Source organism: Musa acuminata, chromosome BXJ3-4, assembly GCF_036884655.1.
Source record: "Musa acuminata AAA Group cultivar baxijiao chromosome BXJ3-4, Cavendish_Baxijiao_AAA, whole genome shotgun sequence".
Classification (NCBI taxonomy): Eukaryota; Viridiplantae; Streptophyta; class Magnoliopsida; order Zingiberales; family Musaceae; genus Musa; species Musa acuminata.
The window spans coordinates 26,235,934-26,308,022 of record NC_088352.1 but is presented as its reverse complement, the minus strand read 5'-3'; the positions used below and the strand labels follow the sequence as shown (position 1 = coordinate 26,308,022).

The window sequence follows — 72,089 nt, the reverse complement described above, 5'->3', positions numbered from 1 at the left end:
GGTGCCTTGGGATGGCCACGAACATTCCATCGTCCGCATACAAGCCCATGCATGAGTACCAAATTCTTCGAATTAGCAATTCCCCTCACCTCTGTGAGCTTTGCATAACTATTTTGGTCGTTGAGCAACTCATTCTACCTTGGATGGTCTCATCCTTTACCAAGCGCCTCACTTGCCTTGAGCACCATCAAGTATGGTTGTCAACATTGAGCCGTAGCTCAAACTCAGCCATCCCAACCTTTGTGCGCTCCACATTCTTCCAAGCTTGCCTGTTCTCGTGGTGCCTCTTGCGCGAAGGGTTGGCCATTCCTCTGATTGACAATCTCGGATGCCCGCTCCTCTGAGCGACTCATTTTCCCTACATCTCCATGCCCGTTTTCCCCCAAACGGTCGCGCGTGTGCTGATTGCCCTCAACACAGCCCCGCTAGGTCCCCCACGTTTGCATGCTAAGTGTTTCTATGAGTGCTTGTCCCGCTTTGATACCATCTGTCACGGACTTAGCTAGTTTTGCCTAAGTCGTGCGGCACCCTTGCGTGTCCGTCCGCAAAGGTCAGCCTCCTCGAAGTCTCCCATTGACCCTTAGGACCAACAAAAGAGAGAACGGGCTAGAGAGAACGCCTCAATCGGGATCCATAAGCAAACATCTCTGAAATCCACTTCATAGACAATGCAAATTACAAACAGACTTTACAAGCTCTGAATAGTGGCAAAACAAAGGGTAAAATGGTCCATTACAGACCGAAAATCTCTCGCACGTGTCCACATGACACAACCTTTATTTACAAGCCTAAAGAGGCCACCAACCCAACTAAAATGGGACTATCAAGCCTTCGGCCGCCCCTCTACATGCTGTACAAGGTATGAACATGCCAAAAGACACGGACATACATAAGCATTACATCAAACATCTTGTTTCGAAGTTTGTCCGTGACATGCATGCGAGGGCAACGACCCAGCCCTCCGCCGCACAGCCCGCCGCCGGTAGGGTGGCGGAGGCGGCGGCAGCAGCAGTAGTAGGGGAGGATGAGGGCATTAGGGTTTTCTGGGCAAAAGATAGTTTTGCCCCTCGGAATTTGAGAAATTTCAGTTTCTGCCTTTTGTCTAAATCATGAAAACACCCTTAGGAATTAAGAAATTCTCCATATATCTTTGATTTCATAAAATACTAATTAATTAAAAAGTTTAGTTGATTATTATTTTTATTATTATCTAGTAGTCCTACATGATGATGATTATTTATACATGTGATGTATGATGTGTAGACGGATGATCATGGACCGTGTGATGTGTGTACTTGTGATTATTATTATTGGGGTCTGCGAGTCTCCATTATATTTCTCGTTTATTGTCGGGTTTGCATGCCTATGATTAAGTTGTAATCACATGAGGAGGCGCAGCGGGAGCGTGGATGCGATAGCGGGACCCACGAGACGAACGATCGCGATGCATGAAGATACATCGAGATGTCGACAGAACCGACGAGGACGAGATGGACGATCACAGGGCATGGAGATGCACCGTTGCACACACAGATCTTGATGTGAGTGATTAAGCCTACTGGCTCGGGCCTAATCACATTAGGTTGTGGTCCATGATCATCTGGTGTGATTGCTTATATACATACTGGATATGTATATATATTTGCATGTGATGTAGATATATATTAAATATGTATATGTGTGACATGTCATATTAGGAGACCAAATCATAGAAATATCTCTCTCGATAATATTAAGTCGGTAAACGTGAGGTAACTAGATTGACCCACGTAGGCTTCCATCGTTATAAGTAGGAACCGATTCCCAATGTAGGTTGAGTTGGTCGAGTCTCTCGAGACTCACCTATATCGTGATTTGCTATCTTGCTTATGACAAGAGATGTCACAGGTGACCTAAGGACATGGTATGCTTGGTCGAGTCCCTCGAGGGTATATCATCAAATCAGAATTATCTTGTAACGAAGGTGTTGACTTAACCGAGCATCATGGTTAGTCGAGTCCCTTGAGACCATGGTGATTTGGAGGCCGAACAGGACGAGAATCATAAGGAGTTATGATCGGCAAGAGTTGCCTACCTTTTAGGTTTAGTATAATTGGTCGAGTCCCTCGAGGTTACACTAAGACACTGATTGGATCCTGATTCCCACTAAAAGTTTGTCGGAGACTCCATTTCACGTGCTGAGGGTGTCGCGTGACTCGTTAGTAAAATAGTGGGAGTATATTAAGATAGAAGTCCATATCTTGATAGTTTATTTCTTGTAAATTTTGTATGTTATTCAATTTTGCTGCATCTTTATTTTCAGAAAATATTGCTTTCAAATCCCTTATGTGGCATACTTGATGTCAACTACCTCACTGGTCTAAATTATACGGATTGGCTCCGTAACTTGAGAATTGTTCTCACAGCAGAGAAAATCGTGTACGTCCTTGATACAGTGATGCCTGCACCCGAAGAAGAGGCAAGCGAGGATGAGATCGCTCGCTATGTGAAGTACATTGATGACTCCACTCTTGCTCAGTGCTATATGTTGGGCTCTATGACTCCTGAGTTACAGAGACAATATAAAAATATGGATGCCAGATCCATTCTCTTACATGTCCATAAATTATTTGAGGAATAGGAAAGGACTCAACGATATAAGATATCAAGAGTCTCTTCCGCGCTAGGATGATTGAGGAGACACCGGTTCATAACCATGTCCTAAAGATGATTGAGTGGATAGAGAAACTCATAAGTCTAGGAATGGTCCTAGAGGATAACTTGTGTGTGAACATTGTGCTTCAGTCCCTACCAGATTCCTTTTCACAGTTCATAATAAATTTTAATATAAACAAGCTTGAGGTGACTCTCCCAGAGCTCCTCAATATGTTGAGGGAGGTAGAGAGTACTATTAAGAAAGAGAAGTCAGTTCTCTACATTGGTGAGACTAGAAAGAAAAGGAAAGCAGAAAGGTCTCTTAAGAAGGGAAAGGGCAAGGGCAGACCAGGTAAAGCAAAGGTTGTTATAAAAAGACCCAACAAAGGACAAAGGCCAATGCTTTCACTGTGGTAAAGATGGGCACTAGAAGAGGAACTGCAAAGAGTACCTTGTAGAAATGGTGAAACCAAAGCTTGATGAAGCTTCATGTACATATAATGAATGTAAATGTGTCCAAGAGGAAACGAGATGAGATGAATAGTGCATACCTATGACATTGTAGGCTAGGTCACATCCATGAAAGAAGGATTCAAAAGTTGCTAAATGATGGATATCTAGATCCATTCGACTATGTGTCATATGCAACTTACGAGCCTTGCCTTCGTGGAAAACTGACCAACTCTCCATTTAGTGGAACTGGAGAGAGAGCCACTGAGCTGTTGGAACTCATACATAGTGATGTATGTGGACCCATGTCAACTCATGCCATTGGTGGTTACTCCTACTTCATTACCTTTACTGATGATTTCTCAAGGGTTGGATATGTGTACTTAATGAAATACAAGTCCGAGGCCTTTGAGAAATTTAGAGAGTATAAGAATGAGGCGGAGAACTAGACTAGAAAGAGTATCAAAACTCTTCGATCAGATCGAGGAGGTGAGTACTTAAGTACATAGTTTACTTAGTTCCTCAAGGACCATGGGATATTATCCCAATGGACACCTCCTTATACATCTCAGCTCAATGGTGTCTCTGAAAGGAGAAATCATATGTTATTAGATATGGTACGGTCCATGATGAGTTTCGCTGACCTACCCATCTCATTCTGGGGATATGCCCTAGAAACCATAGCTTACATTCTGAGCAGAGTTCCAACTAAGTAAGTAGTGTGTATACCATATGAGATATGGAAAGGGAAGAAGCATGATCTTAAGGTTGTTAAAATTTGGGGCTGCTCTGCCCACGTTAAAAGACATAACCCCGATAAGTTAGAATCAAGGACAGAGCGATGCAAATTTGTGGGATACCCCAAGGAAACTTATGGGGTATTATTTCTATTATCTCGAGGACCAAAAGGTCTTTGTAGCTAAGAGAGCAGTGTTCCTTGAGAAGGAACACATTCTTGGTGAAGATAGTGGGAGAATGAGATAGTTGAGCGAGGTTGGAGAACCAAGCTCAAGCACCACTCTACAGCCCGAGTTTGTTCAAGTACCTAATACATAAGTTTCAACTTTACGCAGTTCTGATAGAGTATCTCATCCTCTTGAGAGATATGTGGGACATATTAGAGGAGAGGATGTTGAGGATATTGATCCTCAGACCTACAAGGAGGCTATTATGAGTATAGACTCCAGGAAGTGGCAAGAAGCCATGAATTCTGAGATGGATTCTATGTACTCCAACAAGGTTTGGAACCTAGTTGATGCGCCAGAAGGTATTGTACCCATCGATTGCAAGTGGATCTTTAAGAAAAAAGATCGAAGTAGATGGAAATGTAGAGACCTATAAAGCAAGGCTAGTGGCTAAGGGGTATTGTCAAAGGCAAGATGTTGACTACGACGATACCTTCTCACCCGTAGCAATACTAAAATCTATCAGAATTCTATTGGCTATGGCAGCACACTATGATTATGAGATCTGGCAGATGGATGTGAAAACCGTATTCCTCTATGAGAACCTCGAGGAGGAGGTGTATATGATGCAACCTGAGGGATTCGTTTCCAAGAACTGCCCAGATAAGGTGTATAGGTTGCTTAGATCCATTTATGGACTAAAGTAAGCTTCCCGAAGTTGGAACATAAGATTTGATGAGGCAATCAGATCTTATGACTTCATTAAGAACGAAGATGAGCCTTGTGTGTACAGGAAGGTAAGTGGGAACACTATCACCTTTTTGGTGTTATATGTGGATGACATCCTGATCATTGGGAATGACTTAGGAATGCTATCCATAGTAAAGGCTTAGTTATCTAGATAAGTCTCCATGAAGGACTTAGGGGAAGCATCCTATATCTTAGGGATTAGAATCTATAGAGATAGATCCAAGAGGATGCTTAGCTTGTCCCAGTCTAGGTACATAGACACCATTGTCAAAAGGTTTGGCATGGAAAATTCCAAGAGAGGTCTCATACCGATGAGACATGGGAGATTGCTTTCTATGAGTATGTCCCCAAAGACTCCAAAAGAAAGGGCGAACATGGATATGATACCTTATGTCTCAGCAATAGGGTCTATCATATATGCCATGCTATGTACTAGGCCTGATATAGTGCATGCTCTGAGTGTCATGAGCAGGTATCAGGCAGATCCAGGCTTGGAGCACTGGAAAGCAGTAAAGTGTATCCTTAAGTACTTGAGAAGGACTAAGGATCTTTTACTAGTATATGGAGCTAGTAGCCTTAAGGTTGAAGGCTACACACACTCAAGTTTTCAATATGATATCGATGATAGCATGTCAAATTTGGGGTACGTGTACTCCTTGAATGGAGGAGCAGTGTCACATCCTGGAATTTTTTTTATATATATATTTTTCCACACATTTAGGCCAAGTAGATAAACATCACTTTATTCATCATTCATAAACATTTATTACAATCCATTTATTCGTCGAGTCATAAATAGAAAAGCAAACATAGTGATGTTAACTTCAAGAATCATCCAAGTGGCTCTACCTAGCGGTAGAGGAAGGTCGGCTCTCCACTGGAATCTGATTTAGTACTAGAGGGAGGCTGTTCTAAAAATAAAAAACAAAGAAAATTCAGCAACGCTGAGTAGGAACCCCAAAAGTCAACTCAAAATGTATACATGATTAAAATTCAATTAATCATCCCATTGGCGTATATCAAATACCCGAAGGAGCACTCCCCCAACAATAGATGGAGAGGCTTTATCCTACGGGATGAGTTTGTGTTCTCCCAACAACGGATGGAGGCAAACTCATATCGCACTCCCAACAGCGGATGGAGTGGTGTCCCACACCCGCCAAAGTGGTGACACGTTCCTCCCAACAACGGATGGAGGAACCGTCCAGCCGCCATGTCTAACGACCCGCTAATCCCCGAAGGGAATCGCCCTACCTGCTCTCGGTAGGAAAATAATATAATCTCATATTGGTCATGTCCATTTCGGGATGAAATAACATATTTAAAACGTATTTTTCAAATATCATCAATATCAAATAATATAAATTAGCCCTCAATTGACATGAACTTTAGTTTAATCGATTCAATTGAACTCGATTTACTATAGCCTAACTGAACTGATCTCTAATCCTTATTTAACTAGTCTGGAATCACCCTAGACTAGTATAATTTAGACTAAATTAAGTTCAATTTAGGTTAAACTAACTTGAATAAGTCAATCAATTCGGAATCACCCTGAATTGATATAGACTAATTAAGTCTAGTTTAATTCAATCAATATTTGAGCTCAAGTTTAACAATAATATTGGGTTAGATTGAGCCAGTCCATCTACTAGTCATGTGCATTATATATGATTGAGCATGCATTACACAAAACTGGCCCAGCTCTGGCCCATGGACTAGTCATGTGCGTCGCATGTGACCGCCCATAATGGTTGGGCTGGGGTAGCCTATGGGCCAAGGCCTGACCCGTGGGTTGGGCCTAGCCTGTGAGCAATTTCATATCATAGCATATACTCATTAACAATATAAATAAAAACATAATAATGTATTAAAAGATAGATGATGAGAAAAGCTTTAATACAAAGAAATAACATTCTAAATTTGACTAGAAATCATAAGACATTAAAAGAGGGACTCGGAGATAAGTTTTAATACAAGGGAATAGCCTTCTAAATTCAAATAAAAATCATGTTTTCAACACATATAAAATTTTAACATATTTTAGTCATATTTTAAATCATTCAGAATAATATATTTTAAATTTCAGATCAAAGAATATCAAAAAAGATTTTAGATAATATATTCTAATCTAACAAGATTTTAATCCAGATATGATTCAAGATAAACTGTAATACAGAAAATATCATATAAAACAAATATATTTTTAACATATTTAACTCTACAATAAAAACCTTAATCACGGGTCAAAGAATATTATGAAAACTTTAACTAATTACTTTAATGCAAAAATTTTGACATTTAAAGAATTGATACATATTTTTCAAACTATAAAACTTTCAACATTTAAAGAATCAAAATAAAAGCTAAAACTTTTAAATTTAAGAAAGGTAGGGAAACCTACCTCTTGTCAATAGGGTGTAACTCCTCGTTCCTCTCGCTGCTAGGCTCGACTAGGTGAGGAACGAAGGAGAGAAATCCCTCCTTTTAAATAGGAGGAGGTGAGCCTCTATTAAGGAAAATTCATTTTAATTTTTATATTTATTTAATATAAGTTATTTTCATTTAATATACTAACAAATATGATATCATCATATTTGAAATACTTAATAGTTATTTCCTTAATTCATATCAACAATCAAGGAAGTAGATTAAGATTTCCTTAAATTATAATAACAAGTAAGGAAAGAAAATCAATTTCTAACTTAAATATTTGATGTGATTACAAGCAGTGTGTTAGAAGAGTTCCAAGTAAGATACTACTGTTGACTCGACCACAGAGGCAAAGTACATTGCTGCATCAGATGCAGCAAAGGAGGGAATCTAGTTGAAGAAGTTCATCATAGATTTGGGAGTCGTGCCGGGTAACGAGGAGTCGATCTCCTTATATTGTGACAACAACGGGGCGATTGCTTAAGTGAAGGAACCTAGGTTTCATAAGAAATCTAAGCATGTTCTGAGGAGGTTCCACCTTATCAGAGAGATAGTAACCCGAGGAGATGTAGTAGTGGAAAGAGTTCCATCCGAAGATAATATTGTAGATACACTGACAAAGCCATTATCTCAGATTGTCTTTGAGCATCACAGGGGTCTGATTGGGATCAGACACATAGGTGATTGACTTTAGGTCAAGTGGGAGATTACTAGTCATAGGTGTCCAGCAAGTTAATCACGTGGGTGATGACACGTATGACTTGATACATAATCTTCTAGCTTATTATATTTTGACATATATCACTTTATAACTATTGCATATATATATATATATATATATATATATATATATATATATATATATATATATATATATATATATATATTGTGATGTCCTTGGATTTGTGCAATGGGAATCGGATTGTGATGAGATCACGAAAATGAGATCGATTCACCTTTAAACACATATCCTAAATAATCCTGGTCATAGGTTACTCGAGAGGGACATCGTGATAACCGGAAAGACTAATGTGTTGTATACCCATCCATATGATAGATGCAACGAGTCTCATAGTTGCTCGTGTAGGGACACTAGGGATATAGTATAGGTGCTCATTGGAGAATGAGTTCACTGATTGATCCACTTTCGGAATGCTGGATGGTTGATGATGCCTTATTGTCAGATAGCGATTCCGTAGTCCTAGTGGTATATCTGATCCTTAGACTGAGACACCAAGGATGTCCTGTATAAGTGCTCCACTCTTTGATATCAGACTTATAGGTTTAGCTATCCCAAATCTAGTACAACTTGTCATTGGGAGTGGTAGTCAACCTTACGAGGGCTATTGAGTGTCAATAGAGGATCATCCACTCTCGGCATCATGAGAGGAATATCCCATGTGTTCTTGCTCAGACAAATCCCTAGCCAGGGTCATTCGGGTTGAGAGAGAAAGTGTTCTCCAGGAGAATCCGATTAGAGCGAGACTCGAGTAGAAACCATATGGGTTTGATAGCACCATGCTCGATATACGGTCTTTGGGATATTAGATGGATGAGGGACTATAGGTACATGGTAACTAAGGACAGACAAGTCCAATGAATTGGATTCCTCTATATCGTTTGGGGACTACGACGTAGTGGCCTAGTACGTCCATAGTCGATGAGTCAAGTGAATTATTACAGAGATAATAATTCATTGAGTTAGAAGGAGTTCTGATAGGTATGACTCACGGTCAGCTCGATATTGGGCCTAGAGGGTCACACACATATGGTAGGCATTGCGATGAGTAGAGATTCGGATATGAGATATCCGACGGAGCCCTTGTCTTATTGGATATCCAATAAGCCCCTAAATTATTGGATCCCATGGATGAGATCTAATAAGAGCCCATGAGAGATTATTATATAGAAATCCACTAATCTAAAAAGCTTGGGTTATTAGATGAAGATCTAATAACCAATAGGCAAGGATCCATTAGCGTTTGACAGGGGACCTCTATAAATAGGAGGGATTCAGAGCTTCATAAGCTAGAGCCTTTGCTTGCCTCTCCTATTCTCCTTCCCCTCTCCACCTCAAAGCAGGCCAGGAGTTTTGACGAGCGTCGTCACAGCCCTGCTATGTGGATCACCGCTAGAGAGGAGGATGCTTGACCTCCTTCACCCTCTCCTAAGGATCTGCAAGGAAATTAGGATATACGATCTCCCTATGTAACACAATCTACTCTATATGTAGTTTTTCAATGTCGCGGATTTTGCGCACCAATCTTCGCACGACGACGAACATCTCTTTGGAAATCGGGGATTTTATTTTCTTGTTCTTCCGCTGCGCATGTGATGCCGCCCCTAAAGATTTTCCCAACACCTAGTTGAAGCACTCGAGAGTATTGTACCGATCGGTTGCAAGTGGATCTTCAAAGAGAAAATCGAAGTTGATGGAAATGTAAAAACCTATAAAGCAAGCCTAGTGACTAAAGGGTATCGTCAAAGGCAAGGTGTTGACTATGATGAAACCTTCTCACCCATAGTCATGCTAAAATTCATCTGAATTCTATTGGCTATTGTAGGACACTATGATTATGAGATTTGGCAAATGGACGTGAAAATTGAGTTCCTCAATGGCAACCTCAAGGAGGAAGTATATATGATATAACCTAAGAGATTTATGTCCAAGGACTACCCAGATAAGGTGTGTAGGTTGCTTAGGTCCATTTATGGACTAAAACAAGCTTCTCAAAGTTAGAATATAAGATTTGATGAGGCAATCAAATCTTATGACTTCGTTAAGAACGAAGATAAGCTTTGTGTGTATAGGAAGGTAAGTGGGAGTACTATCACCTTCTTGGTGTTATATGTAGATGACATCCTGATCATTGGGAATGATGCAGGAATACTATCCACAGTAAATGCTTGGTTATCTAGGCACTTCTCCATGAATAACTTAGGGGAAGCATCATATATCTTGGGGATTCGGATCTATAGAGATAGATCTAAGAAGATGCTTGGCTTGAACCAGTCCAGGTACATAGATACCATTATCAAAAGGCTTAGCATGAAAAATTTCAAGGGAGGTTTCATACCGATGAGACATAGGATATTGCTTTCCATGAGTATGTCCCCGAAGATTCTTGAGAAAAGGGTGAACATAAATAGAATACCCTATGCCTCAGCGATAGGGTCTATCATGTATGATATGATATGTACCAAACCTGATATAACACATGCTTTGAGTGTCACGAGCAGGTATCAAGCAGATCCGGGCTTGGAGCACTAGAAAGTAGTAAAGTGTATCCTTAAGTACTTGAGAATGATTAAGGATCTTTCACTGGTATATGGAGGTAGTAGTATCAAGGCTAAGGGCTACACGGACTCAAGCTTCCAATCTAATGTCGATGATAACAAGTCTAATTCAAGATATGTGTTCACCTTGTATAGAGGAGCAGTGTGTTGGAAGAGTTCCAAGCAAGACACTACTACTGACTTGACCACAAAGGAGGAGTACATTGCTGTGGTAAAGGCAGCAAAGGAGAGAGTCTAGATGAAGAAATTTATCATAGATCTAGGAGTCGTGCCGAGAAGCGAGGAGTCAATTCCCTTATATTAGGACAACAATGGAGCATTTGTTCAAGCGAAGGAACCCAGGTCTCATCAGAAGTGTTTTAAGGAGCTTCTAGCTTATTAGAGAGATCGTGACCCGAGGAGATGTAATAGTGGAAAGAGTTCTATCCGAAAATAACATTGTAGATCCATTGACAAAACTATTGTCTCAGATTGTCTTTGAGCATCATAGGGGTCAGATGGGGATCAAACACATAGGCAATTGATTTTAAGTCATATGGAAAATTGCTAGTCATAGGTCCCCTACAAGCCAATCACGTGAGTGATGGCACATGTGACTTGATGCGTAGTCTTTTTGTTTATTATTATTATTATTTAGTATTTTATCACTTTATATTTTCTATTGCTTGAATATATTATGATGTATGTGGATCTGTACAATTGGAATCTAATCGTGATGAGATCATGATAATGAGACCAATTCACCTTTAAATACAAATCCTAAATAATCTCGGTCATAGGTTACTCGAGAGCGACATCGAGATAACCGAACAGACTAGTGTATTGTATACCCGTCCATATAATGGATACAACTGGTCTCATAGCTGTTCATATGGGGACACTAGGGATACAGTACATGTGCTAATCAGAGAATGAATTCACTGATTGATCCGCTTACGGAATGTTGGATGGTTGATAATGCCTTATTATCAAACAACGATTCCATAGTCCTAGTGGTGTATCTAGTCCTTAGACTTGAGACACCAAGGATGTCCTATATGAGTATTACATTCTTTGATTATAGACTTATTGGTTTGGAGATTACAGATCTAGCACAACTAGTCATCGGGAGTGGTAGCCAACCTTACGAGGACTATTGAGTATCGATAGAGGATCATCCACTCTCAATGTCATGAGAGAAATATCTCATGTGTTCTTACTCAGACAAATCTCTAACCAAGGTCATTCAGATTGAGAGAGAAAGAGTTCTCCGGGAGAATTCGATTAGAGCGAGACTATAGGTATATGTCTGATAGCACTACGCTCGGTGTACGGTCTTTGGGATATTATATGGATGAGACTATAGGTATATAGTAATTGAGAACAAATAGGTCCAATGGATTGGATTCCCCTGTATCATTTGGGGACTATAACATAGTGGCCTAGTACGTCCGTAGTCGATGAGTTGAGTAAATTATTATGGAGATAATAATTCACTGAGCCAGAAGAAGTTCTAACAGGTATGACTCACGACTAGCTTAATATTAGGCCTATAGGGTCACACACTTATGGTAGACGTTACGATGAGTAGAGGTTCAGATATAAGATATCCGTCGGAGCCTCTAACTTATTGGATATCCAATAAGCCCCTGAATTATTAGATCCTATGGATGAGATCCTATAAGAGCCAATGAGAGATTATTAGATATAGATCAACTAATCTAAGAGGCTTGTATAGTTGGATGGAGATCCAATACACAAAAGGGTAGGATCCATTAGGGTTAAGTTGACAGGGGACTTCTATAAATAGGAGGGAACCAATAGTTCATAGGCCAAAGCCTCTTTGGGTTGTCATCTCCTATTCTCCTCTCCCCCTCTCCTCCTTATAGAGTAGGCCTGAAGACTTGAGGAGTATCATTGTAGCCTTGCTGTGTAGATCATCAATAGAGAGGAGGACACTTGACATCCTTTACCCTCTCGTAGAGATCTACAAAGATTCAGGGATATATAATCTCCCTAGGTAACACGATCTTTAATATACGAAGTTTTAAGTTTCGTGGTTTTTGTGCACCAATCTTCGCATGACGATCAACACATCGATAAAAAATTTAAGGATTTTGTTTTCATGTTCTTCCACTGCGCATGTGATGTCGCCCCCCAAATTTTTCTATAGTAGGTGGTAGCACCGCCCAACTGGTGGTACCACCGCCCATAACCCTACCCTATAAAAATCCAAGTTAGGGCCAATGGTAGAACTGCCCCCAACTCTCTCTACACCCCTCTAAGCCTCTCCACACCCCCTCATTCCTCTTATTATCCCTCTAGAAACTTAAGAAAACCCTCATCCTTTACAAAACTAAGGATCAATCTCAAACCCACCCTTTGGTGATCACAAGAAGATTAAGCTACAAAGGTAATTTCTAAACCCAATTGGTTATCTCATTCTCCATTGATTACTTGTTCTTATTCTTTGTGATATATGTAGTCTCCATGACATCTAGAAGATCCTCAAGGAACAAAGAAAAGAGGAGATTAGATGAAACCTATGATACCATACTCTTTTATTCCCTTCAACATGCCCTTAAAATTCCCAACCTTTGAGTCTAGAAGTGTTCATAAGGGAAAATATATAGATCTAGAAGAATTGAGTAATTTAGAACTAATTTAATGGTTTGCTAACTTAGATGTCATTCCAATTCTTTAAATAAGTAAACTCATTTATCCTAGACTTGTTCGCTTGTTTTACAACAACTTGGATGTGGATGAAAATGATAGGGTATCCACTTATTTCTTAGGGCATCACATATCAATCATGGATAGTGTAATTTATAATCTTATAGGAATTCTAGAAAAAAGAAAGAGGAGGAGGGCTCTTAGCACTTTTATAACACTTTTATACCCCAACACTTAAAAGATTTTTTCACAGTTTTCTGCTCTATGTGTTACCCTTTCATGCAGAAATGAGTGGGGTATTTACAGACTCTAAAGGTTTCAGAATTGGAGCCAAAAAGTATCTCATCTTGGATTTTCGGGGTACTGGCAATACCATCGCTAGTATTGGCAAGTACCATCGCCTAACTCTCTAACACTAAGTGGTACCATCGTCTAGTCTGATGATACTACCACTTGACAAAGCCTCGGAGATTGCGTTCTGGTGGTACCACCACCTGGTAGCATTAACTACCAATGGTACCACCACCCAATTTAGGCGGTACCACAGCCTAGCCCACCTAGGCGGCTTAGCCTCAAACAGTTCAACTGCCCACCCTGGGCGGTGCCATCACCTGGCAAGGCTCCAAGTAGTCGAGTGGGCTTTCCATCCGGCCCAACTCATTCCTGTTTTGTGTTTAGTTGACCCCTAACTAAGTTAGTGGGATTATCTCATAGTCCTAACTCAATTTAAGTTCTAACTATGACAATTAAGGTATTAATTAAGTAATCTTTGTTCGATATGTCAATAATTCTTCCGGTAAACTTTTGGCATGCTTTTGGCGAACTCCCGATGAACTCTCGGTGAGCTTTTGGTGAACTCCCGATGACTTCTCGACGAGCTCCCGACGAACTCTCAGCGAGCTCTCGATGAGCTTCTGGCACATTGTCTGAATCTTCATCATATCGTTCGAACTTTGACTCCGACAACATCTACTTTATACCTTATTTATTATCGTAGTTAAACCTGCAACACTTATCTCAATATATGGATTAGTTTAATAATTTATCAATTGATTTCATCATCAAAATCCGAGATTGATACTTTGTATCAATAAATTAGAGGTGTGAGGCTTTGTAATCATTAGAGGGTTCATCATCAAAACTTGCAACACTCCTCCTCTTTCTTCAGTTTTGTAATAATCAGAGAAGAGGTATGAGGCTTGTAAAGGTTGTCTCCTAAACTCATAAAAAGAAGAAAGCTTTGTAAAAAGGTGGTTGGTCTTCGCCTATTGAAAGAAGACCATTAGTGGACTCCGGTGACCATGACGAAGGAGGAATCGAAAGTGGACATAGTTTACAACGATCGAACCACTATAAATCTGGTGTGTTCTTTCCTTACTGCTTTCTTTCATTATTTAGCTACACTCTACACTTTACATTTACTCTAAGTCATTACTTTCATTTTCGATACGGGCTTTGACGAAACGATTTTATCGAACAAAATTTTTCATATTAATGTAATTTTTATCTTGCACTAATTAACCCCCCTAGTGTCGTATTGATCCTAACATAGTTATGCTAAAATCCATTCAAATTCTATTGGTTATTACAATATATTATGATTATGAGATTTAGTAGATGGACGTGAAAATTAAGTTACTCAATGACAATCTCGAGGAGGAGGTGTATATGATACAACTTAAGAGATAAAGTGTGCGGGTTGCTTAGGTCTATTTATGGACTAAAGCAAGCTTCTCGAAGTTGGGACATAAGATTTGATGAGGTGATTAAATCTTATGACTTCGTTAAGAATGAAGATAAGTCTTGTGTATATAGGAAGTTGAGTAGGAGCGTTATTACCTTTTTGGTACTACATGTGGATGACATCTTGATCATTAGGAATGATGTAGGAATGCTCTCCACAGTAAAGAATTGGCTATCTAGACACTTCTCCACGAAGGACTCAGGGGAAGCATCCTACATATTAGAGATTCGGATCTATAGAGATAGATCTAAGAGGATGCTTGACTTGTCCCAATCTAAGTACATAGACACCATTGTCAAAACGTTTGACATGAAAAATTTGAAGAGAAGTCTCATACCGATGAGACATAGGATATCACTTTATAAGAGTATGTCCCCAAAGACTCTTGAAGAAAGGGCAAACATGGATATGATACCCTATGCCTTAGCGATATGGTCTATCATGTATATTAGACCTGATATAGTGTATGCTCTAAGTGTCACAAGCAGGTATCAAGCGGATCTAGGCTTAGAACATTAGAAAGCAGTAAAGTGTATCCTTAAGTACTTAAGAAGGACTAAGAATCTTTTATTAGTATATGGAGGTAGTAGCCTCAAGGTTGAGGGCTATACGGACTTGAGCTTCTAATCCGATGTCGATAATAACAACTATAATTCAGGGTATGTGTTCACCTTGAATGGAGGAGTAGTGTGTTGGAAGAGTTCCAAGAAAGACACTATTACTGACTTGACCACAGAGGTAGAGTACATTGTTGCGGCACAGGCAACAAAGGAGGCAATCTGGATGAAGAAGTTCATCACAGATCTGGGAGTCGATCCTAGCAGCGAGGAGTCAATTCCCTTATATTACGATAACAACGGGGCAATTGCTCAAATAAAGGAACCCACGTCTCATCAAAAGTCAAAGCACCTTCTGAGGAGGTTCTACCTAATCAGAGAAAAGTGTGCATGATTAACTATGATAATAGTAAGACATAAAGCAAGTGTTGTGCCGGAGTCAAGATTAGAACTTCGTTGGGAGTTCGAGAGTTTATCGGAAGTCCGAACATTCATTGGAAGTTTTATTGGAATTGACCGAGAAATCCAGGAGCTTACTAAAAAAGCTCATCAAAACTTGTCAAGAAGTTTATCGTAAAGTCTAGGAGTTTATTGGGAGTCCGTCGAAACATAATTGGGAGATCATCGAAAGTTCGCTGGAAGATCGTCGGAAGCTCACCAAAAGAGCAATTGACGTACCAGAACAATAATGCTTTATCAAATATCTTAAATATTATAGTTAGTCCGTAAATTGAGTTAAGATTGGGAAGTAATCCCATTAACTTAATTAGAGACCAACTAGGCCTTTAACAGGGTTGAATTAGGCCGATTTGAATAGCTCATTTAGTACCTAAAATCATGACTGACGATGGTACCGCCCAGATTGGGTGGTAGTTATATTCAAGTTGACCGAGCTACATGAAGTCTCGATTGAACGAAATAATGCCCTTAACATTTACCTCATTGTGTTTTGGGTTATGATTTAGTTTATCTCATAAAATGATAATTGTTGCTTTCATATCTGTATGCTTTTTATCTTGGATGGATGCATCATGGGTTGATGAAGTTTGGCTCTATTAGTTGTGTTAGGGACTTCAGATTCTTTTGGTTTTGAATGAATACAACGTGAGCAAAGGGATGTTTTAACTATTTTGATTTTGTCAAATGCTTTAAATGCTTATATTTTAGACAGATGAATGTATCGTATATAAGAAGAAGATGTTTTGCCTAGTTGGAGTAAATCAAATGCTTTCATGCTTATGTCTTGAGTGGATGCATGGTATGGTGTTTAGAGATGTCTTACTAGGATAGGGTGCATTGGATTATTTGATAATTATATGGATGCTTAATTTTTTTTTTTTTTTTTAATCTTGAGAGAATACATCCCGCATGAAAAGAGAGCACTTTGTGTTGAATATTCAAATGCTCTTTTGTCTTATGCATATACCTTTTTTTTTTTTTTTAATCATGGGTGGATATATAACATGTAAAAAAAACTTTAAATCATGTTAGACCATCTGAATTAGGGACTCAACTTGACCTAATCTTAATTCTGAATCTTAGCAAACACCAAGAGTCATCATCCTTGAAGAAGAATATAAAAAACAATATGATCAATGACGAAAATCCTAAACCATTTCAAATCCTTGAGCTTCCTCTTGATGTGCCAAGTGTATTCTTAAATGGGCAAGTCAATCAATCAATTATTGATAAGTGGATAGTACAGAGAGGAGAGAGAAAATATGGTGGAAAAATATTCTTCTAATTTGAAATGACTCAAAAAAAAAAAATATTCATGTTGATGTGATGGATTCATTCATTTTATTTTATCATTTTTGAGTAGTTGGCTATTACGTGTCAAGTGTTTATAAAATAGCGACATTAATTAGATTTTCACCTTAAAATTCATCTTATATATTTCCAACATGAAACATCATTGTGATATTTGATAAAACAGTACTAACCAAAAGCAATTAAAAGAAACTTTAGTTGGTATTTGGGATTGAATTACCATAATATTTATGTATCGATAACACACTTCCGAATAGTGTGCTGAGCAAAAATCTTAACAAAAAACTATGATGATGATAGAAAAAATTTCTCCACCAATAATAATTCATGAGTATACTCAATAATATTGATGAGATGACATAATCCGATCAACAACTAGGCCACGTAGACATCAGTCTAAAGTAATAGTTAGGGAATATTTATCAATCCTAAAAGACAAATATTTCGTGAAACATCTCTCTTTATTTACCTATTATAAAATGTTACCTTAGACACGATAACAAAGGTCAATTATCATTTACTAAATTTACTCTACTTTTATCTATTATTGACTTAAGATCAGATCAAGAATCTAATCTGATCTCGATTAAAGATCAGTGATGGAGCATATATCGGAGACCACATCAAATCACGAAAAGCATTCGAACCATATTAGATTTTCGTCATGTTAAATTTTCATCATGTTAGATTTCTTACTCACACGAATCTAATCATCAGATTGATTCGAATATCATTAATATTTTTTTCATCGTAAAATAATTAAGATTAGGTGATGTAGAAATCAGGATAAAGCATTAAGGTAAAAGATGCCCTTTGGTGGAGACCACTATTCCAAATGAAAGCAAATAGAAGTTGAATAGTTAATCCTTCATCATTGTTGTATTTACAGATAATATCACACTCTTTCCACACTAAAAAGTGAAAGTCCAAATTCTGAAAGGATGCATCATTGTGTTCAATCTGGTGTTGATGCTCTTCACTAGCTACAGGTAGTAAGTAGGCAGGCAAAAACCAAAAAGCTCCACTGAGCCTTGCAAGAGTGACAGTTGTGCTTGAGCTTATGATGAAGAACATAACCATAGAAGAGTGTAAAAGAAGCAAAGTAAGAAGAAACTTCTCCCTCTTCCTAAGATTGCTCAGCAGAAAGAGTGCTTTTTTGCTGCAATGTCATAAACAAGTTAAGATACTTGTTGAGTTCTAAAGTGACTTTGCTTTGGTGTAAAGCTATAATAACCCTCTCTCATGGGGAGCTCTGTCTCAGAGTCATCTGAGGGAGACAAGGAGTTTTCTGGTCATAATGGGAGTCTCTGTCTCTCTGTTTCCATTGTGTGTGACATCACAGAGAAGTTTTGTTTCTTCTTCCCTCCCTCTCTCCCCTTCTGTAATCGACTCCCCACATCCTCAAAAGCTTATATTTTCTTCCTCTGTATCAGCTTTAGTATTCCCTCCTTCCTTTCCCTTCTCAGCCTCTGCTTTCCCCTTTCCCCTTCTTTTCTTCTCCACCTCCTATTCTCTTCCTTTATTCTCCCCCAAAGCTCCCACCTTTCTTCGAGTTATCAGCTCGCTTGCAGCTCTCCGGAAACCTTGACGTAGATCAATTGTTTTGCCACTTCTAGTGTTCAGCTCCAGTAAAAGAGAAATCTTATAGCCTTTCTGGCCCTCTCGGAAATGAGTTCTGGACCGTCGAATCAATTGCTGCAGTGCTTTCTCAACCTGAATTCCGACCATTCCATCGATCCCGACACCCAACTTGGGTCCGCAATGAGTTCCTTCATGTCGTCTCAGTCGTCTAATTCAGCTGCCCCTGCCAAGAGCTGCGGCTTTCGTGAGCTCGGGGCACGTTTGCAGAGAATTGACGACTCGAGCGAGGAGGTCTCACCGCGGTCCCAATTCACGGATGCTTCTGGGAATTCGTCTCCAAAAGGCGATCTTTCCAAACTGGATAACGTTCGTCGACACTTGCCTCAGGCCATGGGAGGGCTAACTATCGCAGGCAATCTGGCCCTGGCACATTTGGATCAGTTTGCGGCATGCCCAGGTTTTGTGGAGAGCGCAGCAAGGTTTTCCAGCCTCGACGACCAGGATCGCTGTTGGCGCTCCAGCCATCTTGAGCTACCAGGGAATGCCGTGCTGCATTCCAGCGTAGCAAGCAACCAGTTTCCGACGGTGAGATATGCCGAGTTGTGGAACTCTAGAGAGGAAACATCGGTATCCGATCCGATTTCTGTGAGTGGAGAAGCAAGCTTAGGAGCTCCCAGAGATAGCAACGCGAAGAAGCGAAAAGCTCCTCTGAAGAGCAAAGTGAAGGATACTATTCAACCGAAATCCGTCATTGATCCTCCCAAGGTATAAAGATCATCCTTTCATCGTGCCATGTTGGCTTATCATGTTGCTGTATGATCTACCAGGAAGGACTCAAAATTTTGAGCTTTCAGGTGGCAGACGAAGAGGATTCTGATGCAAAGAGATGGCGATCGACGGGGAACAATAACGAGATTGGCAATGAGCAAAATGATGGTGCCAGAACTAGAGGGAATGGTGAAGAGAAGCAGGAAAGAGAAAGCAATGACAAGCCCTCAGAGCCTCCCAAGGACTACGTTCATGTCAGGGCGAGAAGAGGCCAAGCAACCGATACCCACAGCCTAGCAGAAAGGGTACATGATGAATGCGATATCCAGATCAAAATGCTGGTTCTCATTTCTGTCGATGCTGATTGTTCTCTGCATGCTCCTTAGGTGAGAAGAGAAAAGATCAGCGAACGAATGAAGTTACTACAAGATCTCGTTCCAGGCTGCAGTAAGGTAACAATTAGATCCACATGATGCTCTTTTTATTGAATAAAGATCAACCTATTTCTATTTACGATTAGAAAAAAAAGAATCTTGTGAAAATTTCTCAGAGTTTAGTTTTGTATTGCAATTCTCTACTGTAGGTAACCGGCAAGGCAGTCATGCTTGATGAGATTATAGACTACAAGAATTTTGTGAAAAATTCTCAGAATTTAGTTTTGTATTGCAATTCTCTCCTGTAGGCAACCGGCAAGGCGGTCATGCTTGATGAGATTATAGACTATGTGCAGTCGTTGCAGCGCCAAGTCGAGGTATCATCATCATGGAAAATATAACACACTTATATGGAATTATGATTTCTGGAGTAGACCTATTGCATGTAAATTCTCTCATCTTGTCATTATTTTCTTGCTGTAGTTTCTGTCCATGAAGCTGGCCACTGTAAACCCTGAGTTGGATTTCAACAATTTGGCAAATTTCCGTGCCAATGATGTAAGATTTGATAATTTCTTGGTCATTATGTTGTTTAAACCGATTAATAATCTGCCTCCAATCCCTATTAACATTCTTCTGTTTAAAAAATTTCAGATGATACAAATTTGTAGGCCTGTGCCAGATTCAGTGTATCAAGTTGAAATGAGCATGGCATCATCACATGCTAAGCAACCTCAACAGAGGAACAGAATAAGTTCTCATTGCTTCATGAACATGTTAGACCCCACTTGTCATCTAAGTCTCATTGCACATCAGGCTTACCTTAATGGAATTGGAGATGCTTCATCGCAGGTATTAATCCACTGCCAAATTCTGTGACTGTAATCCTACAGATCATTATTTGTCTGTCGATCTTATAAAAAGAATCTCAAACTTTTAGCTTGGGACTTTCTGGGAGGATGATCTCCAAAGTGTTGCTTCCTTTTGGAACTTCCATGGTGGTATGAACAGTTGCAATGAAAATTCTCAGCTTGTTCATTTCATGGATCCCTCAGAAGTTACTGACTTTTCATCAATTTAATGCAGGGACATGACCAACTGCTCAAATGAAGATTGAGCTTTGAACAGCTCATTGGTTTGGTAAAAAAATATGCATCTGTATGTATATATGGTGATGCTGCACAATCACAGCCCAGAAGCTTCAGCTAAAAGTCTTTAGGTCTAAGCATATTTTGGTCCTATTTTCTGATTTATCGGAACAGTATAATTCTTTGGATTTCTTATCAGTTATCATTTGTATGCCATGATGTGGTCCAAGTACTTCTGAAGCACCACATCTGTGATGTAAGATTATGAGGATGAGATATTTGAAGTCACAATTCTATGGTCTAATACTTGATTCAATTATATATTTTTGATGAATGATAAATTTCACTTCTTGTTATTAAAAAAAAAAAGCCCGAGAATGCAAAAGAAAACAAATTTGTTAACATCTTTTTTCTTTCCACATTCTGGATTATAAGATTTTAAGCAGCTAATGAGGGGGTTATTGGCTTTATTCTTCTGAGTTTTACATATCTTTTCAGATATAGGTAGCAGCAGTTCCCAAGAAGTAGAACCCAACTGCTGAAGCTCCTATTTTGCCTACAAATCAAATGATTCTTATTCTGTAGGCCATCAGCCATGGCAGAATAACTACACATGCAGCCATATCCAACTTGTACTTTCTCCTGCACTGATTTCAGCTATTCTTCAGCCCTCTCTAAGCTGACATTCTTTAAAAACAAATAACAAAATTTAGCACACTTCTGAGAGAAAAAGGAACAAGAGGTACTGAACCCAGGTATGGATGTCTGATAGAGTTAAGAGCATCTTTATTGTTACTTTTTTTGAAGATCAACTCTAAGATACTTTTTTTTGATGTCACCAAGTATCCAAATAAGATTGAGTTTGGAAGATACTTAAAATTATTCTTGGATGCTGCAAAACTTATTCAGATAATTTAGAACCCTAAACTTATGGTTGATCTCTTTAGGGGATCGGTCTCCTTGGAACTCTATAGGGATTCCTCTCTCCAAATTGCTGTAGAAAAGATTCATCTATTGCTTAGTAAAAGAGAAGGAATATATGACTTTTTATAAGGCATCTAACTCTTAATAGGACTCCTACTCAAGACTCCTACTTCTAACCAACTCCTAATATGACTCCTACTCAAGACTCATATTCCTTTACAATTCCTAATTCTTTTCTAAGAAATAACCTCCTAATCCTAGTCAGCCTCTTCACCTCTTTAATAGGGGTCGACTTAAGTATGTTTTATATGAATGTCCCTCTCAATTAGGACTCTCCTAGCTAGAGTTCTAACAAACCCGTCCTCTTCAAATCAGTCTTGTCCTCGAGGTTGACGATTCATGAATTTTGGGAATTTGATCTTCAAGTCGTCATAGTTCTCCCAAGTGGCATCTTCTGTTGGTAGGTTCGCCCACTGTATTAGCACTTCAGTAGTGGGTCGTCGTCTTCGAGTCATGATCCATCGATCAATAATGGCACTTGGCTGGGTCTGGAGTTCTCCTTGGGTAGTAATATTTGGTGGGTGGCTTTGGGTTGTCTCCAAGCACCTATTTACAACTTCTATCTGGTCATCGGTTTGTGGGTGATATTCCATACTTCTTTTCAATTTAGTACCCTGCATATGGAATAACTTTGTCCAAAATCTGCTCGTGAAGATGCAAGTAGAATTTGTCACAAGCACAATACGTCCCTTATAGCATAATTCTTTTGAGTCCCAATTGTAATGAGCCACGGAGCTTGGTGCTTCCTCCAATTTTTTTATGATCTTACTAGTCTCCAAATCTTCCTGTCATTCCATCTTAATATCCTTAAGGAAGTCATTAGTTGAAAGTGAAATGACCAAAAATTCAGCTTGCTTAGGTAGCCGTAAAAGCGCATCTGCAACAACATTCTCTTTCCCCTTTTTGTAAATTATTTCATAATCATATCTAAGAAGCTTTGTTACCCATTTTTACTGCTCGGGGGAAGATATCTTCTGCTCCAAGAGATATTTTAGTCTTTTATACTCGGTCTTGATTTGAAAGCATCACCTGATCAAGTATGATCTCCACCTCGTTGCTACGTACACAATGGCGAGCATCTTTTTATCATGTGTTAACATGTTTTGATAGGAGGGAGACAATGCCTTGCTAATGTATGTGAGTGGTCGACCATCTTGCATGAAAACGTCTCCAATTCCGACTCCAGATGCATCGGCCTTAATAATGAAGGGTCGGTTGAAATTTGGTAATGTTAGCACCGGCATCGTCGTCATGGCTGCCTTAAGTATGTCGAAGGCAGCGAAGGCTTTGTCTGACCATTGGAAGGTATCATTTTTCAGTAGAGAAATTAGTGGTACACTGATCTTTCCATAGTTTTTCATGAACTTACGATTGTAGCTTGTTAAACCGAGAAAGCCACGTAGCAATTTTATGTTCCTCGGGGTTGGCCAGTTCTGCATTGCTTCTATTTTGGAGGGATCCACCATCACACCTTCCTCTGATATGATATGCCCAAGATATTTCACCTTTTATTGAAGAAAGCAAAAAATTGTAGTGCCCGTTGTGTGTTCGAAAGGCGGTTTTCGATATGCCTTCTTCGCACACTCGTATTTGATGATACCCGGATCGAAGGTCCAGCTTTGTGAAGATTTGTACTTTCTTTCATCTAGCAGTTCATCTACTACTAGAATAGGATATTTATCCTTGATGGTAATGTCATTGAGAGCTCGGTAATCAACGCATATTCGTCATATTCCGTCCTTCTTGCGTACAAGTAGCACCAGTGAAGAGTAGAGGCTGCAACTTGGCCGAATAACTCCTATTTTGAGCATCTCTTTTATAATCCTTTCTATTTCATCATTCCGGAGATGTAGATACTGATATGACCAAGTATTTGCTAGAGGTTTGCTTGGAAGAATCGTTATATAATGATCATGCCGACGAATAAGAGGTAGGTTGTGCGGTTCATCAAATATATCTGAAAATTCAACAAGCAAAGGAAGTAGGTTTAGATCTTCAAATTCTATTAGCTCTCCCTTAGTTTGATGCTCAAGTTGTACCAAAAAGTCGTTACATGCTTTATGCAAAACCTTCTCTATTTGTTTTGTGCAAATCATCGTTACGTCGCCCCCACGTTTTCCGTGCAGTATCACTTGTTTCCCCTTATAGTAAAATTTCATAATTAGTTTCATAAAATTCCAAAAAACATCACATAATGTCGTCAACCATTCAATTCTAAGCATAGCCTCATGATCATCAAGAGGGGGGAGAAAGAAATATGCAATTATCTCTTGGTCCTGCAACAATAGTTTCACTCGCGGGCGCCTACGATCATACTTCAAAATCCATTCGTCGATGACCTTAACGTCAAACCTGCTGCAATTCTCGATAGGTAAGGCCATCCGGACAGTAACCTTACTGTTTAGGAAGTTATTAGTATTGCTTGTGTCGATGAGAACAGTGATCGGTTGTTATTTGAGAAGGCCTCCAACTTTCATCGTTTGTGGGTTTGAGTAGCTAGCTAGTGCATGTACCGTAACTTCGATCGGTTGTGGCTCTTCCTCTGTATCTTCTTCTTCATGTTTAAGGCACTCTTTTGTATGTTCAATGACCTCTTCTTCTATTAGTTTAATCATAAGAAGGCTCCCTTTACTACAACGATGCTCACGGCTCCATGGCTCGTCATAATGCCAACATAATCCCTTCGCATATCGCTTCTGAAGCTCTTCTCTTGTTAACCTCTTTAGTATTGGGATTTAGTCGATAGTAGAGGGGGATGAGGGCTTCAGTATTGCAGGTCGAGGAGTGATCCTAGTCCTCCGAGCTTCATGGTTCAATCGCTCCTCTTGATGTCGTGTGAAAGAGATGGCTACCATAAGCGTGTAAGGTTATCGCACTTTAACTTCTCCCCGGATCTCCGGCTTCAAGCCCTTAACGAAGGTCCTCAATAGCTGTTTTTGAGACCAATCACGAGTTTGATTAGATAACCTTTCAAATCTAGTTTGGTACTCTTGAATGGTGGAGGTTTGTCGGATCTTTACTAGTTGTCCGTCAATGTTCTCGTAATCGGTTGGTTCAAAGCGGATTAGCAATCCTTCTTTGAATTTTTGCCACGAGAGGATTCCATGAGTGTGTTCAAACCAGTCAAACCATTGTATGGCATCCCCTTCAAGATGTATAGCCATAATTTTCATCATAGATGCGTCCATGGTTTTGTGGTACTGAAAATATCACTCCGCACGCGAGATCCAACCAATCGGGTCTCCTTCTTCCCATATAGGGAAGTCCACCCTCATGCGTGGATAGTTGGGGTCGATTATAGAGCCTCCCCTCCCTTGGAAGTCATCTCTTCGGGCTTGGTGCGATTAGGCAAAGCTCTATCCTTGATGTGATTTCTTCGGGCTTAGTGGTCGACCTAATTTGAGTTCGGTAAAAAGCATCCAAATCATATCCTCCATTCGCGCCTCGAATGCTTCGAATTTAGCATTGATTACCTTCTCAAATGCGCCGTAAATCTGTGATGTTAAAATCTCTCTTTTGTTGTCGGGTTAAAGGCATGTATAGGTTGAGAGAGGTGATGATCGAAAGGGTTGGTGGATTGGTAGATGTAGGCTGCGGTTTAGGCTTGTTTTGTGGCTGTTTTGGGTGTAATTTGAGGGTCTGGTTTAGTGTAATTTTAGGGCTATGGATGAAATTTTTGGATCTATAATAGATGGTAGCAAAGGTTTGATAGAAATCAGTGGAAGTTGCAGCAAGTATGTGCTGTCTTGTAAGAGCAGAATTATCGTCGAAGAAATAGTGGTTCTCGACAAAGGATGTATAATTTAATTAAGAAAATTTCGGCAGTATAACAGCAAGGAAATTGGTGCAAGCTGAGATAGCAGAATTCTCATCGAAAAATTTCAACGGCTTGGGATGAAAATTTACAGCAATACAAAATCATTTTTAGAGATGAATTCCTTAATAGATCAATCTTAAATGGAAGCCAAGATGATCTATGAAGTGTATAAGAAATTTCATTCAAAAAAAATTATAAATAGATGGGTTAAGGCAACAATATGCGGTTGAAATTTTCTGCATCACAGATTTTCAAATGGTACAGATTGGACGTAAAAGATTAGTAGTTTATATTAAGAATTTTTCGATAAAATCAAAGGAAAATCTACTATTAGGAAGTGTCAAAGTTATCATAAAAAATTCATTGTGATTTGGATAGAAAAAACATAGTAACAAGATCAAACAAACTGTGCTATACGGTTGGAATTTTACAATGCAGATTTTCAAGTATAGCAGATTAGACGTAAAAGATCAATGGATTATACTGAAAAGTTTTTAACAAAATTAAAGAAAAATATGTTATTAGGAAGTGTCAAAGTTGTCATAAAAATTTGGTAGGGGTTTGGATAGGAAAAATGTAGTAGCAAGATCAAACAATCCGTGCTATGCAGCTGAAATTTTGCAATGTATCTTTCGTCATAGAGATGAAAACTTTACGACGAAAAGTTTATGCAGCAATTTTGGAATAATTTTTTTTTTAGATTTTCGAATAAGGATAACTAAATTACAGTAGCAGTAAGGTAGAAAATCAGAACCTGTTGCAATTCACGGGGAGATTGATCTACGATGGTGGAGATGACGACAGAATTTGGCGATGATATTTTAAGCAATTATGGGAATTGCTTTGGGCGATTGTGGAGGGTTGATGGATGGTTGTAGAATAGCAGCGAGATGCCAAGAACACTGCTCTGATACCAGGTGTTAGAACCCTTACAGATTCTAAACTTGAGATTGATCTCTTTAGGGGATCGACCTCCTTGGAACTCTATAGGGGTTTCTCCCTCCAAGTTGCTGCTCAAAGGCTGCAGAAAAGATTCATCTATTGCTTAGTAAAAGAGGAGGAATAGATGGCTATTTATAGGGCTTCTAAACCCTAACTCCTAATAGGACTCCTACTTAACTTCTATTCCTTTACAATTCCTAATTCTTCTCTAAGAAATAATCTCCGAACTCTAATCGACCTCTTTATCTCTTTAATAGGGGTCGACTTAAATAAATTTTACATGAATATCCCTGGTCTCTCGTAGAGTCCTAAGAAGATACTTTTCTCTTTTTGATTATAAATATTTTATTTCTTTTCTCTCAATCCTTTTTTTTTCCTCAACTGTTAATGCTCTCGTATCCAAACAAGAGGATGAGTTTGGGATATATCTGACATTGTTATGTGATGCTCCATACTTAACTTCAGCACTAACATTTTGAGTTCTTTTTATTCTTATTCTTCTTCTTCTCAATTTTTGTTTACTGTTCTTTCCAGTAAAAGGTCCTTAATATGTTTCTATTAACATCATTTCATACTATGTCGATTTATCATCATGACAATAATCTGCAGAGGATGCACCTAACATGGGAGAAGCCTCTACATGTCAAATCTGAAAGTGTTATTGGAACCACAGGTTTTGATCTAGACAATCTTAAAAAAAATATGTGGTCCAGAGAGGATTTGCAGGTATCAATAGATTGCTTGTGACACCCTAACAAAATCATAAGAGAGACCACCCAACCAAGCTGTCATGGTCTCTATCAGGTGGCTGCCACAGTCTCCACCTTCTGAAGCATCATTTATGCCAGTCAGTCTTGTGATGAAGTACACATGCTGTGATGTGGTATCATTGGCTTTTGCTAACAGTGTTGAGTCATACAATTATCAAGTGCTTTCCAGCTGCAAGTGCAATTTGCTACCTAATTAATATCAAGTGGGCTCATATCACCATCCAAACCTTCTCCTTTCCAATGGCATCAAAGTTCATGATGCTGTCTTCTCTCTTCCATATTCCAAGAGGCACACTGATCGGAATAGTTCAAGTGCTATTGTGGATAGCTTTCAGAGACATTGTTCTGCAAAACTGAAGCTGAAGCATCACTATAAAGATTACAACTAAATCCACACACTACAATGTTCAAGATCTGGTCCACAGTGCTCTCTGATTTGAGACAGGGCCTTAACTTCTGTCTCAATTCAATGTTTATAGTTGGCATGATAAGTGCCTCCTGAGCTCTGTCCTCTTTTTCCACAACTGATTGCAGGGTGGGATGTCCCCACATTGGCATCTCCATTTCAGCAGGAGATATCGAGCACTCTTTTCATGAGACCAGCAAGGAGGACCATGATAAGGTGGAACCCTGTCATCAATATGTATGCCTGTTATTTCATGCCATTTCTTGCTTGGTTAGGCTTGTGTTGTATGTTCAAAATAATAGAAGATAAGAAGAATTATTTAAGAAGCTGTTTTACATTGAAGCTATTCTCTTCCTATTTATATAGATTAAGAGAGAGAATTTTCCTCAATAGAGTAGAAAGGAAAATCTTATCAGAGTAGAGAGATTTACTCGTGTGGTTAGAAAAATCTTATCTGCTATCATGCCCCCGTAAGATGGTGCTCCTATCAAAGATACCAATAGTTTACGAGCGAGAGGCTTCGTGAGTAGGGCAAGAGCATATTGTTGTTGCTGCTACGACTACGACGACGGTAGCTACGGCTGTTGCGGCTGTTGTGAAAACTACAGCAAAGGTGAAAGTTGCAGCGATGCTACAGTAATGCTATAGCAGAGGAGGAAGCTATAGTAGAGGAGGTAGCTATAGTAGAGGAGAAAGCTACAGCAGAGGAGGTAGCTGTAGCAAAGAAGATAACTGCAGCGATACTACAACAGAGGATGAAGCTACAGTGATACTACAATAAAAGAGGAAGTTGCAGTAGAGAAGGTAGCTGTAGCGATGCTACAATAGAGGAGAAAGCTGCAGCGATGCTACAGTGATGCTATAGTAGAGGAGGAAGCTGTAGTAGAGGAGGTAGCTATAGCAAAGGAGGAAGCTGCGGCAGAGGAGGTAGTTGCAGCGATGCTACAGCAGAGGAGAAAGCTATAGTAGAGGAGAAAGCTGCAGTGATGTTACAGTGATGCTACAATAGAAGAGGTAGTTGCAGCGATGCTACAGTAGAAGAGAAAGCTGCATCAATGCTACAGTAGAGGAGGTAGTTGCAACAGAGGAGAAAGGTGTAGCAGGAGGAAGCTGCAACGGAAGCTGCAGTAGAGGAGGAAGCTGTAACGATGCTGCAGTAGAGGAGGAAGCTGCAACAGGAGGAATCTGCAATGATTTGGTAGAGAAATCTATAGTGATTAGCTCTCAGTAGGAGTTGAGGATCGATAGTTAATAGCGAGGCAACGGGCTGCGATTGATGAATATCATAGCCTAATGAAGACGATGCTACAGCGATGGACAACCCGAGTCTGGGGTCAGTGTAGGCAGCACCAGTGAAGAAGAAGGCCGTATGGAGGAGAAGAGGGAAGGAGCGGGCAGGGGTTGGAGAGGGATCTACTACCGAGGGCGAGTAGCTGGCCGCACCAAATCAGGCCCTCGTTGTTGTGAATGCACCTGATGGCGACGTCGGGTGTGGTCACAGCAGCGGCTGGGGTAGTAGCGAAAGCGTCATGCGCCATACAACGAACGACCGTACAATGGACAGAGAGGGGAGCCCGACAGGGAAGCGAGTCCGACAGGAAAGAGTTTCCCCCTTCTTTGCTCTGTAAAGGCAAAGGATGTAGTGAATGGCAAGCTTCGATGACCATGGAGTCTCGCTCATCTCACTTGCTCTGATACAATGTTGGAAAGAATAAAAGACAAGAAGAATTATTGAAGAAACTATTTTATATTGAAGCTAAAAGAAGCATGTTATTGAACAATAAGGACTCACCATTGTGGTGGTGTATCAAACTTATCAACAATGAGGATACAAAATCTTATATGATACTTCTACACATAAAATATTATAAATTTGACTCATTTACTTAAGAAAGAGTTTGAAACCATATCTAATAATTTTTTTACACTTCAAATATTGATCATATAATAGTAACTTCTTAATAAAAATTTAAAATTTAAAATTTTATCTAATAAATTTTAATGTTAACTAGCTTAATTGGTGGGTTTAAAACCTACCATCACTATTTACCTTAAAAAAAAGGGTGTATCCAATGCATGAGACTCCCATTAATATGAAATCTGGGAAGGATCAATGAATGTAACCTTAACGTCACTATTTACGTTCAAGAGAGAAAAATACTAGAAAAAAAATCTTGAAGACATTTACATTTGGTGATAGTTACCACAGTAACTATGACCAAATGGCCATTGTGGACCAAGGTTTTTGCTTGTCATAGAGACATTTACAGACTCTCACGTCTGCTGATTTCTTCTGAAGCCCAAATTCCTATTCCTGCAACATTCCAGAGTTAGAGATAAAAGCATAAAACAAAGAAAGAGTGAATAATTTGTTGTCTCAATTGGAACTACCTACATATTCTACTGGCATGTATATGAAAAGGCAGGTGATCTCAAGCTGGGAATAAGCTTAGAATCTCCAATATAAATCTTTACAGGTCTGTTTCCCTGTTATACAAAAAAATGAAAACGAATAAAGTCACCTGTACTCACAAAAGAGAAGAACATATTCATCATTTGCTCAATGCATCAGTGGTTGCAAGCCTGATCCTGTGAGATGGCTCACCTCTTACAGGGAATATAATGCATCCTACGTGAGGAAGAAATGATCGAACAATGCATTCAACTTTGCTCAGTTTTTCTGCCCACCATCATCTCACCAGGAGCAAAAGCATGTCTTGGAGATTTCTTTTGCAAGGGTGATGACTCCTTGGTAGCGTCGAATTCGAACAATATGTTCTCTGGACTTGGCAGTCCAAGAGCTTTTTCCTCTCTCTCTCTGTCTCTGTTCTGCCACCCCATCGTTACTTCCTCCTTCCTCCTTCAGTATCCTTTCTTTGTTCAGACATGAAGCGTGATACGAGATGATGAATGTGAGGAGAGATGCAGTAAGTAGATGCCTTCTATATAGGCTTATATAGAACAAACTTATTCTCTACTGTGAATTCCTTACCATTAAAGGAGTTTCAGATCATGATCTGTAACACAGAGTATAAAATTCCATTCCATGGCTGTAATTGGAAATATTTATGTGTGTATATAAAGGAATGTTTCTGGTAGGAAATCTCTGCCATTGACTTTCTTGTCCACGGAACCGTGGTCAGAATTCAGATTGTCAAACACCAGAAGATGAATACCATTTTAGTGCATGTAGATGTAGTTTATTACTGATAACATGACGGGAAACATGGAGTTGTGAGAAGAAGGAATGAAGGGAAAAAGGACACAGTTACGCCACCTACAACAACACTTGCATGTCTTCTTCAACCACTACACCACCAAGCACACAAAAGGAAAGAGCAGGCGCAGCGTCTCTTCTCAGCATGGCTGGGGAGGAGCGATGTTGCACTTGGCGGGGAGCTGCATGGCCTGCTTGGGGTCGATGCCGAGGTAGGGCAGTAGATCGGAGTTCTTGTAGGAACAAAGGCACGGCAGGTCGGCCTGCTTCAACGCCGCGCAGCAGGCCTCGCTCGGCTTCTCCTCCGGCTTCACCATCGCGATGCACGGCTTGCACGCCGCCAGCCCCTCCTGGGTCATCTTGCACAGGCTCTGGTCCGCCGCCTTCGTGGTGGATGCCGCCACCATTAGGAGAACCATCGCCATTGCGACCACCACAGCCCTAAGCTTCAACTCCATCGCGCGCTCTCTCTCTCGCTCTCTCCCTCTTTGCTCCTCGGGTTGGATTGCCACCACAAGACGCAGTACCGGAGATATGTAGTGCTGGTGCAACATGAAGCCCGTGACTGAGGTTTGTCCGGATCTGGGGATCACGAGACGGCTTCGGAAGCCACACGATTAATAACGTGCGCTGCTGCATGTTCTTTGTATTGGTGGATGGGGGGTGCTGCCCAGCAGCGAGGATCTGTCTGTAGTATGAGACGCCCGCCTCTACTGCACATGCTAAGGCTGCTACTGCTGCTGCTGAAGGTGAAGAAAGTTGACACACTTCCCATGGCGGATAAACTTCACTTTGTTTGCTCGTGAGTTCGGTGAGAGGCTTCATCAGAACAAAACCAGCAGCTGGTTGTGTTCTCATCAGATTGTACACAGCAACAAAAAGCCAAGACAGTGCATGCATATGCTGATTCCTTTAGGATATGAGGAAGCAGATGAATCTCTAACCTGTGTTCTCGATCTGGATTCATTCAATACATTAAGCCTCAGTCCGTGGAAGCTTACTTGTGCTCGGGCCTGCGACCTCAATGGTCTTTGTACGAAGGGCCCATTTACATTGAGCCTGGGCTAGGCCACACATAATGGGCCGAAGCGATGACCGCGCCATTAACGCCTGTTTGTGGGCCGCCTTTACTTCCACTAGGGTTTGGGCGGCTCCTCCTCTTCCCGTCTCATAGTCAGCAAGCTAGGGTTTTACTAGGGTTTCCGTGGCTCCTCCTCCTCAGCTTCCTCGGATTCCTCATAGTTTGTCGACACGACCCGATCGCTCTCTACCGCTTCAAGATGAGCATGAGCTTTCCCAACAACAGAGACCTCCTCGCATCCTTCAGCCCCTCTTTGGACTTCTTCGCCATCACTTCCGGTGACGGTCGAATTAAGGTTGTCCGATCCCTCGATGTTTTGGCCGATTTAGGTGGTAACAATTTGAAATTCGGTTCGTGTTTACCGTTTTTAGACTTGAATTTTGGCTGCAGATATGGGACACCATAAAGGGTCAGTTGCAGACCGAGTTTTCCGATATTGCACCGTCTGATGCTTCGAGCTTGCTGTCGCAGCGGAAAAGCGGGCACCTTTCTCTCGACTATACTTGCATGAAATGGGTTCAACTAGAAAAAAAGGTTTTTTTTCTTCTCGTCGTTACCAAAAAGAAAAAAGCCTTAAAGTTATGAATTTATTGATATATTTGGCGTCTGCTGGTGATTCTGCGCGTATTGATGTCTCTTTGATTTCTGCCTTGCAAGAGGAAAAAAAAACCAGGAAATTCTATTTTGGTCTTGGGAACGGGCAATGGTGATGTTCTGGCACTGGATGTTTCTGCTGGTCAATTGAGGTGGAAAGTCAGCGACTGTCATCCTGGGTGAGGTTTACATCCAAAGTACTATACTAGGTTGACTTGGAATATGCTGGTTTTTTTGTGTAAATTAGTTTGGTTTGTGGAGGGAAAAATATATGTTACTGAACCAAGATTGATGGCATTATGTAAATTTACATATTCATCTTCTTCTAAAAATTCCACATTTTTCATAGTTCTAAGTTTTATTACATGATCAGTGTAATATCATTAGATGATCAGATTCTGTGTTACCTCACTTGTCTTCTCCTATGATAAATTAGTTTGCACCTTGAAATCTATATTACCTGGTCATTGAACCTTCGTTATAGTCTGTTGCTGTTTTCCCACTCTGTCGTATGATTCTTTATTAACAATGAGAACAAGCATTCCATCTTTTGCATCAATTGATAATCAGCTTTTTCAGGACCCCCACACTGCTGTCTTGGAGGGTTATGCCCATGCATTCTGCATAACACTCATTTATCTTTTTTTTCTCTCTCTCTCTCTCTCTCTCTCTCTATGTTATTGTAACTTTTCTTCTCAACACTCAATTGGACTAAATTTGCTTTTCACCATGCTTGTGAATATATCTCCTTTTGATCTTGACTAGGTAGAATGAATCCTGTATATACTCTTTGCTCTATCTTGAGAACTCTCCTTGAGAATTCCATAGATTTCCAGATTCCTTTTTGTGGCTCACCTGAAAACAGTCAATTAATTGAGTTAATCCTTTTCTCTGGAGAGAAGTTGTTCTGCCGAAATTTATGACATTCATTATAATTCACAATTTAAATCTGCTGGCAGAAATGGAGGTCCTTTTTTGATGTTCATGGTTTAATATAGTTGAATCTTCTAATGAGATTGGTACTGTGACTTCATTTCACAAATCTTTGAAGAAACATATCTTTTGCATGATACACTGATAAGTGAACTCTAGTTGGATCATTTCTGATCACAGTTTGCATAAGACAAAGTATAGCTTTCAACTAACTCATTTCTAAATTGGCAAAGTGAGTTATATGTTGAACTAGGGATGTTATTATAAGTGTTATTTTCCCAATTATGATTCTTTATTCTGTGACATTTTCAGATACAGTTCTTTGTATAAAAGGATCTAATTTTCTTTGTTCCTTTCATATGAATTTTTCTTCTTGCATAAATTCTATGACTTTAGGCTTAATGGCAGAATTTGATAAATGGCAGGGGTGTTACTGCTGTTTCTTATTCCATGCTTCGTCGATATGTATACACAACAGGTGTTGATGGTATGGTTTGCCAGATTGATACATCAACAGGGAACATACTAGGCAGATTTAGAGCATTTACAAAACCAATATCTTCTGTGTCAGTTTCTGCTGGTAAGGTTTTGTATATTGAAGCTGAATGCTTTTGGTTTGTTTATCCTGGTTTTAGTTATGGCTTTATATTAGTGTGTATGTTCATCATAGATTGGGGAAGGTCGTGTATTGCATCCAAGAATATGATTTTATGTTGTGGCACAGATGTTATTTTTTCTTAACTATACCATTAGCATGTTATCACATTCATTTTGCCTCTAGTTGTCGGAACTCTCAATCTAGAATATTGACATTTTGGAAAGAATTCGTAGGATATTGACACTTCAGAAAGTGTTCCAGGTTATTGAGACTTAAGAAAGTACTCCTAGTATTTACCTACAAACTGCTTGTAGATGCTTCTCGTCTAGTGAAATTTAGCCATTTGGACTCTGCATCAGTTTCTCTGGTGGTAACTAGTGCCTGAAATGTGGGAGACTACATTATTTCATGTTTAAGCTGCATATTGTATGAAGAACGGAATATACTTTACAATGCGCAGAAACCCCACCGTTCATAAATTTCTTGAAAAAGTTCAGTTATAGGCCATCAACCAACCAGCACCTTTTGTAGCTATTGTTGTCTCTTCCCTTGTGTAATTAATTAATCTTTGTCAAGCTAAATTTGTTGATTCTCTATAATTAATTTATTGGAAGCCATATGGACTTGTTTCAAGGCATTAAAAAAAGAAGCTAGATACTGTGAAAATAACTGGTGTTATCATCATTAATTTAACCAGCCATTTGATTAGATAGTAGTTCATAATTCTCGAGTATCTAGGTAGGAGCTGCAAATGACATTTCTTTCAATTAAAATATGCACTTCGAAGAGTTAGTTCATTATATGAATTATGGTCGGCATTTTGTCAAAAACTTTTGCACTGGCCTGCCAATAACTGTTATTAAGCTGCAACTGTTTCAAACCAACAAATGTTAATTAAGTTTGTATATTGTCAACATATAGTTCAAAAGTTGATCATGATGCTCAGGGTGCACTTTAAGTGGCTCTCGGAAACCAAGATGTTCTCTTCACATAATTAAATTAGTTTTATATTCTTTTGATATTGAAATTAATGCACATTTGCCATATCTGCATATTCTTATCTCTATCTAAAGTACCATTTTGAGGTAGTATGAAGTTCGAGGTGTTCTATTTTTGGACTACATTCCTCCATTTATCAAATGCAATTTGAAGTGGAAAAATGGAGACATTATTTTGCCAGAAACTTTCTTTATTGTAAGTGTTATCAAGTTGCATCTACTTTCGAACCAACAAATGGTATCAAGTTGGTGTGTTGGCAACACATAATTTAGAAACTGATCATGATGCCCATGGTTCTTTTGAGATGGCCTTTAAATCCTGTTTTCACATAATTTATTGGAATGAAACCTAAGGTAAATTTGCCATTATATCTGCATAGTTTCATTTCTCTTTTTAAAGTAACATTTAATTCTGAGGTGGTGAACAGCAGTCTTGTGCATAATTTTATTTAGGGAAAGTATATTACATGCTAATTTGGTGAGATTACTACTATTTGTGGATTGATATACTGTAATCTATGACCAGTTAGTGGATTGTTGTTTATGAACACAATTCAAGGATCAATATTCATGTACTTTATGCAGTATGTTAAAGGACATTTCATTCCTGATTCTATGCTTTTGTGGTGGTCAATATTCATGGGTATACGAGGCTTTACAAGAATAAACGTCCTTCATTTATTCTGAAGGCATATTTGAAACAAATGCACCATCATTAAGCTTTATGGACATGACAGATAACCTAGTCTCTATTTCCTTTTAATGAAAATAAATGATATTTATATATATATAACTGAGCTTATGTTTTCATTTTCAGATGGTAAAATATTGGCCACTGCTGCTGGTCAGTTGAAAACTTTCAATTGCTCAGATAACAAAAAGATACAGAAGTTTCCTGGACATCCGGTATGTTATACTCTTGCAACGTGGATCATCCTTTCTTTTATTCCATGTCCTTTATTTTCTTTCCTTCTTTCATTTCATCCTCATTATATGCCTTGTTTGTCATTTTAATCAACTTGACTAAACACCACAAAGTTGTTTAGGTGGCTGTTCGATGCATGATTTTCAGTGAAGATGGCCAATACATTGTGACATCTGGAGTTGGTGAGAGACATGTTGCCATATGGAAAGTGGGCGGTGGTAAAAAGCAATCTGCCATCTGTATCCTCTCAATGGATCATCCAGCCATTTTTCTTGATTGCAAAAAGTTAGATAATGATGGCAAGGATGGAGAGGGACTATCTGTTTTGGCCATCTCAGAAATGGGTGTCTGTTATTTTTGGTACGGAAGTAGCATTGAGGAATTGGGCAATTGTCAACCTACAAGAATCTCAGTTTTTCTGGAGTCAAAAAAGAAATTTGATGTGGCAATATATTCTGCAAAACTTCTAGACGTACCCAAACCTGCTTCTGGGCAAGTATTTGTTGCTTATGGTTCACTGGTAAAGCCATCATTTCAGAAACTCTTGGTACAGTATGGTGTTGACATAAAATTAGGTGACTTCAAAGGCGGTGTTCTTATACCAATTGACAGTTTTTCGATCTCTCAGAAAGGACAAACTATGGACATGAAAGGTATGCTATACATATTACCTAAAAGGGCCTATGTTATTATACGATGAATACTTTTAGCTTAAAAACATGAACAATGTTTGTCGCAAATCAGTAGTATCGTAGTTCCATATTTTAATGCCTGATGAAATGATATTACTTGTTTTTTTTTTCACTATTGAATTCTTTTTTGTACTATTTTTATATCTTCTAGAGGTGCTAAATTTGTATCTGTAGCAGAAATGGTGACTGCACTTGATCGAGCAAATGCAGAAGATGCTATTCTTCCAGTTCCGAAACTATATGCACAGGATAAGAAAAGAAAGCACAATGTGACAAAATTGATTACAGATATCAAGAATGTGGAGGTTGATCCAATTATCAATAAGAACAAGGCTCGGTCTGCACATAGAAAAGGTAATACTTTTTTATAGTGTTGAGAATGGTAGTGAAATTACATATATTTATTTATTGAAATGCATAGTGAAGACCTGGAAGAATAACCATAATTAAGTCAGTAGGATTGTTGTTGTTATTGCTAATACTCAAAACAGTTTTTTGCCAAATCGTCCACTTGTTTTCTGATACTACTTTTAGCTCCACTAGTGTTCCTTGGTTTAATGAACTTAGATCGCATCAACTCTTGCGGTTGCAAACTGCTTATGTGGTCTATTTTCTCCATTGTAAAATTTGCCTTGGGATATGTGTCTGTCATTACATCAAAGGACGATCATATAGTTTGGATTCTTTTTTCTGAGCCTCCTCAATATAGTATCCTGATTCCTACTCGGAATTCTTTGATGATCATGGTGATGAACCGATGATAGTTTAGTTTCAGTAAGTTATTGTCTCATTTTGGAGGAATGACTACACAACATCATGGCTTATCTTTAGCAAATTAATTCATGGGAAAGATCAAACATGCAGATGTTGAAAGATTCTTTTATTAAGTGTAGTATATGGCAAAGGTGTATAAAACATTGCATATAGAGTTTGATGTAGTTGAATAGTGTCCTGCCATCAGTTTGAGAATATATAGAACAAGATGCAACATCATATCTGACATCTGTGGCTTGCATGATATTGTGATCGGATATGCAGTTGCTTCATAAATGTTATACAAAGTTATCATGCTGTCTATCAACCGTATATTTCTACATAAGGCTAATTAGTTCTTACGTAACATGGTTATTAGGAATGACGGTAGATGCTACTTCATTTCAAGGAATAATAGAAGCCCCTACAGAATTATTTTTTACTGTAGAATTACAGAAAAATAAAAGATTGTCTAACATGTTTTAGGACTGATAGAGGCCTGTTATTTATAGTATTCTAGTAACTATTCCCAAATTACTAGCTAAAACATTATAGAAACAAAAACTCCTTGTGACGGAGCAGTCTTGGCGTATATTTTCTCGTGCTGTCGGTGTTCTATTTTTTCATTGCAGTCCCTCATCAGTGAGTTATTAGGGAGCTGCTAAACTCCCTATCTGACTTGAGAATGATATCCAAGTTCTGTGGATCTTTTGCATATGTCATGAGAGACGTAGCTTCTGAGCGAGTCATGGTCAATGCATGAGACAGCACTAGTAGGGCTTGATATTGATGAGATGGACCGGTGTCTGTAGCTGACTCAATGTGATATAAGCGTCGTGTCTAGCAATTGTGTGGTGGAAAAGGTGTGGGCCATGTTCAATGAGCACTCCTTAATGATAGACATTTATGACTATTGGAAAGCCATTTTTGGAAAGCTTGATTTAGGCCCAAGAAAGGTTGGCTCGGCTTGCAATATCATATGTAGTCCAGAGTTGAAGGAAGGTGGGCCACATCATTACATAATAGTCTTATAAATAAACATGCTTGTATGCCCATAAGTTTTATGGTTGGATGTTCTCTTTATTCATCTATGCAATCATAACACTTCAACTAGAATTTTATTTACCAGCTTATTGTTTTCGAGGTTGTTTCACTTCTTCCAATTGAAGAAACACAATATAGAGGCATCACTTCGAACATAGCAAACCTTCTTTCTTTATTTTTTGGATAGAAGTTTATGTTCTTCCTAGCAAATTTTTTTATTAATAATGGAAGAAAGCAAGTTGAGCTAGAGGTTAAAAGCAAAGAAAGCATTGAATAACATAAAATTATTTTATTTTGTTTGTAGTACTGGAACAGATTTTCAGCACATTGAATTCAATTCATCAGATGCCTCTTGTTCAAAGTCTCTCATTGGAAGAAAAAACCAAGATAAAGCTTCTCATTGTTTTCTCTTCATTTTTCCATGGAACTTCATAGTCATTTGCTCGGCAATGATAGAAACATAGAAGTTTGACCTTTTGTCTCTTTTTATCAATACATTACTTTTTCTTTAAATGCATAAATTCAGGACTCATTAATATTTTTAATATTGGTTGAAGTACTAATTTTTAATATGAATTATGATTCCATTAACATCTTATGAAATGAGATTAAATGCTTTGTTCGGTTATAGTCAAGCTCTCATGTTGGTTGGCTTTTGCATTTAACTTCCAAAATCAAATTTTCATCTGTAAGTCCAAATCTAAATTTGTTCACTGGTGCAGTGGTTCTGCAAAGAATGGAAGAGGATGGTACTATATGCATAGAGGATAGACTAAAGGCATTGGGGATTGTCACCGAAAAGGTTGATCTCAGGACAAAAGATCATGCCAGTAGTCCTACTAATACTGTTCTGGATATATATAGTGGGGGGAAAATATCAGTTGATGTAAATATGCCTCCTAAGAAGGTTTGTGTCTCTAATATGGTTAGTCATAAGATTTAACAAGTAAATTATTGATAAAAAATAGCCGTGTATGCTGTATTGAGATTATCTAGCTGTAAAAGCTGATTGTGTCTTTCTCATATGAGTAGATAAGGGCGCATATCTTATCCATGAGCTCCATTGATGCTTGCAAATCTCTAGAAGTCCTCATATCTGCTTTGAAAAAAAGGTATGAAAACTTTTACTTATATAATAACTGTTAATGAATTTATAGCAACCGTTAATGACTTTATTCTTGTATTTTTTATGCTTGAATTTGGGGGTTCTATTCCAAGAATCAGATTCGGTGATTTCCCATCCATAAAATGATTTGTAATTACTAGGCAGTTGCCCCTGAGTTATGTTTGTTTTAAATTCTTATGAACATTTCTAAATATGGATTGAGAAATGGGGTGGTTTTGTAACTCTCTTAAGATTATTGTTCTAATATCAATGTCTACGCATATGCAATCCTAACCATATAAGGCAAAAATATTGAGTTCAGTATTGATTGATTCAAATATCATACCTCCTCTAAGCTATATGGAGAATATGCCTTGTCATGTTTGCCCTTTTACCTTCTACATACCAGAGCGAGCCCTTATGAGAGCTTCGGTCACTAAATCCCTTTTAGTTAAGTTGGATGGGACGGGCGGTCAGTTGAGCTCCTGAACAGCGTGCAACCAAGGTGGGTTGGATTAGATTAAGGGTTAACCATTACCAGCTTTCTTTATTAATGACTCAACAGAATTTGACAAACTAAACCCCAACTGAAATCTTGGTCGAATTTATTTTACCCTGAAAAGCTGGGCTAGGACTGTTAGGGCTGGGTAGCTTCATAGTTTTTGGGTTATATTGCAATATAGAGGTTAAACTATGGAGTAAAATTGCTTTCTTGCCTTTTTACTATATTATATATGTCAAGAAACCTTTGCATAGTCACATGCACAATAGTTGTGCTTCAGTCCCAAGTCCTGTTTTCCATTGATTAACAATATACATTATTTTATCATTTAGAAAATTTCCTGATAGCCTAACTTCATCTTAGTTGTCACCCTTTTATTGTGGGCCTTGTTTTTGCATCATGACAATTAAGAATTCAGAATAACAGATATTTCTAGGTAGGATTTAAATTTTGATGACAACTTCCCATGCCAACAAGTCTCTGGAACACTATGTGCTAGTGTCCATGCTATGCAATGTGGCAAATTGACTGGTGTGCTGCTTTATTGAGGTAAAAAATACTGCATATAGATAGAGCTTCCATGACCTTAGAATTCTCTTTTCTAGCTTGGGGCTCGATCTTGTGCTCTCTCTTGGCTTTGGCATGATCTTCTGCCCTCCCCTAACCTCCCATTCAGTGGAGACAGCAAAAGAAACAGTAGAACATCAGGTTGTGTGAGTCCTATCCTTCTCTTAAAACCCTAAAACAAATGATATTGAAGATTATTATTTTACCCTTTGGTTGGACTCAACTCCAAAGGCAAGTCCGCACATAACATGTCATATAAACTGGAGGTTCATTCTTGGTTCTAAATAGGTTGGCCCCCCTTTCTGGTCCTGGTGACGGCCTTATCACTCAATATAGTTGGTTGCCTTGAGGTGGTGTCTTGTCATTAATCTTGGGTTTATGGTGGCTAAGTTTTATCCTTATTAACACTGTTAGATCTTCTCAGAATTTCACAGGAATTATATGGCACCAAAAATTGGTAACTATGATGAGTCTCATCAAATGCCTAAAAGTATATAGATGACTATTTGAGAAGTTACTTGTGGTAATATCACTAAATCACGATCCTGGTTACAGGTACTTGAAAAGGAAACTTAGAGAGATTTTTGGTTGGATTCTGGTTGGGTCGGGCTGTAAAAATATGCTAGAATTGCCCCACATTCCAGAGCCTCCAGCATCAGTCACACAATCCACTAGCTTCATAATTTTAACCAGCAATAAAATCTAATTTATGTACTTCGGATAGATATTATGACTTCTATTAATCTAATTGTACAACCAGTCGATCTAAATTTGGGAAACTTTAAACACAACAGTTATCATAAATCAATCGTAGAAAACAGAATTAGTACCTCAAGAAATATTCCTGTATGGTACACACTTCTGAAGGTGCTATTATTTTTTCCATGCCAACTACTTAGGCTGCAATCACTGTCAAGTGCCAACTGATTTGTTCCTTAATCCGAGAAAGTGTCATCTACATCATCTATAACTGACTTCTGCTAGTCTGTCAGCATCCACCCCAGCTTATAGTCTAACCTTTTTCAATATTTCTGTCGCACTGCTGCTTGTAGAATTGTATCACTGGATTAAATTTTATCGCAATGCTGATGCCTAATAAACAACTTAATTTTTCTTCAACAGTTCAGTCAGTTCCAAGCATATTTTTCCGTGGATATATTACATTCTAGTCAACCATGGTCAATTTATCATATCTCAAGATTCATCAGTCCAAATGCTTGACGGTCTACACAAGGTATACCCAGATGCAATCTTGCATATTATTTTCCTGTTGATTTGTTCCTTGCATACAAGCCTATGTGGTTTACCTCTTAGGTTGTAAATTGTTTATATGCATTCATAATTCTGTCATTTTTCCTTTTATTTTTTTATTTTAAATCAGATTATTTTAAATTTGAACTTGAAAATCTTATAGCATCTTCATTTATGTAATCACCTTACTATAAACTGCAAAGCTATACTCAAATCACATAGTCATCTGTTGGTTGTCCATTGTCGTCTTACATGGTATTGTATTTTCTGTGGCAGATGATAAAATTGAAATGTGCGGCTATTGAACCTTTATTAAAGCTATCTGGTAGATTTCAACTGATCATGACACAGGTAGGTGGTACCGTACTCATTATATAAACTATGCGAACTGTTAGGTTCTGCTAACATGGTTGATTCTGTTTCAGATCGATAAAGCTGCTGGAATGAAAGCATCCATGGATGAGCGTCATGGTGAAGGTGACAAAATGCTAGATGAAGATGAAGATAATGTTGATGCCGAAGAAGACGATGACGAAGATGAAGAAATCGATGAAATGGTGTACGGAGAAGACGAAAGCGGTAGTGATGAGGATGACCAGCATCAGACATGAACAGTAGCTGCAAAGTTTTTGTGCCTGAATCTTTTAGATCGGGCCACATTTTTGTATTCTTGTATCTGAATAGTGAGCAATGATTCTAAACTTTTGTATCCTTGACAACTTACAAAGAATTTGTTATAATTTAATTGTGATATTTTTCATGGCAAATTTGCTGAGTTGAGTTATTGTTGAGTCTCCTGTGGCAATTGAGTTTACGCGTACAGCTTCTGTGATCTCATGGTATTCCATTGACTGGTTAGCTCCATGATATCTATCTAAATTGGTAAACGAATCACCCGACTTTGTCCACCAGAAAAAGTCAACTACTCTTGAGTTTATCAGTAGGAATTGGCCAAGTTTGACCTCATGGCTTATTGATGTGAAGGCACAGAGTGTAAGCAATTTTGTTGCATACTTTATAGTTTCTAGAAAAAATATGTTTCTAGAAACAAGTTGACTTTAAAGGGCATGCTCATGTTGACCCATATGCTAACTTCAAAGTTGTTGCCACTGGACTTGTTGCTGAAGATAGGGAAAAACAAAAACATAAATCATGGAACTTACAACTTCAAAGTTGTGGAGGATGATATCAATTCTTGTTTTTGTTTTTGAACTGTACCGAGCATCAAGATTCAAGGCCTTGTTGATAACATCATTAAGGAGGTCAAGCTGGCCATGTTGGACCGACGTAGGGGGTTTGAAGTTGAACCTTTAAATTCAACCTAGTTGACTGATTCTATTCAACGTAGTATTTGTTCCGATTAATATAAACAATATCTGATTAGTATTTGTCTACCTGAAAAATTGTAGCAATGAAATTACCACTTGATGCAATTACTGAATCAGAAAAGGGGGAAAAATAATAATTAGGAGATTGTGTCTTATAAATTTGGCATACAAAATACTTTTTCATTATTTTTTAGGGAGAAATTAGTGATATGTTAAAAATGATTTCTTGTTCATTGATAATGCAGCATATAAAGTTTGGAGCATAATATCTCACATGACAAAGGAATGCATGTAAAACATTGATTTCCATATAATTAAAGACTTATAATACATTATTTTCATACAGATCTTAATCTTCTCATTTTTCTTATCATAACAAAAGATAAGACAAAATTTGATCCTTTTTTTAAAAAAATATTTATGAAAATGAAAATTGATCTTTTTTTCTTTTCCAAAAAATATTTTATTTAAATCAATTTTCTTTTATTTTGACCAAAAGACTTTTTCATCTGATTTTTCTCTTTAAAATAATATTTAAAAGAAATGTTAAAGTGCCGTAATGCTTTCCATTTCTCCTTCCTTCCTTCCTTCCTTCGCCCTTTCCGCCCGTCTTCCTCCTCCAGTAATATTCACAGCCATTGCCGGCTCTCCCTCTTTCTCTCTCGCTCTCTCTCTCTCTCTCTCTCTCTCTCTCTCTCTCCCTCGATCCCTAATCGATCGACTAATGCGAACATCAGCATCGGAAGAGATCGCTGGGTAGGTAGCAGCGATGCCGAGCGTGGCCGTGAAACTCTACAGCATCATCTTCAAGATCCTCCTCAAGCACAAGCTCCAATTGCTCCACCAGGCGGCGATTGAGGGCGCGACCAGCCCCTTCGGCATCACCTCCCGCCCCGACGAGTCCGCCGTTCCCGCCAACCCGTCCTTCGGCCCAGACGGCGTCGCCACCAAGGACATCCACGTCGACCCCCTCACCTCCCTCTCCCTCCGCCTCTTCCTCCCAGACTCCTCCCTCGACCGCGCCCCCCGCGACAACGGCGGTGCCTACGGGGGATACCTCCCCTCCGTGGCCGACGCGCGTCGCCGGTCGGCCGGGCCTCGGAAACTGCCTGTGGTCCTGCAGTTCCACGGGGGCGGGTTCGTCTCCGGGAGCAATACGTCGGCGGCCAACGATTTCTTCTGCAGGAGAGTCGCCAAGCTGCTGGATGTGATCGTGATCGCCGTCGGGTATAGGCTGGCGCCGGAGAGCCGGTACCCTGCGGCTTTCGAGGATGGGCTGAAGGTGCTGTATTGGTTGGGAAAGCAAGCGAATCTGGCTGGCTGCATTAAGTCGATGGGGCGCGCAAAGGGAGGTGGCGGTGGGGACATCAGCAAGTCGCAGATTGCCGATGCCTTGGGGGCGTCATCAGTTGAGCCGTGGTTGGCAGCTCACGGTGATCCTTCCAGGTGATCATTTCATCGCTATCCTACCTATCTCTATATATACTTCCAATTATATTGAGTTGTATGCTCGGGCTTGGATGGTTTACTGCTAAAGTCTTGCAGATCTTTAGGAAATAGTGCAGAATAAGTCAATTGGCATGCTGTCAAATGCAGTCACTCGACGAAGTCGGCTATATGGATCCTTCCATTGCATATTTGGAAGCGATCTTATTCAATGTTGCATATTAATTGAGTTTTCAGTTGGATATTTTTGTGGTAGAGTTGCTTAGTTAGCTCTTTAAGTTATCTGTGTTGTAGTGCATATTACAGAGTAGACACATAACATTGATCATTGCAAAAGTATTACACATCAGTTTCAACATAGCTCATCTAGACAAATTGGAAGAATATCTGTTGTGGGTTTATATTAATACATTGTCTAAATTGTTAAAGTTGATTGCTTAATGATGATGTGCTGATCAATGCCTCCGCTGAACATTTTGCATCTGCATAGAGCTGATATGAGCTTAATCAGAACTGAGATCTATAGTAGGATTCGATCTGAGAATAAAAAAGAAAGGTGGCTAAGAAGATGCAATTATTTGGAAGATATTGCCCAAGCTTTTAGTTTGAAGTGTGACAAGAAACTTTGGACAAAAAGTATTAGTGAATGGTCAAATGATTTGTGCTTGAGATTGATTGGATTTTGGAGATGTGTAACTTAGAGAAAAAGATTAAGGTGAATATCTTGTATTCAACTTAGAAAGTACAACTTATTGGAGAAGACTTTCATGAACGGGCTGAAAAGGATATAGAGGTGGCTCTATTGTTGTGAAAGTTGGTCGAGGATCCATGATTCATAGAGATAGACCAAGCCATTAGGTACAACATTTATTTACCTTCCTAGTTTTTTTAATTAGCACATATATGAGAGACTTTTGGGTAAAGTCATAAGCTTCTTAGTATTGCTATCATCTTTTTCAAGTTTAAGTATTAGTTTTAGTTATTCTTCAATTAAGACATTGGATTGCTCTACAGCAACAACAACAAAGCCGTAAGTCCCAACTATTTGGGGTCGGCTATATGGATCTTTTGTTGCCGTTTAGATCGGTAAAGAGTCATATATTTAGTTAAGTTCAAAGTACTTAAATCTTTATTTTTGGTTTCTATTAAGGTCTTTTTATGTCTTCTTCTACCTCTTCTCATAACACTATATTAATTATTTTACCTCTTTTGATTACAACATCCGGAGGTCTCCTAAGCATAGACCTATATCATATTAAACGATTTTCTCTCATTTTATCCTTTATCGAAGCGATATCTAGTTGTTCACAAATAAAAGTATTTCTTTTCCTATTTTTCCTAGTAACTTCACACATCTATCTCAACATTCTCATTTTGATAATCCAAGCTTTTTGCATATGCTGTTTCTTAACTGCCTAACACTCAAGATTCATAAAGCATTGTTAGTTTCACAAATGCACAACACTTAGATCACATTAGATTGGTTTGTTAGACTGAAAGGAATACCAGAAGCTCTAACTGACATACTGTTATCAAATATGACAACCTTTGGCTGGCTGGTTTACTTTCTTTTGAAGCCATCATTGGATTTTTAGATTGAGTTAGAAAAAGAGTTGGTTAAGGCTTTACATGGTGAGGATGTTCGGCAGTCTAACAGACAAATTTTGAACACTATACATAACTTTAAGTTGAAGAGAAGAAGATTTGGTTGGGCTTATTGCCCTTTTATCTCCTCTACATGTTGTTTACTCTCATCTATCTTTAATCTCTAATTTCATGGGTTTTTTTCTCTATTGGGACATTGGTCCAGCAGATTTCTGTCTTCAATCTTTTTTACTCTGTATGCAGTTGCGATCTATTTGTAAACTTCAACACAGATGTGAATAAATGGCATTGAGCACTGTTATTACTCTGTGATTTTTTGGGGCGAGGATTATTTAACATAAATTCGAGTAAATCCGATCATCAATTTCTGGGCATTGAGTAATATTTTGGGGCATTTTTGGGTTATTGATGACTGAGAATTGTGAATGCTATTGAGGAGTACATTTTTCAAATTACCTAAGTAGCTGACTGTACTAGTGCATGACGCTTTCACCAATAAGGAGTTTAAGGAAAGTCGATATACACGGTCTTATCTCTAATTATTTATTTAGAAACTATTTCCATGGTACGAACACTAGTCTCCTAGGTCGCAAAAGAGCGATCTTACCGTTGTACTAAGGCCCACCCTCCAATGACCTAAAATCGAAACTTGTTCAGCAGTTATTATGTATCAACATTTGGAATTACAATATTTGTTGGTCATTAGATTTAGGTCATGGTAGGAATGCCAGGCAGTAGGATCAAGAAAGCGGGTAGGATGACTCAGGTGGATTGCCAAGCTGGTGGCATTTCCAAAACTGACAATTTTAAAAGGCATGTATCAAAATGTTGTTTATTCAGTTCTACATGATATTACCATGCTTTTTGTAATTTTTTGCACTGTTCGATGAGAACCATATGTGTGTCTGGCATCCATCCGCTTTTTTCATGTTGGGAAGAACCATATCATAAAAAGTTCAGCAAGTTCAGATTTGTACTTGTGTAACGAATTTGTGTTCATCTCATAGTTATGTGGTTTCCTGGTTTCTGTATCTTTGTTGCCCTTTTATATTTTAGTATTTTTAGCTGTTGCAGCACTATGCTGCTTTGGATTTAGATTTTTGTCTAGAAGTTTCTGATTTTCACCTGCAGCTGATACATATCGGTCATCTTAAAATTATCCACTAAAATTGCTGGCCCACCTCAATTGATATGATGACCGTTATTCTTTAGTGACGCTTCGACTTCATAGTTAAACAATGGCTATTGCATTTTATGCTATCAAAGAGTTTTGGTTCCTCATTCTTCTGGGCTTATTTTTGTATGATAATCTGTATCATTGACCTAGGTGACATAATCTATTTTCATTTTTGTTGAAACAGATGTGTTCTTCTTGGTGTGAGCTGCGGTGCTAATATTGCTGATTTTGTGGCTCGAAAGGCAGTTGAAGCCGGAAAACTTGCAGAGCCAGTTAAGGTTGTTGCCCAGGTCCTGATGTATCCCTTCTTCACTGGAAGTGCACCCACACGATCGGAAATAAAACTAGCAAACTCTTACTTCTATGACAAGGCCTTGTGCTTGCTTGCTTGGAAGTTGTTCTTACCCGAGGAGGAGTTCAGTTTAGACCATCCGGCTGCAAACCCTGTTGTTTCTGGGTGGGGACCACCATTGAAATGCATGCCTCCAACCCTCACTGTGGTTGCAGAACATGACTGGATGAGGGATCGAGCAATTGCATACTCCGAGGCGCTCCGAAAGGTGAATGTTGATGCACCAGTCCTAGAATACAAGGATGCAGTTCATGAGTTTGCCACACTGGACATGCTCCTCAGGACACCTCAGGCACTAGCCTGTGCTGATGATATCGCCATATGGGTGAAGAAGTATATATCAATACGCGGACATGAATTCTCATATTAGTTCTGGCGGTTTTATGGGACATCTTGCCTTTTCTTTAACCAGGCTGCAATTTTAGATGAATCTGAGTATCCAATTTGATGAGTAGATTCTTTCATGATATTTCTGTATGTGGCAACTTGCAAGGCTATGGCTCTGTTGGTTATCATGCTTTCCCTCGTAGCTCTCATTCTTTTATTTCTTTCCATATTTCCTGTAATATATAGTCATGTAAACTGTAGACCACTAATATAATAGCAAAGTCTCTCCAATTTCATTTCTGGCACTCTTTGATTCTTCCCCAGTGAATGAACCCTTCAGTGGGGATATATTCTCTGGTGGAAGGCCTCGTAAACCTAACAGCCCTAGTGCCTTCAAGTTTGGGAGTATATGCTTTCTAGTTCTTATTTCTTTCTTTTCTTGTGATTGAAACTTGTTGCCACTGGGAACCTGGAAGTGTATTTTGTGGTCAGCGAGTTGAGGTGATGGTAAAAGCACTTTTGCTCAATCAAAAGCTGGTACTAAATTACTAACGCAGATGATTGATGTGTACTAAATTACTAATGCGGGGTGACTTGTCATTTGGTCTGTCTGAAGCACGAGATGTCTAATTCCATCTGTCATGGCAAATTAGACATTTACTTCAGTTTATTTCTTCACGCATTAGGTGTTTTTACCTTTGTGCAATTTATGGATTAATAGAGTCTGTAAGACTGTGATCTGTTATTATTGCATTGAGTTAGATCTTTTTTCCTACATCTTTTTGTTCTTATCTCGCTTACAAACACAAATTTGAAAGGCTAATGACGATGTTAATTCTTTTCTTTTTCTTTTTTTTGTCGTTCTCGACAAATCAATCAAAACCTCCTTGGAGTGATGCTAGCGTATAAATCTTTAGTTATAGTTTTAAGTAGATCCTTTTATGTGTTTATCATACCGGAGTCAATTGGTCAAACCCTTTCAAAACATGGTCCTTAAGGATCTATAAAAGATAAGATGAATTAGAGGAAGTGTTTAACTTTGGATCCAACCAAACGTGAAACATGTTTATGTCAAAATTTGAAGTTTAATATACTAAATTACATGTTTTACCAATGTTTCACATGCAAAAAAAAAAAAATCTAATGACATAAAAATTGTCTGTGAGTTAAATTCTTAATTCAAATAGATTCATATGGTCTTTATGATAAAACTATCAAATTATATTCTAATTCATAATCCCTATGGGTAAATTATGAAAATAATCTGATATTTTATCCTGATTAATTATATTAAATATAATAAAAGATAATGTGGGATAACAATTATTATACGAAATATAATCAATCACAATATGATGTGTAATTACTTATGTGATCCTTATTTTAACTTTATATATAATTTTAATTAATTAAGGATGTTGTGGCTAATTCTTAATTAATTAAGATTATATGGATCACTAGACATTTTAAACATAAAAAATTTGCTCATAAGCATAATTTAATATAACTAAATATGCATATATAATATGAGCATTTTACCAACTAAAATATTGAAAATGATATTTCCTCATGATTTTCAAAAAATATATCAAGAAGTTTTCAAGAAGAAACCAAAATCAAATCATTTTCATGGCATAAAAAATGAAAACTCTTTCGTATGAAGGTAGAGGTCAAAAGGCTCTGATACCAAATATAAGAAATCACTGAAACCAACTTGTGTTTCTAAATCATTATAATAGAAACACAATAAAAACTGATGCGGAAATAAAATAGCGTACCTCCAGCCATTGTCGCCAAGAATTTCTGTAGAGGTTTCTTCTTGAACTTTGGTACTTCTCGGCTCAAAACTCTCGCTTTAGATTGTGTAGGAAAGCCTTTCGCTTCAAAGAGATAATTGAGCCCAAGGACCAAAATTCTCATATATATAGATGTTCTCCCATCAAGAACATTTATTATCACCAAATCATAACGTTCAAGAATTAATTCAAATTTATAACGTTTGGACCATAATTAAGAACTTTAATGATATTAAATATTCAATTTAATAATAACGGTTTCATGCATAAAGAATAAAAAACTGAAATCATTTAAATCATAATAAATGAAGAAATTCATGATAATGAATTATGAATCATAATGAGAATAGTTATATTATTATTAAATTAAATATTTAATAATAACAGTTACACATAATAATTCACTTGACTCATCGATTGCGGTCGTACTATACCACTTCGCCATAGTCCCAAAACGATATAGGAGAATCCAATCCATTGAACATGTCTATCCTCAATTACCGTGCATCTATAGTCCCTCATCCATCTAATGTCCCAGAGACCATATACTGAGCATGGTGCTATCATACCCATGTGGTTTATACTTGAGTCTCGCTCTAATCGGATTGTCCCGGAGAACTCTTTCTCTCTCAATCCAAATGACCATAGCTAGGGACTTATTTGAGCAAGAACACATGGGACATTCCTCTCATGACACCGAGAGTGAAAGATTCTCTATCGATACTCAGTAGTCCTCGTAAAGTTGGTTGTCACTCCCGATGACCGGTTGTGCTAGATCTAAAACTTTCAGGCCTATAAGTCTGTATCAAAGAATGAAGTACTCACACAGGACATCATTGGTGTCTCAACTCTAAGAACCAAGTACACCACAGGGATAACAGAAGTGCTGTTTGATAATGAGATATCATTAATCATCCAGCATTCCGTGAGCGGATCAATCAATGAACTCATTCTCCAATAAGCACTCGTACTATGGCCCTAGTGTCCCTACATGAGTAGCTATGAGACTAGCTGCCTCCATTATATGGACGAGTATACAACATATCAGTCTGTTTGGTTATCTCGATGTTCTTCTCGAGTAACCTATGATCACGATTATTTAAGGTCTCATTATCATGATCTGATTCTCATTACACAGATCCATGGACATCACAATATATATATATATATATATATATAAGCAATATAAAGTGATAAAATATTAAAATATAATGAGTAAAAAGAATGTGTATTATGTCACACATGTCATCACTCACGTGATTGACTTGTAAGGCACCTATGACTAGCAAATAAAGAATCATCTACTCTCGATATTATGATATGAATATCTCATATGCTCTCACTTAAGCAAATCCCTAGCTAGGGTTAATCAAATCATGATAAATCTGATAAACTGAGATTCAGATTGAGAGAGAATGAGTTCTCTAGGAGAATTCGATTAGAATGAGACTCAGATAGATTTCGTATGAGCTTAATAGCTCTATGCCCAATATATAATTTCTGGGATATTAGATGGATGATGGACTATAGATACACGAAAACTAAGTGCAGGTAAGTTCAATAGATTATATCCCCTTATACTGTTTAAATACTATGGCGTAATGGTTTAGTACGTCTATAGTCGATGAGTTGAGTGAATTATTATGAGGGTAATAATTCACTGAGTCAGAAGGAGTTCTAATAAGTGTAACTCGCGATCAACTTGGTATTGGGCATAAAGGGTCATACACAATTGGGCCTAGAGAGTCATGCACATATGGTGGACAACACGATGAGTAAAGGATTGGATATGAGATATCTAATAAATTTCTATTTTATTGGATTCATTGAGTGAGACCCAATAGGGCTTACAATAGTTATTGGATGGGGATCCAATATCCATTAAGTTAAGATAATTGGATGGTGATCCTATTGGGGATGGAGGAGTAAGGAAATGATAAAAATAGAATACTATGATGCAAGTAAAAAAAATCCTTTCGATCAAGAAAATCGATGTAGTATTTAAAACAAGATGATTGACATAGAACACTTACAAGATATTCCCAAGTGTATTCTTCTTCTATCTTGCTTCATGAACTACGGTCCTATTTATAGGACCTAGTGGTAACTACCTCACTCCCCATGTCACCCATGATTGAGGTAGTTATAGGAACTACCCTATAACTTCTAGATTATGGGCCACTTCTTGAAACATGCCTAAAACTACCCTAAACATGGTAACTACCTAGATAACTACTATGAATCAATTCTCAATACTCCCCCTTGATTCATAGTTACATACACCAATTTACGATATGAAATAAACATGCTTTTGAATTGGAAGTAACTTGGTGAAGATATCCGCAACTTGTTCATTTGTTCCACAATATTTCATTGATACGGCTCCACTTACAACAAGATCCCGGATGAAATGATAGCGTATCTCTATATGCTTCGTTCTTCTATGAAATGTTAGATTCTTCATCATTGAAATTGTGGCTTTGTTGTCACAAAATATTTCTATCACTTCTTTTTGTTCTTGATGAAGATCTTCAAGAAGTCTTCTAAGCCATATTGCTTGATAGGCTACTGATGTTGCGGCTACATATTCTGCTTCCGATGTCGACAACGCAGTTGTTGCTTGTTTATTTGAACTCCAAGATATAGCTCTTGATCCGAGGCTAAAAATAGTACTTAAAGTACTCTTTCTATCATCTAAAGTTCCTGCCCAATCACTATCAGTGAAATCAAATAATTTACATTTAAAATTATGAGAATACCAAATACCATAATCCGCAGTTCCAGCAATATAATGCAGAATTATTTTAATAGCTCTGAGATGATATTTGCTTGGGCTATGCATAAACCTAGATACTACACCAATAAAGAAGATAATATCTGGTCGAGTATGAGTTAGATAAATCAAACCTCCAACTAAACTTTTGTAGTATCTTGCATTTGTTAGACATGTACCATCTTCAAGTTTTAGTTTCTCATTTACATCCATAGGTGTTGCTGCAGCTTTGCAATTAATCATATTAGATTTTTTGAGTAGATACATTGCATACTTTCTTTGTGAAATAAATATTTCATCTAATCATTGCTTCACTTTCAACCCAAGAAAATAATATAGTAAACCTAGATCTGACATTTCAAACTTATTCATCATACACTTTTTAAATTCTACTATAAAAGAGTTAGATGAACCCATATATATAATATCATCAACATAAAGACAAATCATTAGAATATTATGTTCACCTTCCTTCTTTAGATAAAGAGTAGGTTCATTATTGCTCCTCTGAAATCTATTTTGACGAAAATAATAATCAATTTTACTGTACCATATCCTTGGAGCTTGTTTAAGCTCATAGAGAGCTTTTCTTAGCTTATACACTTTTTCTTCATGTCTTTTAACCAAAAAATCTTCAGGTTGAGTAACAAAAATCTCGTTATGTAAATCATCATTTAAAAATGTAGATTTCATATCAAATTGATAAACATGCTAACTCAAGTGAGTCTTATGCTTTTGTGAATATCCTTATCATATCGAATCTAGCAATTGGAGAAAAAGTATCATCAAAATCAATACCTTATTGTTGTGAATATCCTTTTGCTATAAGTTGAGTCTTATGCTTTTGGATATTTCCATCTGCATTAAACTTTGTTTTGAACACCCATTTTAATCCAATAGTTTTCTTTTCTTTTGGTAGATCCATTAGCTCCCAAGTTTCATTCTTCTCAATTGACTTGATTTCCTCCTTTATTGCTTTTTGTCATTCCTTTTTTTCAACTGCTTCCTCAAAAGCTATAGGATCTGAAATAAATAAAGTAAATGTTGAGTCATAAATTTCTTTTAGTGATCTGAAATTTCTTGGAGGGGTTTGATTTGAGGAATCAGAATTTGAACTACTATTGGGTGAGGTTGGCGATGAACATTTTGGAGCAGGATTTATCATTTGATTCTGCGGAGTGTCTAGTTCTACTGGAATCTGAATTTTTGTTCTACCTTTATTGGTCTCCTAATTTCAACTTACATTTTCATCAAACACAACATTTCTACTAATAATAACTTTGCCACTAACTGGATTAAATAATCGATATGCTTTGGATTGTAAGGAATAACCAATTAAGATGTATTTTTCAGATTTTTCATCAAGTTTGTGATGATTTTGTGAATTCATCAAACATAAGTAATACATCCAAAAATTTTTAGATGGCTTACCCTTGGTTTCATATCCTACCAAGCCTCAAAAGGTGTTTTATTCATAACAACCTTTATTGGTAAAATATTCAACAAATAAATTGTTGTTGCAACTGCTTCTACCCAACTGATTTGGAAGATGTTTTCCTTTAAGTAAACTTCATGTCATTTCAACGACAGTTCGATTCTTACATTCAGATATACCATTTTGCTCTGGTGTATATGGTGCTGTCAATTCTCTACGAATACCATTTTCTTCACAAAAAGAACTAAATTCATTAGATAAAAATTCATCATCTTTATCTGTTCGAAGTGTCTTTATGTATCTACCACTTTGTCTTTATACAAGTGTCTTGAATTTTTAAAAATTATCAAATGTTTCAGATTTTAGTTTCAGAAAACATACCCAACTCATACGACTATAATCATCAGTAAACAATAGAAAATATTGACTTCCACCAAATGATTTTGTATTCATAGGTCCACATAAATCAGCATGAATTAATTCAAGACAATTAGATGCTCTTCATGCTTTTCCAATAGGAAATAGTTTTTTTACTTTGTTTCCATAAATGCATCCTTCATATATATCAAGTGTCTTAATTTTAGGCAATCCAAAAACTATTCCTTTTTTATTTAACAACCTTAAACCCTTAATGTTAAAGTGTCCATATCTTAAATGTCATAAATTAGACTCATTCTTTTGAGTTATAACAAAAGCATACTTTTCAATATTTGAAACATCAAGTGGAAACATCTTATGTCATACAAATATTTACTGTAATCAAACTAGATTTTTTATCCTTAATAGTGTATGAACCATCATCAAATATAACTGAATATTCATCATCTATCAATTGTCCAATACTCAACAAGTTATGTAATAAAGTAGGAACAAAGAAAATATTATCAAGGTATTTTACCTTCCCTTGATTTGTCTTCACCTCAATTGTTCCTTTCCCTTCCACCTGAAATTGCTTATTATCTCCAAGTCTAACTTTAACTTATGAATTTCATTAATATCTCTAAACATTTATCTTATGCTTGACATATGATTAGAACATCCACTATCCAGAAACTAAATATCATTTGAGATATTATTAACTTATGAATAAATCATAAACAACTTACTATTTTCTTCATTTTCCTCCCCATAGCTTGCTTGCTTTTCTCTTTTCTAGCAATTTGCCTTCTTGTGACGAAACTTTTTATAATAGTGTTATTAATTCCACTCTTGTAATTTTTTTTATCATAATTTGATTGTCTTTGTTCATCATGCCCATCAAAGTATCCTTTTCCTCTTCCTCTTTCATTTCCTCTACCACGAAATCCTCCTCTGCCATATCCTCTTCCTGTTGATTTTTTATCTTCTTTTGAAGTAAAAGACTCCCCCTTAACCTAAAACACTTTTTCTTTACTTTTTTCAAGTGATCTGTTCAACCTTGCTTCATGTGCTTGTAAGGAACCCATTAGTTCATCAAATGAAAATATAGATAAATCCTTTGACTCCTCAATTACGACAACAACATGATCAAATTTTATAGTTAAACTTCTCAAAACTTTTACAATAATTATATGATCAGGAAGATGTTCACCATAAGATTTCATTTGACTAACAATTTTAGTCACTCGAGAAAGAAAATCATGTACCGATTCATTGATTTTTATGAACAAAATTTCAAACTCACGACGAAGGGTTTGAAGTTTTATCGTAATTACCCTTGATGAGCCTTAAAATTCATTTTGAAGTATCAACCAAGTTTGCTTTGAGGTTGTCGCTGCTGCAATTCTTAAGAAGATTGTCTCATGTATAATTTATTGAATGAAGAACAATACCTTTGAGTCCTTCTTTATATTCTCCCTTAACCTGATTTCGTCATCTGGATCCACATATTTATTCTCTATTAAGTCCCAAAGATCTTGAGACTTAAATAGAGTCTTCATCTTGATACTCCAAAGTTCATAGCATTTGCCCAAGAAGATGGGAATAAGGGGTTGAGACATGGAGTTGCCATTGAAAGTCATAACGCCCAGTTCAGATTGAAACTTAGCTCTGATACCACAAATGTTGGGGATGGAGGAGCAAGGAAATGATAAAAACATAATACTACGATGCAAGTAAAAAAGAGTCCTTTCGATCAAGAAAATCGATGTAGTATTTAAAACAAGATGATTGACATAGAACACTTACAAGATATTCCCAAGTGTATTTTTCTTCTATCTTGCTTCATGAACTACGGTCCTATTTATAGGACCTAGTGGTAACTACCTCACTCCCCATGTCGTCCATGATTGAGGTAGTTATAGGAACTACCCTATAACTTCTAGATCATGGGCCACTTCTTGAAACATGCCTAAAACTACCTTGAACATGGTAACTACCTAGATAACTACTATGAATCAATTCTCAATAGATTCAATGCTCATTAAGACAAGATCCATTATGGTAAGTGAAGAGGGTTCTCTATAAATAAGAGTTGGGGCTTTATGGGTCATAGGCTAGACCCCTACTGTCGCCACCTCCGACATCTCCTCCCCACTCCTTCCTCCAACCGATTGCCCCCTCTTTGATGTGAGAGGATAGCAAGAGGGACCAATCCCTCTTTAGTTGCGTGATATGGTGGTACACGAACATAAAAAAAGAATGTGCTATGTGAGAAGGTGCGTTGTAGCCGCATCTGTTGTGTGGATCACCACTAGAGAGGAGTTAGAGAGAGCTCCTTCATCCACGGATTAAGATTTGTATATTAGGGGATATACGATCTCTTCTAGGTAAGAATGTCTCAACTACTATACGTAGTTATATGGTTTTTATCGCTTTCGAGTTTTACGCTCCCGATCTTTCACATGAAGATTCGTTAAGATTAATTTGGGAAATTAATTTTTTTTTTATTTTCTACTATGCATGTGATGCGCTTTGTAATTTCCCAACAATTATGCACTAAACTCTTAAATGTGTTATGCGCTTGAACTGAGTGGATGCCAAGAGCCTTAATAAGTATTACCTCGTAAACTTTAAAATTTTTAAAGTCTTTCATCCATAAAATTTACCCATCAATTTCTCTTTTACTTAGTTGTCGCCTTTAAGTAGGTTTGTATTACTTTAGTTTTTAATTAACATTCTACTAGAAAATTAAGTGAATAATCTACTCTCGGTAGAATTGATCATCATTAGTGAGGATTTGACAACGATTGTCTTTTGCTAAGTTTCTATGAAGAGTCTTTGAACATATATAAAGCTCCTCTGCTCGATAAATAAGAGAACTAAGGTACTCAATTTCGCTCATTCTCTTAAGAGTTGAGAAGGTAAAGGTTACTTGACTTCGTCCACCTCCCCAAGGGTTATACATCATGTATCAAACTAGTTACTAGCCTTCGTTTTCTCTTCACTTTCACTTTTAAAGCACCCAAAGTATTTGCACTCCTTACATTAAGTTAGCTATTACAATTCGCCTCCTTATTGCCATCGAACTTGTAAAATGAAAAAAAATTACCTGAAAAGAGTAAAATTTAACCTCAACTTGGAGCAAGTCATCGATAGTTTTGGTCGCCTTTAGGATTATATCGTCTTCTTCATTATTTCCACTACCTACTCCTCTAAGTAGAAAAAGTACAACACCGTATACTACCTACTTCATTCTTTAGTTAAGCACTCTTGTATTAACCCAAAGTCTTCCCATTTTCAGCTATTTTGATGAGAAGCCTATCGACACTAGTCTTATAAAATTTTCTAGCCTCTGCCGTTCAACATTATGTTAGTACTTAAAGGTTACCTCAGCATTCTCCACCTCCTTGATCCCTTTTATGACTAAGCACTCTCCTTTCATTAGAGTAAGAATTTATGACTCCATAGAAGTCCCACCTTTGTGGTTTCATGGCATTGTCTTACCCATGGCCCTACTATTCATCGCCTCACATTTGCATCTCTTTATTCATGATTGATAGATCTTTTACTATGGTACTATGGTAATTCTCCAAATCTACCTCCATTCAAACCGACGTATGGTTTTGGGTAGTTAGGTCTCTCTAGAATCATCGTCATTTCCTCGCCCTTTCAACTACTTATTTCAGCAACTTTATATTCTTCGAGCAATTTTCCTTAGTCGATGAAAATATAGACTACAATTCTCATGCATATCATCTACCATCATATTGCAAAGCTCGCACCAATTCTATTCTCTTTTACATCCTTGGTAGCAATATTCACTCGCTCGGCATTGTCCTCTAACTTGTCGAGCTCTCTCAAACGAATATGAGCTCCAAAGTAGTCCAACTCTCTAACCACTCCGCTTATACCTCTATATAATCAAGTTTCCCCTATAGAACTCACTACTGATACTTGCACTCAAAATTCTCCCTCGATGGTACACAACTCTTATATATTAATAATCAAGGCTTTCATCTAATGCAAAATTTGATACATGCATAAACAAACCGCCTTTATGGTACCATAACATTTACTCCTTAAATCCATAGCTTTCTTGTTATCGTATTGTTTATCGAAATGGAGCTCCCAATAGCTCCCAATCATACCTTCATATGATCAAGCCCCCATGGGACTTGTCCCGTGTGTGATATATTACCTCAAACTGTTCTACCACGATCCGCTATACCATGTCATCTCCTGATGATATCTTCATTACATTCTAATCTTTATGAGATAAACTCAGATTATGATCTCTTCATGTATGATTATATTCGTTCCTTTGGTAATCGACCTTTGTCTACCTATTCTCGGGTCATCCATAGCCAAAACATGGATCTAAGATAATCCATCGCCTATCAACTCTTGAAGTTCACCGACTTTATTAAAATTAGAGCATAATTATCTGGATCCTAACTCTTGCTCCTAGCATAATCTCCACTATACACAATTTCCATTGTGGCAACTTGAATGACAGCACTATGATATATTTTTCAAGAGTACCTGACTCTGCATCCTCTTACCCCATGTCAAGGCTTTCTAACACCAACTTTCCTCCACAAGTTAAGTTGTCTTAGTCCTTCCGTCAATTACTTCATCGAGATAAAGTGCATATGCCTCAAAGCTCCATTCGACTTTGGCACCATGCAAGATGAGTCCGCTCCATTAGAATGAGGGACCCATTGAATGATATGATTTAGCTCTTACCTCTACAAGAGCACATATCCTTGATTTCTATCCAAGAAAAGATTCATGCCTCCACTCCATGTTCTATATTATATATTGACTCCCTTCATGCAGCTTAGGCATTTTTTACCAAGTTTTACCCAAGTTGCTCTGCTCCTCGATTTGTATTGAGTAAATGGTGATCCTTGCGCCTACTATTCCACGGGTCCGCTCTTCATTGAATCCAATATCCATATCGATTCTAAGTATGCTTTCGTTTGATATTACATTGGGTCACTCACCCACTTAATCTTATAATGCATCCACCAATGTATTACCTCATGTGATAGCTCCTCGCTGCTCGCTCAATCCGTTGAGCTTCATGGAGCTATGTTTTAAGGTACCCCTCCTTAACATGTGCAATCCGTTATACATAATTCTCCCTCTAGAGAACTAAGATTTATCCTTCTTGGATATCTATCTCATTAGAATAACTTTTCTCTTCATATCCTTCTATTTGGAAGTTTTGGAGACCACAATCCCCTTAGACTATTTCACTTGCTGAATAAATTATACACTATTCCACCCCCATGAACACACTTACTAGATTGTAACTCTTCGCTAATACAACTCTCGTTACGTCTCTGGAGGCCTAGCAACATAGCAAATTTACTATACACTTAAACCTCCTACGAAAATATTCTTTCATGCTAAAGGAAAAGTTTTAATGCTCCATAACACCGAGTTTCGATCACTTGGGATAGCCACGGACAATCCATCATCCACTTACAAGCACTTGTATATGTACTGAATTCTTTAAGTTAGCAATTTCCCTTACCTCTATGAGCTTTGCATAGCTTTTTCGATCATTAAGAAACCTATCCCTCCTTGTATGGTCTCATCCTTTGCCAAGTGCCTACTTGGATTAAGCATCGTCAAGTTTGATTGCCAACATCAAGTCATAGCTCGAACTTAGCCATCTCAACCTTTATGCACTATGCATTCTTCTCAGTTCACTTGTCCTCGTAGTGTCTCTCACATGAAGGATTGGTCATTCCTCTGAATGTCAATCTTGGATGCCTACTCCTCTGAACAACTTCTTTCCCTACATCTCTATACTCATTTCTCTCAAATGATCATGGATGTTGGGTGCCCTCAACGCAGCCCCGTTAGATCCCTCACATTTGCTTACTAAGTGTTTTAAAGTGTGTTTGTCCCACTCTAATACCATATGTCACAAGCATAACTAGTTTTACCTAAGTTATGTGGTACTTTTGCATATCAATCCGCAAAGGGTCAACCTCTCCAAAACCTCTTGACCCTGTTAGGACCCTTTTTCCGAGCTTTTGAATAATGTTTATTGAGTCAGTTTATTTCAGTTGTTTATTGAGTCTGTTTAGCTCAGTTAGAGTCGAGTAGAAGTTTATTTAATATTTAATTATTATTAAGAGTCCAAGTCCTAGTGGACTCTAGGTGGAACTCTATAAATAGTGATGTAACTTTTTTTAAATCAATCAATCAATCAATAAAATATTATTCCAGTTTGTTATGATAAACAATAGGAGGTCGATCCCGTCAAAGTGATCAAGAAGGCCGATCCCCTCGAAGTGATCATTATCATTCCCTTTTCTCCTCTTTCTTCCATGATAAAACATTTGGGTCTTATCATTTGGTATCAGAGCAATGATTCTTTGCATTCTCACTGTAATATTGTCATAGCTATAAAAAAAAAAAGGAAGGAAAGGCCAACAGCCACACATGTAATTGAGAACCCCTACTTCCGGCAAGCCCACCGCCGCCGCTGCTCTCCGGCCAACGACCACCGCGGTCGTTGCTGTAAGGTGACTCCACCACTACCGCTGCTTCCCTTCTTCCCCACCGTCACTATAAGGCAACTCCACCACCGTCGTAGCTTCCCGGCCGCTCAACCACTGCTGTCGCTGCTCCCCGGCCAACGACCTTCGCCGCCTCGCTGCCCCATCTCGATCGAGTGAGAAGGGCCACAGCCACTACTTCATAGCTAGCGGACCACCCCCTCGTCACTTCTACTATCAGCGATGCTGCCCCAATCGCGCCACCATCGTTGTCCCCCCTTGGGTCACAATCGCAGTCGCTCAACCATCCATTCTTGAGACGTTAAAAAAAAAGGCAACCACAACTGCTGCAGCCACTACCATTTCCTCAACCACACGTGATCCCTCGGCGTCACCCGCCTCCTTCCATAGTGTGTCAGAGACAGAGCAACGTTGCCTTTCATCTGTGTCATCGCAGCCACCGCAACAACGCTACCCCCAGTCACACCACCATCGTTGCCTCCCAGCTCTCAACAGCATCGATCCCTCCACGCAACGACCGCAACAAGCATCGTTGCCTCCCATCTGCATCGTTGCAGCCACCACGACGACGAGCCCTTGGCGGCGCTACCCCCAGTCGCACCACTGTCGCTGCCTTCCCTTAGGTCGCAACCATCGCTATAGGTTGCCATCACCGCTGCTTGGCGATCACCCCCTTGGGTCGCAGTAGCTGCAGCTACACTGACGCAGTCGCCTTCCAACCCTTGGCGCGCTCTCACCCCATGCATTGACAGAAACAGGGTAGCAACTCTTCCTCCAACACAGCAACCGCAGCATTGCCCTCGGCATCCACCTCCTCGGCAACTTCATATCGACAGTGCTGATACCCTTGACCGACATCAAAAACAGGAGTTGAGACTACAGATTTGTAGTCTTACGCAATGGTCACCGATAACTCAATGAAAGCACAAATGGAAGCATTAGAAATCAGAATTGAGAATCGACTGTAAGAAACACTTAATGATTTCAAAAAGAGCATATTAGAGAGCCTCAGCAAATTTCAACAAAATGAGGGCTCAAGTTCTACGTTACACATATTTGAAAATACAGGAAAAAGGCCCCAAGATTGTGACACAAACTACTCACACATGAAGGTGAAATTTTCGAGATGGGAAAATGGGGATCCGACTAGTTGGATCTGTAAGGCGAAAAAAATTTTTCGTTTTCACAAAACCCCAGAAGAATCTAGGATAGAAGTGACCTCAATCCAGCTCGATGGAGATGCAATCCAGTGGTATGATTGGTATGAAACTTTCCACGGAGTTCCTTCGTGGGAGCAGTTCAAAAGAGGGCTTCTTGTTCGCTTTGGCTCATTCGAATATGAGAATGTTGATTGCCAGCTCACCAAAATTTGTCAGACTTCTACAGTGTTGGAATATCATAGTAGGTTTGAAAGATTGTCAAATCAAGCTAGAGATTGGTAGAACGACAACTTCTAGGTACATTTATTGAAGGGCTTATTCCAGAGATCCGGTGTGAAGTTAAGGCACGTCAACCCCGCAATATGATAGTTGCGATCTCATTTGCACATCTACATGCGAAAAAAATTAATAAGGAAAAATCAACAAAAAGTTTGTACTATGATGAAAAGTGGAGTATGGAGCACCGATATAAACAAGGGCAACTTCTGATGATTGAACCAATTCGAGAGGAATCGAAAGCTAAGAATGTGGACTCCGATCATAAAGGTATAAATTCTAATGAAGATGTTGGACCAACCATATATACAATGCATGCATTAGCCGACTACTGCAAACTATGAAAGTTGGCAAAACTCTAGAACATCAACCTGTTATAGTTTTGATTGATACTGGTAGCACTAATAATTTTATGGACAGGAAAGTTGCAGCCCGATTAGCTTACTACATTGAAGGTTGTGACAAATTCAAAGTAAAGATCGCTGATGGACGAATTTTAACTTGTGATAGCAAATGTTCAAAGATAAAATTGATTATACAGAGCCAGGAGTTTCTTGCAACGATTACTACACTGAAAGACCGACTTGTTGCTTACACTATCAAAAAGTGGAGACTATACTTACTTGATCAACGGATTGTGATGCTTTGCAAATAGCCTATGACTGAAGTGAAAAGCTCCTTGAGTTTGATGCTGCTCAGCCTTGAGGACAAGGCTGATTTGAAGATGGAGGAATTGTTAGGACCCTTTTTCTTAAGGCTGATTTGAAGAGGGAGGAATTGTTAGGACCCTTTTTCTGAGCTTTTGAATAATGTTTATTAAGTGAGTTCCTCAAGGTTGATTTGAAGAGGGAGGAATTGTTATGACCCTTTTTCTGAGCTTTTGAATAATGTTTATTAAGTCAGTTTAGTTCAGTTGTCTATTGAGTCAGTTTACTTCAATTAGAGTCGGGTAAAAATTTATTTAATATTTAATTATTATTAAGAGTCCAAGTCCTAATGGACTCAAGGTGGAACTCTATAAATAGTGATGTAATCCTTTCTTTAAATCAATCAATCAATCAATCATAGTAGCTGTCATTAGTTAATGAGATATTTAGCATCTCAATTAGTAAACTTGGAAAATATTTTTCTCTCTTCTCAAAGAACTTTTTAGCATCAGCAATATGGAATCGTAGTTTTGAGGCTGCTTCTATCTTTTCTCTATCTTCCAGACTACTGCTTCTATTTCTTTGAAGCCGAACAACATCTGGATGAACATGAACTTAATTTATGGAAGAAACTGGGAACCACAAATCTAATTTATTTGTGTATTAGATCAGTTGGCAATATTCTAAGATTAAACATATTCAACAAAAGTTGTATTCAGAAATCAGTAATTGTAGCATATTTGTCGATACAGGGAACAAATATGTACTACTTTTATAATAGTTTACTACCATTCTACATCTCAAGTAACAAATGAGGATGACAAAGACACATAATACATCTAATTAAAAGGAAATACATGCAGAAGAAGTACAAAAAGACAAAAAAAACTGAAGAATTATTCGTCAACCACCACACAGATATAATTATGTTATTTTCTGCGATTGTTTATGATAAAATGTATCTCCCAAGAAGTCAAATTGTTGCCATCCTTGAGAACTGGATTGTCACTATATCTGTTCCATGTAAATCAAAATATTGAGCTGCTTTGCATGGATAGTCAAAACAATTAACCATCTCCTACTGCAAACTGTGCAAGCTAGAGATAATTTAAATCTCAAGATAGTGATCAAAATTGTACAACATGTAAAATCCTTTTGAATGGCTCTTCAGATAAAACGCTTTTTGTCTGTGACATGTACTTTTATCGAAGCCATGTCATTTTCATCAGTTTGAACACTGGAGAATCATGTAACGATGCATGATCTCGGATCCTCGAGGATCTCATTCAGTGTCATATAGTTTTCATCATAAAACTTGCAAGAATTGCCAGTAATGTCCACCAAATTTCAGCTAAACGTTCTTGCTTCTGCTACCTTTAGCCTTAAGATTTTCTCCCTTGCGATTAGAGAGGACCATTGAAATCACAACTAGAAACCCTAACACAGAAAAGACCCAAAGTGCAACCATCCTTATCCACGGAGACATACCCATCCTACTTGAGGCATGAATAGATATCACATTAGCTGCAGGATTCGTTACATGTTTCAATTCATCGGATGAACCCTCATCTTCCACTACACTAAAATTACTATTGCCTTCTGAAGGAATAGGGCATTTCCTGCTCTGATGATGCAGATAAAGAGCAGTATTCAATGCTTTCCCACATTCAATGCTAAGGATATCTCTCTCTAAAATATTTTCATCTGCTGTGGATAGACTTGAACGATCAGGTGGTTCGGGAAACTTAGCCCAACATGTATTTACCATGTCAACATTTCCCCAGTCAGCCTTGTCAAAACTCCAATTCCCAACACCAAATCTCAGTCCATAGTGGAAGACCTTGTATTTGACTCCTGGTTCAGGAACATAACCTGGGTATATCAGTATGTCACGCCTGATAATATGCCTCAGATTTAACTGCAAGAAATTGATGTGAGCAAGTCATACAAAAGAAACAGTTAGCTTTTACATGATTCATTGATCATAAAAAACATTGTGGAAATAGTTCACACTAGTGTAGCAATACACTGAGCGGCAATTATACCTGTTAAAAGCTTGTAAGCAACTGATTTAGACTCTATACAGCACATATGTGGTTTTGGGAGTTCAGTGATCAATTATGTGAATACCAAATGCTTGTCTTCCAACATAAACAGAGAGATAATATATATGAATAGTGCTGTTTGAATGTACACTGAACGGCAATCATAACCATTAAAAACTTGTAAGAAACTGATTTAGAGGCTATACAACACATATGTGGTTTTGGGAGTTTAAGTGATCAATTATGTGAATACCAGATGCTTGTCTTCCAACATAGTTATATATGAATAGTTCTGTTTGAATGTACATCCTCTCAAAGTTTGAAATGGTGAGACTTGATGCCATAATAAAGTTGATATTTTAGGACCTGGAAGTATTAGAATCAGGGGAACTACTTTTCTTAGAAGGGTAGAACTCCGTACATTCACCCTTTCCAAATTTTGCATAGCGTTGTGCTCTAGGTTGCCTTTTCCTTTAATAACTTTCAACAAATGGAAGTTTGACCCAACTAAAAAATTATTTGAAAAAATAAGTTCAATCTAAAAAATTAAACAGAAATAACTTGTATATTTGCTAATTGAAGATAACCCATAGACCATTTAGAAAAAGAACCTCAAGATCTGTAAGTTCTAAACAAGGTACAGACTGATAATTAGATTATTTGCACTCAAACCTTAACCTCTTTTTCCTTTTTACACAAATGTGCCTATAAAATTAGTTCATGCATACTTATTTCTTAGATAACCACACAACAATTTCAGATAATATGCTATCGTAAATAGAAATTTAACACATTTAAGGAAACATGATATGTCAGATAAAAAATTACTAATTAATCTAACAATAATTACAGGCATTCGGAGCAGACATAATTCTAGAAGCATAGGCACAAACAAAAGGAAATTGGAAGGGTGTGCAAGAACAGACACCTCAGAGGAGCAATTATACAATAAGATGACTTTTTGTGGGCATGTGCAGGAAACTAAAAGGAAACAATCTAAAATTAGCAGGGTATGTGTAGTAAATGAAAAAGAACTACAAAATCAGCAACATATGGAGAAAAAATTCCCATTTGAGCTTAGAGAAATGCACAACAGTACAAAACAACATGAAATTAAGAAATGTGACATTTGAAGTTCTCATATCAACACTTTTTTGTTAATAGTATTCTCACACCAACATTTGCGCAGGAAAAATGACAATAACAAGAAAATGTGACAGATTTATAAAATAAAAGAAATAGGTGATCCTAAAATCAGAATGTTTCTGAAAGTCATTTGATTTGTGATTAACCAGGGAAAGTGAACCTACACATTTTGATCTGAGTGACTTGGATCTCTATTGTAAGGGATATTACGATTAGTTGCTTATATCATGAATGTCTTGCTGCAACAAGGCAAGTGGAGGTAGCTATAGCAGTTTAGAGAGTTTTTGCGAAATGGAAATAACAATCATATTTTGCTTGAGCAATGTTGCCCGGTGAGGCTTTGATTGATAGACTTACAGATGAAAGGATATTGAATTGAGATATGATGGACAGTGCTCTTGTTCCTGATGGATTGTTTAATAATAAGCGGAATTCACCCTATTGTATATCTGAATAATGATCATGTTGCCTGGAGAAACTATGAACGATAGACTTACAGTTAAAAGGAAATTGGATTGAGATGTGATAGCGCTCTTGCAGCTGGCGTAATTTTTAAAAATAAGTGGAATTCAACCCCTGCAGTAAATCTGAAAAATGATCGTGTTTGGGAGTAAATCAGAAATGGTGTCTCAAGTGACGAGCACAGGTTTGTTTGGAAACCTACAAAGAGAAGCAATTTTACAATTAAAGCAACTTGGGAGAATATGACAGAAGGAAAGAATTTGATAGAATAAAACAATTTGTTTTCAGCCCACTTCCAAGTTGCTTTTATAAAGTGCATTGTAATCCGAGGCATATCTTCAATACAGAATAGTTTGGAAGGAAAGGGTATTACCAATTTCTACTTTGTTTTCTGGCAAGAAAGTGCATTGTAACTCAAAACATCTCTTTTTAGTGGGAAAATTGCTGGGTTGATATGGTAAAAATTATTAACTGAAGTGCAAATAAGAAGAGGAGCAATGCCCTTATCTTGACAAACAATTCGTTTGTTAATCATTGTGAGGAGAAGAGCTCATCATTAATGTTAAGAAGAGCAATATTTGCTGCTGCTTTGCATTTCGTGGATAGTGAGAAATTTTTGCATCTTCAGTTAGCAGGCTAAAACAGGGGAGCAGATCATGTGATGCATCAAACAGATGTAAAATATCAATTTTCAGTTGATTATTCAATATAAGAGCAATTTGGAATGTGGATTTGGACTCGCTTGGGGCATATTGATAGAATCATCATCAAGTTGGCTGGAGATAAAGATCTTGAAATAAATCTTCTAGTTTAGGAGATAAATGCATGTTTATAAAAGTCATCATGTGTAAGCACATTACTTATCTGTATGTTATATGTTCTCTTAAATATGCATATGCCTAACCATATGCATGTTTCATTTGTTTGTTGAATGTATCACATCAATACATCCAAGACTGATTTTAAGCCATTGTCTCTTTATGAGAGATTCAGAACAGGGTTTCAAGTCCCACTCTGAGACTTGTACTGGTCGCTGGCTAGATTGGTATGGTTATACTACACATTGGTGTATTGGAACATGGTACACCAATGTACCAGTCAGCGCAGACTAAAGAGAGAGAAAGAGAAGAGGGGCAGAGGAGAAGGAGAAGTAGGAGAGAAGGACAAGGAGAGGAATATTTTTTAATAGAACAAAAAAACTCCAGGTTCTCACAATGGAACATGGGATAATTTATTTGGCTAGTTAAATGGTTAAATGATTTCTAGTATGTAACATATGCATGAACTTTTGCAATTTTTCCAGACTGTGATGTAGATCAAATTATGCATATAGATTATTAGGTACATGATGTAGTGAACTAAAAACAATCATCAATAGTGAATATCAGCATTGGAAAGTACTAAAGCATTCTGTACCTCAGCTGCACCGAAGGAGTAACCATACATTTCACTTATCCATCCAGATCCATAAATGTCCCCAGTAAAATTTGTAGCATAATGAGCTTTGTCAGATCGAACCTCCTCTGTCTTGTGGAGCCACAATAATGCAAACTTCCGTAGATCATCTATGTGCATTATTATAACACCACCAACCTTTTCACAAGCAGAAGGATTTCTAGTGTGTATCTTTGCAAGCTCATTGTCACAACCAATAAGGTATCTAAAATTAAGAATGGACAACAATTAAGGATATATGAAAAAAATCAAAGGAGCCTCCAATTTAAAAAGTAGATATCTTTTCCTCTTACTCATAAGGAGTTGAAACAGGACGACCACGTTGCGCACCATACTCCCATGGTGTAATGGGACCTCTCATTATCATGTCAGCATCCAAAATAACAATGAACTCAGCATCAGTTTCAACATGATTAAGCCAATGAAGAACGGATGCTGGCTTATTGATAGCTGGATACCTATATGGTAGAATGCATGTTAATTAGCAACTGTGAAGACAATAAAAACGCAAAAAACTTAACGAATGGAAAATACAAGGATTAATGAAACTCACCTAAAATTTTGATGGAAAGACATTGGAAGTTTGGAACTAGTTAAAGTGTTATAATACATAAATTATCAACCATGATAGCTTCATTCATAATCACTTTGGAATTCGCTTATTGTAACAGAACTAGTTAAGCACCATTGAAATTAAACAATGTAGTACTTTACATGGCCATGGATAGTAGTAACGGACTAATGGTAAGCTTCGACATTAAATGAGGATTGATAGCCATCGATAAATAAAAACAGTTGTTTGCACAAGATGGCCCTCAGCAGCACTGATATCTAAACAATGAACAGAGAGAGGAAGGGGAAGTTAACCAAGAGAAACCTGAGAGTATTGAGAGCTCAGCAAGGAGGATGAAGTAGGACTAGGGCAAGAGAGGTTCACAGACAGAAATATGTCAGCATAGTTTGGAAATTATTATATAAGGTTAGCTTAGGCTGAATAATAACCATTGAGCAGTTTAATAATTGAGCAGGAAGAATCCACCCCCTTTTGAAGGGGTCAGATATCCAGGTGGCACATATCTGGCATAAATAAAGATTTTCAAAATTCATATGTGCCTGAATTTTTAGCCTACAGTGAAAAGGTAAATAATGACATAATCCAACAGTGTAGATGATAGATTTGGACAAAATATGAATCAAGGTTCTAAATACCAATTGAACCAGTAATCATTGACCGTTATGTATCAACCAGTATTTAACACCAAAAAAGTGCTAGTATTGGAACATATAGTTGGATGCCAACAAGGTTTAAAAATTTGAATTTACCAGTGAGCATAGACTGATATTCACCGATCTCACCATGAACCAATATGGAGACCATCAATTTTAGTCCAACATCTAGATGTAATGATCACGATGAGCTGATATTTTGACAGGTCACGCTTGATATGATTATCTTACATGTACACTGTCCGGTTTTAAGTATTCCCTATCAATTTGTTTTTCATTTTTTTATATCTTTTGGTAGCCCTCTTTGCCCTTTTTTTTTTCCTCTTTCTTTTTCTTTTCTGAATCCTCTAACATTTCCTCTATCTCTCTCTCTCCTGTCTCCCCTCCTCCCATTGCCATTGCCACCTACGACCAATGAGACTCTTCCTTAGTCTCCTCATCTTCCTCCTACAACTCTGCCTCCCCTTCCCTCTCCTTCTCCACCCTTTCCATAACTCTCTCTTTATTCCAAAAGGTACCAGCCAGTACCAGGTACTACTACTAGTACATCAATTCATATAGGTAGCACATTAGTTCGACTTCTAATTGGTATCAGGATCAAACCAAGATTCCAATACGTTACCAAGACCAGTATCGGGTCAATATTTATCACTTCGATATGAACTTCTATGTCTTAGGAACTTAAACCAATTAATTAAAATCCTAATGAACTTCAAATTTCAGATGATCTTTTTATGCCGTCAAATTTGAGAAAAATTGAACTAAAAGCAGAGAAACAGACACATCGTCCCTCTAACTTCTGAAAAATGACGATGCAGTTGTTCTAGATTAAGAAGATAAATGCATCATAAACTCATGGTTTAGTAATAGAGAGTACTTTGTGGTACATGTCCAGCAATCACATATTTGACAGAATTACAAATCAGAATTTCAGATTGTGAATATGCACACTTGACCATCAATCAGTTAAGATCACATACCAGTCTCCTGTTAATGGATGTTGGCTCATAGATGGAACATAATGTGTAGGAGCTAAATTATGGCCCTTGTATTGCTTCAAGACCTCATCAGTACAACTAAGAAGTCGAGTGATATTTCCAGGCTGGCCACTCAAATGAAAACTATGAACAAGCCCCACAGTTTGCCAATCAAAATATGATGAACATTCTGTTGAGAAAAGAGTATGTATTTTTGGGTACACATTTCGAGATTCAATAGAGATAATTCTGTGCTCTGATATCTGACTGCTAGGTTTTTTGCGATTTAAATATTTTGGCTTGGTGAGCTCAGAAAATCTCTTACTCTTCAAGAAACTTAGATATTTTGACCACTGTGGCTTAGGACAACCCATAGATGCATGGTGTAATAGAAGACCTTCATTTAAAGTGTTAATGCATTCTATGCTCAAGAATAAGCCTCGCCTTTTGTTTAAATCAGCTTCCATCATCTCGACCTGCATACAAATGATTGTCAGAGTCGTAATTGATAAGGCATGATGCTTCTGATCGCATTTGTCCTTTGGTGCACTCCAGAGAACAATTGGACAATGGAACCAAATTTGAGTTCGTAGTTGCACAATGGTCATACCTCTCTAGGAAAAGGTGGTGGAGGGAAGATTCTGTTGCAGTCATACACAATGCCATCCTCATGATGTCTTATCTTTCTAAAGGACCAATTACCAACTTTAAATGGTAAACCATAGTGCAAGAGGATAGGCTCCACGCCAACTCTAGGAATATAACCAGGATAAAGCATTAAATCATCATTTATCTTGTGACGGAGGCCGACCTGAACATAATGAAACAGAGAGATAAGGACAATATAAGACCGTCACTAATTATCTTGTGATAAAGGCTGACCACTATCAAAATAAATTTAAGGAACCAAAAAAAATTGTTTACCTCTGCTGCACCAAATGAATATCCATACATCTCACTGATCCAACCCTTGCCATAAATGTCACCAGTTATGTTGGTTCCCCAATGTGCTTGATCCTCTCGCACTTCCTCAGTCTTTGAAAGCCACAGAGGAGCTAAAGCCCTTAAGTCATCAATATGCATGGCTAGAAGTCCACCAACCTTGTCACATAATTCAGGATGCTTTGTGTGCAAACGTGAGAGAATATTATCACATCCCCTCAAGTACCTGAAAGAAAAAGGGACAAAAAGCATGATAAATCTATTTTAACAATTAAAAAGAAAACAGAACTTTACAGTTATTTCAGAGAAAAAATTGAATGGAGTAAGGATTCATACCCATAATATGCAGCAACTGGTCTACCTTTCTCGGCACCCAGTTCCCAAGGTACTATTGGACCTCGAATGATCATATCTGCATCCAGGATTACAACC

General features: G+C 38.0%; 5 protein-coding genes across 6 annotated transcripts in view; 3 read left to right on the top strand and 2 right to left on the bottom strand.

Annotated features, from left to right (window-relative positions):
• The first annotated feature begins 18,429 nt into the window (after positions 1 to 18,429).
• LOC135636107 (transcription factor bHLH77-like) lies at positions 18,430 to 21,307 on the top strand. Its single transcript, XM_065147676.1, has 8 exons — positions 18,430 to 19,538; positions 19,628 to 19,846; positions 19,928 to 19,993; positions 20,224 to 20,292; positions 20,399 to 20,473; positions 20,570 to 20,767; positions 20,856 to 20,916; positions 21,002 to 21,307. Exons 1-8 carry the CDS (start codon positions 18,861 to 18,863, stop codon positions 21,007 to 21,009), a joined length of 1,374 nt encoding a protein of 457 aa, XP_065003748.1. The 5' UTR covers positions 18,430 to 18,860; the 3' UTR covers positions 21,010 to 21,307.
• A 9,972-nt stretch (positions 21,308 to 31,279) lies between these two features.
• LOC135636376 (putative lipid-transfer protein DIR1) lies at positions 31,280 to 31,597 on the bottom strand. Its single transcript, XM_065148063.1, has one exon. The coding sequence runs from the start codon at positions 31,595 to 31,597 to the stop codon at positions 31,280 to 31,282; it is 318 nt and encodes a 105-aa protein (XP_065004135.1).
• Positions 31,598 to 32,293: 696 nt separating this feature from the next.
• Positions 32,294 to 42,962, top strand: LOC103981786 (uncharacterized). Of its 2 annotated transcripts, none has more exons than XM_009398526.3 (12): positions 32,294 to 32,515; positions 32,611 to 32,754; positions 32,878 to 32,993; positions 34,173 to 34,327; positions 36,161 to 36,249; positions 36,390 to 36,921; positions 37,135 to 37,314; positions 39,480 to 39,664; positions 39,790 to 39,869; positions 42,054 to 42,165; positions 42,459 to 42,533; positions 42,608 to 42,962. In XM_009398526.3, the coding sequence occupies exons 1-12, from the start codon at positions 32,420 to 32,422 to the stop codon at positions 42,791 to 42,793; spliced, it is 1,950 nt and encodes a 649-aa protein (XP_009396801.2). In that variant the 5' UTR covers positions 32,294 to 32,419; the 3' UTR covers positions 42,794 to 42,962. The 2 variants fall into 2 exon arrangements, with proteins under 2 accessions (XP_009396801.2, XP_009396802.2); XM_009398527.3 differs by having other exon boundaries at positions 32,295 to 32,515; positions 37,138 to 37,314.
• Positions 42,963 to 44,088: 1,126 nt separating this feature from the next.
• On the top strand, positions 44,089 to 48,713 carry LOC103981788 (probable carboxylesterase 16). The gene is made up of 2 exons (XM_009398528.3): positions 44,089 to 44,956; positions 47,923 to 48,713. Exons 1-2 carry the CDS (start codon positions 44,280 to 44,282, stop codon positions 48,458 to 48,460), a joined length of 1,215 nt encoding a protein of 404 aa, XP_009396803.2. The 5' UTR covers positions 44,089 to 44,279; the 3' UTR covers positions 48,461 to 48,713.
• A 15,437-nt stretch (positions 48,714 to 64,150) lies between these two features.
• LOC135634707 (peptidyl serine alpha-galactosyltransferase-like) overlaps positions 64,151 to 72,089 on the bottom strand; it is a 10,822-nt gene continuing 2,883 nt past the window's right edge. Inside the window, exons 2-8 of the mRNA XM_065145233.1 lie at positions 71,994 to 72,089; positions 71,640 to 71,883; positions 71,326 to 71,526; positions 70,719 to 71,191; positions 68,805 to 68,969; positions 68,473 to 68,716; positions 64,151 to 65,321 (exon numbers count right to left, since the gene is read on the bottom strand). The exon at positions 71,994 to 72,089 is cut by the window's right edge and continues 75 nt beyond it. Coding sequence (XP_065001305.1) covers positions 64,755 to 65,321; positions 68,473 to 68,716; positions 68,805 to 68,969; positions 70,719 to 71,191; positions 71,326 to 71,526; positions 71,640 to 71,883; positions 71,994 to 72,089 — 1,990 coding nt within the window. The 3' untranslated portion in view covers positions 64,151 to 64,754. The remainder of the gene's footprint in view (positions 65,322 to 68,472; positions 68,717 to 68,804; positions 68,970 to 70,718; positions 71,192 to 71,325; positions 71,527 to 71,639; positions 71,884 to 71,993) is intronic.

Coding starts and splice junctions, on each gene's coding strand:
- LOC135636107 (XM_065147676.1), top strand. CDS start 18,861: ATGAGTTCTGGACCGTCGAATCAATTGCTGCAGTGCTTTCTCAACCTG. Junction 19,994..20,223: donor TCGTTCCAGGCTGCAGTAAG/GTAACAATTAGA, acceptor TCTCTCCTGTAG/GCAACCGGCAAGGCGGTCAT. Junction 20,474..20,569: donor CAAATTTCCGTGCCAATGAT/GTAAGATTTGAT, acceptor AAAAAATTTCAG/ATGATACAAATTTGTAGGCC.
- LOC135636376 (XM_065148063.1), bottom strand. CDS start 31,597: ATGGAGTTGAAGCTTAGGGCTGTGGTGGTCGCAATGGCGATGGTTCTC.
- LOC103981786 (XM_009398526.3), top strand. CDS start 32,420: ATGAGCATGAGCTTTCCCAACAACAGAGACCTCCTCGCATCCTTCAGC. Junction 32,516..32,610: donor CCGGTGACGGTCGAATTAAG/GTTGTCCGATCC, acceptor TTTTGGCTGCAG/ATATGGGACACCATAAAGGG. Junction 37,315..39,479: donor TCGGTCTGCACATAGAAAAG/GTAATACTTTTT, acceptor TCACTGGTGCAG/TGGTTCTGCAAAGAATGGAA.
- LOC103981788 (XM_009398528.3), top strand. CDS start 44,280: ATGCCGAGCGTGGCCGTGAAACTCTACAGCATCATCTTCAAGATCCTC. Junction 44,957..47,922: donor GCTCACGGTGATCCTTCCAG/GTGATCATTTCA, acceptor TTGTTGAAACAG/ATGTGTTCTTCTTGGTGTGA.